Source organism: Oryzias latipes, chromosome 23 (genome assembly GCF_002234675.1).
Source record: "Oryzias latipes chromosome 23, ASM223467v1".
In the NCBI taxonomy this organism is placed as follows: domain Eukaryota; kingdom Metazoa; phylum Chordata; class Actinopteri; order Beloniformes; family Adrianichthyidae; genus Oryzias; species Oryzias latipes.
In genome coordinates this window covers 9,951,853-10,023,941 of record NC_019881.2, presented here as the reverse complement: position 1 = coordinate 10,023,941, position 72,089 = coordinate 9,951,853, and the positions used below count along the sequence as shown (strand labels likewise).

Sequence of the window (72,089 nt, the reverse complement as noted above, 5' to 3'; positions counted from 1 at the left end):
GCGGGTCGGGCCAGCAGTCAGGCTCTGGCGGGTCGGGCCAGCAGTCAGGCTCTGGCGGGTCGGGCCAGCAGTCAGGCTCAGGCGGGTCGGGCCAGCAGTCAGGCTCAGGCGGGTCAGGCGTGGAGCCGAGCTCAGGCGGGTCAGGCGTGGAGCCGGAAGTGGTGACCGGTCGGGGTTCCGGCGGAACCCCCCTGGAAGCCGGGACGGGTCGGGGCGCAGGCGGCACCCCCCTGGAAGCCGGGACGGGTCGGGGCGCAGGCGGCAACCCCCTGGAAGCCGGGACGGGTCGGGGCGCAGGCGGCAACCCCCTGGAAGCCGGGACGGGTCGGGGTGCAGGCGGCAACCCCCTGGGAGCCGGGACGGGTCGGGGTGCAGGCGGCAACCCCCTGGGAGCCGGGACGGGTCGGGGTGCAGGCGGCAACCCCCTGGGAGCCGGGACGGGTCGGGGTGCAGGCGGCAACCCCCTGGGAGCCGGGACGGGTCGGGGTGCGTCCATAACCACCACTGGAGCGGGTTGTGGTGCGTCCGGGACCACCTCCGGAACATGAAGGGGCTGGAGGGCATCCGGGACCACCACTGGAAGGGGTTGTGGTGCGTGCCGGACCACCTCCGGAACAGGAAGGGGAGGTTGAAGGGGACGGTGGGGACGACGGCGACGACGACCCCCCCTCATGGCGAGACGGCTCCCTGTGAAGTCCAGGTGGCTCCCACTCCAGGCATACGAGGCAAACTGGGCCTGGTCAAAAACCCAGTAAGACCTCGTACGCTCTGCTTCCTGGCAGTAGGCCTCTAGTAGCTTCATGTCCCGCTCTGCTGGGTCCAGAAAGTATGGTTGGTCCATTCTGTCATGGTGCAGGGTAGCTCGAGAGCCGGTTGGACCCAGACGCAGAGGTGGAGGCATGAGGATCAGAGTCTAGAGGGTTTAATGAACAAACAAAAGGCGCTGCAGAGCAGGATGACAAAACTAAACAAAACTCACTGTGGCGTGGAACAAGAAACGAGGAACATGGCATGACAAGGACAACCAGGACAGGAATAACTAATGGACCAACACTGGAGGAAGGCAGAGACCAGACTTATATACAGACAGGGCAGACAAGACACAGGTGGACACGATCAGGACTGATGGGGACCAAAGGAAGTAAAACTCAAGAAAACAGACAAGACAGGAGACTTTCAAAATAAAACAGGAAACAGAAACAAGACAGAACAAGGACCAAAAACAAGACAAGTTCAAATCATGACAGTACCCCCCCCTCAAGGAACCGCTCCGAGGTTCCAAAAGTCACATGAGGGGGGGGCCCCGGAGGATAAACTTCGACGGGCACAAGAGTCCGGAGGACGGCCGGGGGGCCGAGCGGACCGGCGAGGCAGGTCCGGAGGACGGCCGGGGGGCCGAGCGGTCCGGCGAGGCAGGTCCGGAGGACGGCCGGGGGGCCGAGCGGTCCGGCGAGGCAGGTCCGGAGGACGGCCGGGGGGCCGAGCGGTCCGGCGAGGCAGGTCCGGAGGACGGCCGGGGGGCCGAGCGGTCCGGCGAGGCAGGTCCGGCATGAGATGCGTGGAGGCGTCGGGCGTGGAGTCGTCGGGCGTGGAGTCGTCGGGCGTGGAGTCGTCGGGCGTGGAGTCGTCGGGCGTGGAGTCGTCGGGCGTGGAGTCGTCGGGCGTGGAGTCGTCGGGCGTGGAGTCGTCGGGCGTGGGCGGGTCGGGCCAGCAGTCAGGCTCTGGCGGGTCGGGCCAGCAGTCAGGCTCTGGCGGGTCGGGCCAGCAGTCAGGCTCTGGCGGGTCGGGCCAGCAGTCAGGCTCTGGCGGGTCGGGCCAGCAGTCAGGCTCTGGCGGGTCGGGCCAGCAGTCAGGCTCTGGCGGGTCGGGCCAGCAGTCAGGCTATTTAACGTTCTTTGTCTGAAGAAATAGGTAAACAACATTGTTGATTTTTTTTTTTTTCTAAACGACAGGCAGACAAAGAATACATTTCAGTCAGACAACTCATGCAGTAAATAAGATTTATTCCATATTTCTTTTAGTTGGCAGAAGATTTATTCCACATCCTTTTGATTGGCAGAGGATTTATTCCACATTTCTTTTAGTTTGGCATAAGGCTCTGTTCAGATACATAAAACAAAGATCTCCATAGAAAACTTTGGGTATTAAACTGCCCCCAACGGAGCTCACAGGTGGAAACCGGGGAGGAGGGTGGGGTGACGAACGCATAGCTCGCGGAAATGGAAAAAGAGGGATTGTGTCATGGTGCAGGGTGGCTCGAGAGCCGGTTGGACCCAGACGCAGAGGTGGAGGCATGAGGATCAGAGTCTAGAGGGTTTAATGAACAAACAAAAGGCGCTGCAGAGCAGGATGACAAAACTAAACAAAACTCACTGTGGCGTGGAACAAGAAACGAGGAACATGACATGACAGATTGGACCGCACCTGGAACTTAAGTAGCCCACCAAACAGGTGAGTTGATTAGACTGAACCGGCCGCAGGGAGGAGTAACCAGGTAAACGCACTGCTCGAGTTGCCTGCCTGAAATTACTCCCAGGGTGGTTCAGTTATGGAAAATAAAGACACGTCATAAAAATGTCTACAATACTTAATACAGAATAGTATTATTAGAATGAGCTGAGTAATCTAAAGGCACACGATGATCCTGGTGTTGCGCGATCTTGGTAGCGCTCCGCGTGCGCCGTTCCACCTCGCAGCCTGAGCCCACTGCCCCTCCCCTTTCCTTCTCACACACCCAGCCCGTGTGTGAGAGGAGACAGGAGAGCGCAGTCGTTTAGCATGAAAAAATACAGCTTAAGACAAATATGGACAACACTGAAGTTTGGCAAAATCTACATACTAGATAAACACACAAACTTTTACAGATGCATACAACATTTTCACTAGGGGTGTAACAATTCATCAATTGATCGATTTCTATTCCTACGATCCAAACAGATTGATCTGTCTGAAGCAAGTTAATCAAGTTAAACCAAAGAAAAAGTCAAAATGAGATAAATCAATAATCAATATTGGAAAATACCATTTGGGCCGATGTATAGTAGGTTTATTTTACTTTTTCATTAAAACAACCAAGTACACCACAGCAGACAACACACATGTGATGCAGCTAAAACTGATCAGTCCATTATTTCAGTTCAATGTGTGGAGACACTATGAATTTAGCAAAGATGTGTTGCCATACAGTATGTTAAAATGTTCCAATAACGTTCCCTTTGGATTATTTGGATGTGGAAAAACAACCCTGGGCTGACCTTAAGGAAACAAAAATGATCATTTATTTGACACTCTTTCTTGTTTACTTATTTGTCTGTACACATATTTAATTTACACTTGATTATCTTAAAGAATTCAAGTAATCTGGAAAACTTCACCTGCACTGTTCAGTACCCAGGTATTTACCTCTGTTAAAAATTTTGGGTTCCCCTCCATTCATTGTCAGTTTCACCTAAAGGCAGAGCCAGCTCTTTGTTCTGGGTCACTGCTTTCTAAGAGACTGAAGGGCTGTGGATGCATCTATAGAGGCCAAAGGGTCACGAGTCAAAGTGCCCCCCACAAGCTGACTTTTCTCTCCATCACTTTATGAAGTGTTTTCCTCTCTTGCAGCACAGTGATCAATAAGAACATGTGTGCACTGCGTCAGATGAGCTGCAACAGTTTCAGGCTGAGTAAACCGTCAGCCAGTTAGCTTCAGGGCAGTGTGTGGGCCTGTGAGTGTGACATGAGGCAAGCCATCGAGTCTGTCAGGTATGTAAAAAGAACACTTATTTTAAAGTATTGTGGAAACAAATGTGATTTTTCTGTGTGGGCAGAGCTGTGGTTGCCTCAATAAGTAGGCAGGTCTCAAAATGTTTTCGGGAATTTTATCTGGGTTTGTTTTTGTCCCGCTGGTCTCTCCTTTATCTATTGTTGCTGCTTTACAAGTGCACTCAGGTTTTACTTTATAAATAGCTCTGCTTTGTTTGTGACCATTGCAGAGAAATGTACACCACATACTTAGGACAAATCCATTCATGTTAAAAATTAAAGTTTTACCAACCCTTTTCAATATTAACAGAGGAAAGGCACTGTCACAGACAACTGCCAGCTTCTGCAGCTAATTTTGCATCAAACTAGGACTGTCTAATTGATGGTGTGCATCATGGTGTGTTTCCCTCTCTGGTAGGCAGAATGCACTTACCTCCAGTGAGGCCGAAGCCTGAGGGTGAACAACTGTCTCATCAATGCAATGCCATTATTCTTGAAAAAAAATGTTGAACAATGAGTCATGAGATTGAAGTCATTCATGAAGAAACATTTAATTCGGTCTGGACTCCTCAAAGGTTTGCCAATGACAGCAGTCACCCTGAAGTTGTGGTTTACTCACAGATGTAGACATATACAGCACAGACCAAAAGTTTAGACACACCTTCTCATTCAAAGAGTTTTCTTTATTCTCATGACTGTGAAAATTGTAGTGTCACACTGAAGGCATCAAAACCATAAATTAAAAAATGTGGAATTATATACATAACAAAAAAGTGTGAAACTACTGAAAATATGTCATATTCTAGGTTCTTCATACTAGCCACCTTTTGATTTGAGTACTGCTTTGCACACTCTTGGCATTCTCTTGATGAGCTTCAAGAGGTAATCACCTGAAATGGTCTTCACTTCACAGGTGTGCCCTGTCAGGTTTAATAAGTGTGTTATGCAGAAGCCAGGTGGATACACAGCTGATAGTCCTACTGAATAGACTGTTAGAATTTCTATTATGGCAAGAAAAAAAAGCAGCTATGTACAACAAAAAGAGTTGCCATCATTACTTTGAGAAATGAAGGTCAGTCAGTCCGAATAATTGGGAAAACTTTGAAAGTGTCCCCAAGTGCAGTCACAAAAACCATCAAGCGCTACAAAGAAACTGGCTCACATGTGAACCGCCCCAGGAAAGGAAGACCAAGAGTCACCTCTGCTGCTGAGGATAAGTTCATCCGAGTCACTAGCCTCAGAAATGGCAGATCAAATTAGAGACCAGGTCAATGGCACACAGAGTTCTAGCACCAGACACATCTCTACAACAACTGTTAAAAGGAGACTGTGAATCAGGCCTTCATGGTAGATGACTGCTAGGAAATCACTGCTAAAGAAAGGCAGAAGAGACTTAGTTGGGCTAAAGAACACAAGGAATGGACAGTAGACCAGTGGAAATCTGTGCTTTGGTCTGATGAGTCCAAATTGGAGATTGTCTTTGTGCAACACAGAAAAGGTGAACGGATGGACTCTACATGCCTGGTTCCCACCGTGAAGCATGTAGGAGGAGGTGTGATGGTGTGGGGGTGCTTTGCTGGTGACACTGTTGGGAATGTATTCAAAATTGAAGGCATACTGATCCACCATGGCTACCACAGCATTTTGCAACAGCATGCTATTCCATCAGGTTTGTGTGTAACCCTTGTGCTATCCTAGGCACTTTACCATTGGGAGTTGGGTCATCTAGACCCACTAGACAGTGCTCTGAACATTTTTTCTTCAATGATTTGTGATCTTCACTGGTGTCCATGATTACATGAAATCTTTCCACCTTCATCCACCTTTGTCATGGTAGGGAGAACACATCAATGTAAGGGTGGGGTCATCTAAGATAGCACAAGGGTTAATTGGACCATCATTTATTTTTCAACAGGACAATGACCCCAAACACACCTCCAGGCTATGTAAGGGCTATTTGACTAGGAAGGAGAGTTATGGGGTTCTGCGCCAGATGACCTGGCCTCCACAGTCACCGGACCTGAACCAAATCGAGATGGTTTGGGGTGAGCTGGACCGCAGAGTGAAGGCAAAAGGGCCAACAAGTGTTAAGCATCTCTGGGAACTCCTTTAAGACGGTTGGAAGACCATTTCAGGGTGATTACCTCTTGAAGCTCATCAAGAGAATGCCAAGAGTGTGCAAAGCAGTACTCAAAGCAAATGGTGGCTACTATGAAGAACCTAGAATATGACATATTTTCAGTATTTTCATTTTTTGTCATGTACATTATTCCACATTTGTTGATTCATAGTTTTGATGCCTTCAGTGCGACTAAAAGTTTTAGTCGTGAAAAGATAGAAAACTCTTTGAATGAGCAGGTGTGTCCAAACCTTTGGTCTGTACTGTATATTATGCAAACAGAGCATGTAAGCCATAGATGTGATGATCCCAGATGTCTTCAGTTGGTGGGAGGAGAACATTTACTGGAGATTCCTTCACCCAACTCAACAATGGTCCAACAACTGCAGTTGGATTGAATTAAATAAAGTTTGAAGTACCTTGGGTATAGCCATTGGTCTACCACAGGGGTCTGCAATCTGCAGCTCCGGAGCCACATGCAGTCCTCTCACCCCTCCATTGTGGCTCTCTGGTTAAAGAAAAATAAAAAGCTTTTAATCTTAAAAAGTAACTGTAAAGTAAAAAGTAGTTAATTCATAAGTAAAAGAAAAAAAGTAAACTAACTCAAACTCTATTAAAACCATTCAAGAACAGCTGAAGGACCGAACGTGTTACACCATGAGTCTCTGTGACCTGACCATAGTAGCTGTACTGCTACACCAGTCATTCAAGCAGTGCAGCTTTGTAGTTTACCAAAGTTGTACTAAAACATTTGGACAGATTCTATTGCGCCTTGTATCACAAAAAATCAATTAGAGGTCACTAAGCCCAATTAGATAATACCTTATTCCATCCCCATCAGGATTTATATAATTCATCCTTATAATCAGGATTATAAGGCTTATTTTTATTTTTTTAATCAAAATTAAGGATTATAAATGCACCTTGTGGTTTGAAAAATAAGGTAATAGTCACTTAATTATCTCTGACTTCATTTTGGTTGGTTAGATTAACACATTTCTGACTGAAATGCACCACAAACAGTAAATAAACTTTTTTTATATGCTGCTTATATTACATTGCACTGTTCCGTGTTTGCTGCAATAAGATGTGGCACAGGGTGTCTGATTTTAAAAGGAAGTTATGTAAACCTCTGTCAAAATTTTTATACCATTTAATAGAAAAAAATGCTATTTTCTCTTTATTTTAATGTTTTATTTGTGCTAAAAAAAAGCAACAATAGTTTATTTACATGTATCATAATAGTAACAACAACATAAATAGAAATTAGTGTGGAAGACTTTGTGGTTCCTATTGTGTTGTGGTTAGTGAGAAATCGACTTAAATGGCTCTTTGCAGTAATCACTCACTGCCACTCCTAAATACGCTTAAGCTTGAGCTCTTAATACATTGATTTAAACTCACAGTATATCTTCTTCTTTCTCTTTCGGCTTTTCCCATCAGGGGTCGCCACAGCGAACGAGTCGCATGGTAAACTTGGCAATGTTTTACGCCGGATCACTTGACAGCAGTGATAGCAACAAACAAAAAAACAAAAGTTAGATCAAATGTATAAAAAAAACAGAATGAAATAAAACTTGATTGATTCCATAACAGTTAAATTATCTTGTTACCATAGCTTCAATAAAAACGACAAATAAATAAAAAACACCAAAATAAATGTGCTTAAAAATAATAACAAGAACAAGTGTCCAGTGTCTAAGAGGCAATGTAGAGTCTAGCATCTGATGGGAAGAAATCTCAGCAAAACCTCTTTTGACTTCTTTTCTGCAATGACGTGTTGCAGACTCCACAGTAAGGGATGTGAAGTGCCATTTCTGGATCCTCCAAAGCAATGACATCACTGTCAATCTGTACAACAGAAAAATAAATTAGTTTTAAAAATAATAAACAAGTTTTATTTGATGTCACAGGGAAGATATAGGAAAAAACAACTCCAGTAGTATTTTTTGAACCGTAAATAAAAAAGTGATAAATTGAGCTTCTTTCTTGCTGTGTGCAAACAGTTGACATAAATGTACTTGGCGGCTATTTACAATCCCACTAAAACTGGACTCCTCTGGTTAATCAGGTGAATCCGAACGGACTATGAAAATGCAGCTGAAAGAAAATAGTAGACTACAAAAGAGTAAATCATTTGATTCTGCAGAACTACGTACGTAATCACGTAACGTTCAAGCTTCCCGATGCTTCAAAAACCCCCCACCCTGTAAAGAAAAAAAAATACTGTTCCCTTTAATGTTTGTAGCTAATGTGGGTGCAAATGTGCTTTGAAAATAGTAAACACATTGCGGTTATCTGTTCCACGAAGAAGAAACGGCGGTTGCCACTCTGACATGTCACATGACTTCCACCTCCTGAGCTTTATTTAAACTCGCGCAGATAAAGAATGACAAATTTGTGTTTATTAAATATTATGAAAGTTTATGATTCAGTAACTGGGGACCGTCGTATGCAGAGTGTTTGTTTGGCAATGAGATAATAAAAAGAGAGACCGTGTCACCTGGGGGGGGTATTCCAGAAAGCAGGTTATGCTAGCTCCCACGGTAAGTTTGAGGCTAAGGAAGTTGATATATGAGGTGCCGTGTAGGACATTATTCAGAATTAGCATTCATAAACACATATGAAAACTCTCACACACTAGTGAAATGCTTGTATACATACAACTGAAAATATATTCATTCACATACACGTGTGAAATCTCTCACACACACTAGTGAAATCTCTCACACACACATGTGAAAATCCTCTCACACACACTACCGAAATCCGCACACACACACTACCCAAATCCTCTCACACACACCACTGAAATCCTTTCACGCTCACTACCGAAAATCCTCTCACACACACTACCGAAAATGCTCTCACACACACTACCGAAATCCTCTCACACACACTACCAAAAATGCTCTCACACACACTACCGAAATCCTCTCACACACACTACCGAAAATGCTCTCACACACACTACTGAAATCCTCTCACACTCACTACCGAAAATGCTCTCACACACACTACTGAAATCCTCTCACACACACTACCAAAATCCTCACACACACACTACTGAAATCCTCTCACACACACTACTGAAATCCTCTCACACACACTACTGAAATCCTCTCACGCTCACTACCGAAAATCCTCTCATGCACACTACCGAAAATGCTCTCACACACACTACCGAAATCCTCTCACACTCACTACCGAAAATGCTCTCACACACACTACTGAAAATGCTCTCACACACACTACCGAAATCCTCTCACACACACTACCGAAATCCGCACACACACACTACCGAAATCTCTCACACACACCACTGAAATCCTCTCACGCTCACTACCGAAAATTCTCTCACACACACTACCGAAAATGCTCTCACACACACTACCGAAATCCTCTCACACACACTACCAAAAATGCTCTCACACACACTACCAAAATCCTCTCACACACACTACCGAAAATGCTCTCACACACACTACTGAAATCCTCTCACACTCACTACCGAAAATGCTCTCACACACACTACTGAAATCCTCTCACACACACTACCGAAATCCTCTCACACACACTACTGAAATCCTCTCACACACACTACCGAAAATGCTCTCACACACACTACCGAAATCCTCTCACACACACTACCGAAAATGCTCTCACACACACTACCGAAATCCTCTCACACCCACTACCGAAAATGCTCTCACACACACTACTGAAATCCTCTCACACACACTACCGAAAATGCTCTCACACACACTACCGAAATCCTCTCACACACACTACCGAAAATGCTCTCACACACACTACTGAAATTTTCTCACGCTCACTACCGAAAATCCTCTCACACACACTACCGAAAATGGTCTCACACTCACTACTCAAAATCCTCTCACACATACTACTGAAAATTTCGATAGAAACGGAAGGCATTTCAGTAGAAACGGAAGTTGGCTGATTATCGCGAGATTTAGAGGCAGTCAAAAGCGTTGCTATGGTGATGTGTATCGGCAGCATTATCACACTGGTACGGATTGTACCGTAACTGGAGATAGTACCCCGTTAACTACACAGCTGTCAAAACACTGGCTGTGTCCGAATTCCTACCCTAATCCCTAACTACTAAAACCCTATAGTGCAGCACTAAATAGTTCTCTATTTAGTTCTCTGAATTTTGAAAGCAATGCGGACACCCATGCTCACTACTTTTTTCTTTCGGGTGTTGTTTATAAGGCGCTTGACACGAAAACAAAGTGGCGCATTACCGCCACCACCTGCTCTGGAGGCAAACTACTTCTATTTAACGCGGAGAATGACACCTATTTGTCAGAGTAAAAACATAATAAATATGAACATTTTACAAAGACTATTTACAAATCTGCTGTGTTCTGATCATGGAAAACGTGGCTGATTTATAAATAATTAACTTACAAACACATTGGTGTTGATTTAATGTATTTGTTCATAATTAAACCCCCAAGTTATTAGTCCATGCCAATATTATTTTTTTATTTTTGTGCCACTGAACGATTTACGGGCTCTTGTGAGGAGGCATTTTTTTCTGCAGTTTTCTTACACCTTACTGAAAATGGCTTTGAATATGAATCTGTCCATGGACCTGTTGGCAATAATTCAACCGTTTTCGTGAGATCAAACCGAAAACAAGCAGATATGCAGCATCACAGGGCGGCAAGGAGAAGCAGACGTCTCAGAAGATTTCCTCTGGATGCTCTGGCCAGATACGAACAACTTATGACTTAAACCCTAACCCTAACTTAAAGTTTTTTTTTAGTTAAACTTAAGCATTTGTTGCTAATCGTGCTCAAGGTTAGAGTTTAACATTCTTTTTCCAACATCGGATTATAAGTCGTATAGTCTAATTACATGAAACACTTGTGAGTTCAAAGTTTAGTATTTTTTATTCAGAGGCAAACCATATCACTTGTTTTATAAAAAAAATACTTTCATTTTTAAAAATTTAAATGAAAATCAAAAACCCGGCCAAAAAAAAAAACATGAAATTTTCCAGTATTGGTAAAAATATTTCATAAACTAAAATGTAAGACATCAAAATAAATAGAAACATTCAAAAAATTACACTTAATTTCCTCAATGAAATAATTATTGTTCTATCTTCAGAGTCTTCCACGTCTGAGAGGATTTCGGTAGTGTGTGTGAGAGGATTTCGGTAGTGTGTGTGAGAGGATTTCGGTAGTCAGTGTGAGAGGATTTCGGTAGTTTGTGTGATTGGATTTTTTGGTAGTGTGTGTAAGAGGATTTCGGTAGTGAGTGTGAGAGGATTTCGGTAGTGTGTGTGAGAGGATTTCGGTAGTGTGTGTGAGAGGATTTCGGTAGTGAGTGTGAGAGGATTTTTTGGTAGTGTTTCTGAGAGGATTTCGGTAGTGTGTGTGAGAGGATTTTTTGGTAGTGTGTGTGAGAGGATTTCGGTAGTGAGTGTGAGAGGATTTCGGTAGTGAGTGTGAGAGGATTTCGGTAGTGTGTGTGAGAGGATTTTTTGGTAGTGTGTGTGAGAGCATTTTTGGTAGTGAGTGTGAGAGGATTTCGGTAGTGTGTGTGAGAGGATTTCGGTAGTGAGTGTGAGAGGATTTCGGTAGTGAGTGTGAGAGGATTTTTTGGTAGTGTGTGTGAGAGGATTTCGGTAGTGTGTGTGAGAGGATTTCGGTAGTGAGTGTGAGAGGATTTCGGTAGTTTGTGTGAGAGGATTTCGGTAGTGAGTGTGAGAGGATTTCGGTAGTGTGTGTGAGAGCATTTTCACATGTGTATGTGAGAGATTTCACACGTGTATGTGAATGAATATATTTTCAGTTGTATGTATACAATCATTTCACTAGTGTGTGTGAGAGATTTCATACGTGTTTATGAATGCTAATTCTGAATAATGTCCTACACGGCACCTCATATTCATAACCTCAGCTTTCGGTTCCAGAAATGGAGGTATGTTTCAGGATATGTCAAGTTGCCATAGTAACTCATGCTCTGAACATAACCAGGTCTGGACCAGGTTTAGTTGAAGGTTAGTTTGTTTTCAGAGAGGTTAAGCAGTATGGCGTGTCCATTTGAAGATGATTTAGTGGATGAAGAAGCTCAGATAATACTTTTTCCACCTTGAGAAGGTGATAAGACCACATATGGATCTTGGAAAAATAAACTTTTTTACTTTGATCTAACTTAATTATTTGATCAGTTAAGACAAATCAATTAATTTTAGTTAAGTCAGCTCAAAATAACACGTAGTTATCAGACATTTATTTTACTTTCATTTAAATTAATTCAATTAAGTAGGTGTAACTTTGGTGCTGCTGTTAGATCGGCATCGCAAGGAATTGTGGGATACCATTCCCTTTGCCTGTCTTGACGAATTGGGGTTAAGTGTGGGTTTTTGACCAAATGTATTTAGTAGTAGCTGTTTTACTGTGTTTTGCCCAGTTATATTTAACTCTTACTGCACCATGAGTGAAAGGGAGGGAGAGGATGATGAGTTTATATAGCACCCCTACTGTGTGCCAGTGTAATGATAAATTCAGACATATAGTGTATGGTTACATAAATTAAGTCAGTTTTGTTTTATTCATTTTATTGTTATAAAAATGATTACTGGAAAAAATATACAGGCTCAAATTAAGACATATGAGAGTTCAAGAATTACAATAAATTAAGATGGAAAAACTTTAATTGAATTGGAGTAATTAGTAATATTACTTTTAGTTAAATCTTCTTTCTCTTTCGGCTTTTCCCATCAGGGGTCGCCACAGCGAAACAACCTCCACTTCGAGGATGAGTCGCATGGTTAACTTGGCAATTACTTGTTACCAATTGAATTATTTTAAGTTGGATATATGTATGCGTCACAATGAAAATAGAAATAAGATCAGAAACTTGTGCGTTTACTTTTTTCTGTTCTTTTTCTCCAAGCAGAAACTGTTTCTTTTGCTGATCCAGCAGTATTACTTTGTTGATGGGCGTATAATCTTCACACACCGTCATTAAAATCTCCGACTCCGTCTCACTGAAGTATTGCGCTCTCTTTTTTTCTCCACGCGTTTCCATGGTGACTCCAGAAATTGGCGATCCATTGAGAATGTCTTTATGTACTTGCTGTGCACGTGCATTAACCCAGGGTTACCAAGTCGAGCGTAAGTACGCTAACTCATATCGGGTCTTTTGGAACCGACATACCCCGAGTAAGCAAGTTCAGGCGGATTTCAGCCAGAGTTCAGGCTTAAAGTCAGGCTAGTTTGAACATGCTTCCTGGAATACCTCCCTGGTGTGGACCAGGTTTAGTTGAAAGTTAGTTTGTTTTCAGAGAGGTGAAGCAGCATGGCCTGTCCATTTGAAGATGATTTAGTGGATGAAGAAGCTCAGATAATACTTTTTCCACTGTGAGAGGGGGAAAAGACCACGGGGGTCTTATTCCACATGTCTGTGGAAAGTTTCCACCAATAAACAGTTAACTTCTAATTAAAAACATTTAGGCTAAGTGAGGGCAAAACACCACCAGAAACTGCTCATTTTGGACCGGAAGTGGTTGAGCAGAGAACAGGTTTTGAATATATATGGGTGTTTTGAAGTAGCATGCAAAATTTTGTAGTCTGGCCAACATATGTCACTAGTTTCAGTGTGTCAAATGCTTCACAACCCTAAACCATTTCAATACAATTTGATTCGTTTTGGTTCAGTGGTTCAGAAAGCTTTGGTTTCTCCACCACTAGCAATTGATTAATTTGATTAAGGCAAAGTGTTAATCAGGAACCAAGGTAGTCTCAAAACGTCTCACAGGACAAGGACACAAAACAAACCAAACTAAAACCAAACACAAAAAGCAAGGACATTTGTGTTCGACTGTCTGTTTAGCTGAGCTGGCTCATAACCAATAAACCTTTTCAGAATTTCTCTGCCACAGCCAATCAGCTCCTGGCTCTTGTTTCTGAGCCTGTAGGTGCAGACAATTAAGCTCCTAATTGCAAAGCTCCTGCAGTCAGCATATGTAACTGATCTTCAAGTTGGATGTCTGCAAAAGTCACAGGATTGTTCAGTCCGATCTCCAAACTGAAGAACGCCAAATTCCATCAATAAAACTGTATATAAAATATACATATTAAACATAGTGTTTGGCTTTAGCAGAGAAGTTTGGCAGCATTTTAAGGATTATATTTGGAATTTTTTCTTACAACAAATAAATTGTCCATTGAAAGTCTTATTTTTTTTTTTACTTTAAAATGATTTACAATTGTATTCAGTCTAATTTATCTGCACTACAAAACACCAGCAACTTTTTCAGTCTGGTCTAAAACTAAAGGAGAAGTAGAAATTGGTGGGGTTAGAGAAATAAACAAAACAAGACTCAAAAAAATTGAACAATTTAAGTTTTATTCTGAATTTTTTGTCCAAATGAAATTTGACAATGTTAAGACATCAAATAAAAAAAAGGGACACAGCATTAGAATAAGGAAAGACAATACAATAATTAATGTTGTCGCAAAGCCGCATGCTGTGATGGGTGAAGATGATTCTGTTCGTCCTGAGTGTTTAAATGGCGGAGATGCTAAGAATGTTGCCCCCCCCCCCTCTCTCTCTGGAGGAATGGGGGGGGGGATCATTACAAATAAATAGTGAGGAATTTTAAAATCTAAAAATAATAAATAATAAACAATTAATACAATGATTGGAAGACTGCAGAACCTTGGACATGACATGAAACAGTAAATAAATTATTCCCTGAAGTTAAATATTTGTGGCAACAATTTAGTATTTGGAGCACACAAATTAGTATTACATGGCCAAAAATTAGCAATGCATTTGCATTTTGTGAGCACAAATGACAATATTGTGTAGAAAAATTTGAATTTTATATGTCCAAATAAGCCTTTCATGTGCACAAATTAGTAATTTAATGTAATTAATTCCTACTAAAACTTTTATGTCACAAAATGGTACTTTGTTTGCGCAAAAACTAAATTGTGGCAAGAAAAGGTTCATTTGTTAAGTTGTGGCCTCAAATTATTATTTTGAGGAAGCATCTTTTTAATGTCCCGACCAGGGCTCCGTAGAGACAGATAAGAACATGTATGCAGAAATCTGAGGAAGAGCTCAAATGATTTTACTTAGAATTCTTGTTGCCTTGATGGACTGTTTATAAAGATATACTTTACATACCCCCCCCCCCCCCCGCACCCCAGTTTCAGCCCCTCCCATGAGCCGCGTTGCCCCGGCGACTGCCGGGTTGCGTGATGACGTCGCAAGTATATGAGCGCAGACGGCGGGATCTCGCTCCCTTTTACCGCCATCAGAGCGAAGTCTCTTTCTTCACGGGTCCGCCTCACTGCGCAGCGCTGTTTCCACAGTCCTGTCTCCGGCCACACAGCGAAGGTAAGGCGGACAGGGCTCAAGTGCCGGCGCCTCGCGCGCCTGTCGCCGTCCAGGGAGTTAAATTCGTGCTCTGTCACTTGATGGGAGTGAAAGTGTCGGCGGAAGACTGCTTTGCCATTGCTAATGCTAAGTTAGGCAGACGCCAGCAGCCATTGCCTGGCCCCTCCATGATGTGTTACACGCGATAAAAATAACTGAAAAATAACTGCTAACTGTGCTGTGTATATATATGCGCCGTCTGTTCGTCTCGCCAGGATTTGTTGCACTTTTCTGTCCAAACGTTAGTCGGTCCCTGCGCAGCAGGTCGTTTTTCGACATTTGCCCACACATGTCTGGTTATATTCACTGCTTTTAAGGGGGGGGGGGGTGAGTGACCTTATTTTCAGAGGATGGTATCAGGGTGGGGAACAGTTGTTTACAACCGTGACTTGTGGAATAAAGTGCGCTAACGCAGCTTTTAGCATGATTATCACGCGTGTTGACGTGGATCCGGAGCGTCGGGAACGCTTCTGAAAGCGGTCCATGTTGTGTGGTACCGGAACCGTCCGTCATAGCGGGTCTTTTTATTTTTTTTCTCGCTGCTCCCCGAAGAGTGCGCATCAAGCTAACGGCGCACGAGCTAGCCGAGCCGGCCGGACGCGGGGACAGGAGCCGCTCTGGTTGGTCAATGTTCCGCTCGTGGGTTCTGATTTAGGCTAACGGTTCGGCTCGTTTGGCCTCCTTTAAAAACGCAGTTTCAGAAAATTGTCCTTTGTCAGACCTCGGCAACACGTGGTCTGTACCAGAGGAAACTTCTCCACCGGTTCTGCGCAGAACACGTTCAAGCTAATCCTCAGTTTAACTGTCATCTCATTCTACATTTTATTCTAATTTTCAATTTGAATTTAAATCGTTGATTTTAAATTTGAAGTTGCAGGTTATTGACTCTTGGATTATGGTAAAAGAATTACTCTCCACATTGCTAGATTTTTAATCCAGGGAGTCATCTGAGGATCAGACCCCACAAGTGTCATCTGACTCTGAACTCGCCTGTGCAGCTGGATAAGGCTGAATGCAGCTCACCTGGGATCAGATGTGGATAGAGGGGTTGGATTCCTTTTACCTATCAGATGCATATCATAACTAGTTGACAATCTGATTCAGGGTTTTTGTTCAGTTTGAACAATCCAATTCACTCACCCAAAGTGTTTCCATACATTGAACTGGAATGATGGACTGATCAGTGTTGCATCACATGTGTTGTCCGCTGTGATGCACTTTTATTAAAATAAACGCACCATGTCGCTATCCAAATTGTATTTTCCAAAAATAATTATCGATTTACTTCATATGGAAAATTTTTGTTGTTGTGGTGTATGTCAACTTGATTAACAACTTAACCTCAGACAGATCGATCTGGTTGGTTAAATTGATTCGATTTAACGTTAGGCCACTTGTATTCTGTGAATTTACTGGAGTTTCCAATCACATCACCTGTTTACATTCAATCGGTATGGTTTTAATTCAAAATTGAATGTATACGTTTCAAACTTTTTTTAGCTTTATATTTTTGTGTTTAAGCAAACATAAGAGTTATGACGCACAATTGTGAGACTCCTTGGAAGAACATTTAGTTCAGTAGAGCTTTTTCTGATTCTCAAGATATCTTTCATATAGTTATGACCTTGTCTTCGCTTGGTTTTTGGATTTATACATTTTTAATTTGTCTCTGCATGTTTTATTGTTAGAAAACATGAAAACTGTTTGATCTCAAACCTTTTCCAGTAAATAAGAAAATAATTTTAAGTATTAGATTAGATTTAAAGATAAATTAAGAGTAAATTGTAAAGTAGAAAAAACCGTCAATGTCCCAGACTACTAAGGGTTAAATTCTTTCTTTCAGTTTCAAATGTTATAACAAAAGTTTGATCTAACTTCGGCTGACTGCTCCTGTGCTGTTGTGCGTTCTAGTTGGACTTGTTGCTGTCAGGTTTCTAACCTCTTCCTGTGCTTCCTCCCAGCATCACTTGAGACTCTCCAAACATGTCAGACATTGACAAGTGAGTAGATCTGACACAAATCATGTTGTGGGGAGTGGGGAGCCACCTGGACCTTCTGGTTGATCATCTGCAGGATTTGTTGGAATGTGTAGATGATGGTTTGCTCGGGACAGAGAGCTGTTGAACCTTCCTAATAGATAACACTCTGTCTCCCCCCCACCCCCCACCTCCAAGCAGTAAAGACCAGACTGAGATGGACCCGGCAGACATGGAGGATGTAGAGGAGGTGGAAGAGGAGGAGACCGGGGAAAATGAAAACAGCAAAGGTACTATTGACCAGCAAATTGCTCCAGCAAAACCTCTGGCTTTCTGGTAACTGATTTGAGTCTTTTATTTTGAAGGAATGTGGACTCACTGAGGTGCACTTTGATGTTATTTCTAGTCTGTTATTTAAAGAGAGCCAGAGCTTGTGCATTACATTCTGAACAAGGTTGTAATCGGATTATTATGGATCCTGGAAAGATGCAGCTGTTCTGCCACATCCAGAACACCTGCAGATCCAGAGTCTTTCAAAGCTGGAATCTCAAGAGTGGTTCTGTTTGTCTGGGACTGATCTGTCATTATTGTTCATGATGATGAGCGGGTCATGCATTCATGACAAACGCACTTGCTAGCTTTTTCCACACCAACAATGAGGAGAAACATCAGGGAGAACCTCTGCAGCTCTCCTGCAGGATTCATGGAATAATTGAGTCCTCTTCTGCTGTTTGTGCTCTCAGGGAAGCGCAGGAGCTTCATTTAAAGGCCTGTTCACACCGGGACGAATTTCGCCGGCGATTTTCGCCGACGTTTAACGCCTCGTGACTAAACAAAGGGCACCAATGAGAGTGTGCACACCGACGCGAAAAAACGCCAGGCGTTAAAGCGTCAAAAAAAAAAAACGCCTCGGGTTCGTTTTTTTTTTTCGACGCGTCGCGTCGAAATCTACTCGACCAATGAGAACGGCGCTTTTGCTCACGTGTCTGGAGCTTCTGAAGTTACAGTAAAACACAACTTGGGGGCGCTCAAACACAAAACTGCCTTGCTGAGCACACATACCAGCGAAGAAGATAGACGCCAAGTAGCGTCTACACTGCCGCGAAGAAATAATGACGGACATTCTAAAATATCCCCGAACCAAGCACCAGTTGGAGCTACTGATGCTTGAAATATTCATGTTTTCTTTGTATTATTCTGACAAGCGTGTAAATACTTGCTCTCTTCTTCTGAGTGAAAAGCGACTTTAAGAAGCGTAAAGTTGCGCAGCGCCACCTTGTGTACAGGAGTATTTCTGTTTACATTAAACGCCATCTAATGTCAGGGAATGAAATTGCATGTTCACTCCACTCATCGTCAGCGAAAATCGCCTGGGTGTGAACACAAAAAACGTGGCGAAAAACGCTGGCGAATAACGCCTGGCGAATATTCGTCCCGGTGTGTACGGGCCTTAAGTTGTCAGGCATGATAAAGAAACCGTACAGATGTGCTAAGGCACAGAGCCCAGCTGGGGCTTGTTTATAGAAGAAGCCTGTCAACTCTGCACCTCCATCCAAATGAAGGATGAATCAGAACTGCTTGAAAAGGAACCTTTGATGGTTTGTACTTTCACAGGTCCTGAGGGGTTGTCCTGGAAGAGACTCTTAAAGCTCACGATACTAATGAAGCTAGCAGCACATCTTCTGTAGTTCTGTTTTGACCAACATCATTATCTTCATGAAGGCATCATGAGCTGCGTTTCCATGACACATATGCGCAAAACTATTGAAACAAACCAATTCACGCATCATTCAAAAACATGGCAACGGATGTAAACAATACTTTGACAGCTGATGAGTTCAAATTTCTGCCACAGTACTAGCGCTCATCATCTGTGCAGTGACCAAGGCAGCCAGTTCCTACCAAGAAGCACAATCTGCATCAGGTTGTTGGTCATGTGACTCTGGTCAAAGAGCCACACCATGCACTTACCTGCCAAGACATACACACACAAACAAACAATGAAAGCCATATTATTTCCAATAACACACTCTTCTCCTTACAATAAAACAGCACTGGATTAAAGGGCCCAGTTTCAGTTATGGGTGTTTTTTTTTCCTGTATGCAAGTGTCTATTACAAAAAAGGCAGCGGTAGCAAAACTGGGTTGCTTGTGATTTTTCTTTTTTGTTTTTTCTGTCATCAATCAGCATCCAAAAGTCATCCATCAAAGTCCTCATCTTCTGTATCTGAAATAAACAGCTGTGCTAAATTTCTATCAAACACGGCAGATTCTCTTTAGTCATAAAGCACTGGCCGCACGTATTTAGAAAATTATGGGCGAACAGACACTTAATAATAATTTTAACAATCATAAAAGCACATTTAGATAATCTTCCTCTATGCTGCAGCTTTGTTTGTTTTTTTTACAACAAAATTCACTATTTCTTCTTCTATGGCTGTTTCTGGTATTTTAGATGGTTCTGCGCGTGTTATGATTTTTTTTTTTTTCCCCATCCGAAAGTGTGGCGTATATAAACCTTTGATATAATCTGATTACGTTTTTTCTGGGCCCATGTACACGGTTCAATATTAATCTGATCTTTGATCCTAACAGACACATTTTGCACATGTAACTGCAGCTACTGAGCGTGTCTGCACATTGGTTTCATTCATCTGAGGAGCTTTTCTGCTGTTTGCAGCTCGTCAGCTCACAGTGCAGATGATGCAGAACCCACAGATCCTAGCAGCTCTACAGGAGAGGCTGGACGGTCTGAACGGCTCCCCATCAGGCTACATGGAGAGGTGAGTGAGGAAAGTCAGCATATCGGCATCCACAGTAGATGAATCTTGTTTGGTGGATACATTGAAAAATCCTGTTTGCTCTGCTGAAAAGAAAATCTTGGCTAAAGTGGTTTGGACTTTGCCTTCAGTTGGGTTTAAACTGGACTCCCTTTTTTGCTGATAATTTCTGTATTCATCCAGTTAAGAAGACTCTGTCTGGTGGAGCCTACTGCTTTCTGTGCAGCTCTGTGTTTCCAAATGACACCGCAGACAGCTGCAGGTTCTGAAGGTTTCCTCCAGCGTCTCCCCTGATCTGCTCTGTTCAGTAGCAGTCTGTGATGATGGAATCTTCCGCTGTCGAGTCCCAGGTCTAAGAAGTGTGCTGTTCCTCGAGTCTGTGCTAAACTGAATTATTATGAAGGCTCGTTTGAGTTTGTAATCAGAAAATCTTTGTCTGAAATAAATCCTGTATGTCGGGCTGACATGCAGATGTGTCGCTTCCTTGAACTCTTGGTTTTGCAGCTGGTCTGCAGAACTCCTTTCATTTTCTTTTGGGCTGGGATTATGCGGGAGTAAAAAATAATTAAGCTCCTTGCTCTCCGTTTGTATTCTGTGAAGGAACTGTAATGCCGTCTGAAATTCAAGATGTTCAGCCTCTGCCAGCATGCAGTCAGATGGTGCAGATTTCACAATTTCCCTTCTTCTGATGTTTGATACTGATGGGTAAGCTTCTGGAGTGTTTGGAAGCAGATTAACAAGCTGATGGCTACTGAGCTTCATCGCTCCTCTTTGAACCAGAGTTTTTTGGTTTAAGAGCTCCACACCAAAGGTTGGCACTAGAAGAGTGAAGGACTCGTCTGCTCAGGAGGATGTTCTGCTCCTTCCTCAGAGACACTGTCACTTTAAAGCTGTGGGAAGAGCTTCACCTCTGAAATCCCTGAAGTCTTTTATAGAAAAGCTTTGGAACAGAGGGTAGTGAGGAGTAGACCAACGGACTCCAAAATCTGGTCTGTTTGGTGTTGTGCTATGCTGTGTTACTGTTGGCAGGGAGGTAAGTGTCATTCACCTGCTGACAAGTAAAACTTCCCTGTGAAGAAGCAGATGGACAGGTGATGGCTTGGAAGTGAAATCTGTGTCATGAAGACCAAAAAGACGCAAAGTCACTGATTACTTTCAAGGTCCGGCAGTTTAGTTTTTCAAGTTAGTATTAGAGGACTTTGTGATCTCCAAGTGTAAAAATGGTTTTGAAAATGTCTCCAAAGAAATCCAGAATTTCCCAGAAAACGAGTAGCAATTTGGTCCTGAAGTCTAAAGAGGAATCGGAACGAGTCATGCTGGATTACTGACAGGAATGCTTCAGGACCTTTCCGTCTGTCTCCACAGTTTACCAAAGGTTGTGAAGAGACGCGTCAATGCCCTCAAGAACCTCCAGGTCAAATGCGCTCACATCGAGGCCAAGTTCTATGAAGAAGTTCACGAACTGGAGAGAAAATATGCGGCTCTGTACCAGCCTCTGTTTGACAAAGTAAGTCCCCTCTGCATCTGCTGGACTTTGGTCTACAGCAGCCTCCCGCATGGAGCCTCTGGGACAGGACAGCAGTTATGAGCTCATTCAGAGAGTCTGTGATGTTCTTCTGGAAATTTTGCTGAGACTTTGTTTTACTGCACAGAGAAGCGACATAGTGAGAGCAGCATATGAGCCCACAGATGAGGAGTGTGAATGGAAAGCAGATGAGGAGGAAGAGCTCACAGTAAGTAAGCAGGTACAGATGACAGATTTCTATTGTTGAATCAGTCTGTGGATTTGCATGAATCCTGCAGTGATCAGTGTGGCTCTGTCCTTTCTCCTGAGCTCAGAACAATCCAGTTTGAAGAGCAAATGTCTCCCAACAGGAAGAAATGAAGGAAAAGGCCAAGCTGGAGGAGGAGAAGAAAGACGAGGAGAAGGAGGACCCCAAAGGCATCCCAGAGTTCTGGCTAACAGTTTTCAAAAATGTGGACCTGCTCAGTGATATGCTGCAGGTGGGTTCTGCACAGAAAGTGGGTCACTCCATCTGTGGAGGAAGCTACTGTCTGCCACCTGCTGGTCAGACTGTTAATGTTCCAGAAATCTCTTTTTAATGAGCTCCTCATTTTCCCATCAGGAGCACGATGAGCCCATACTAACACATTTACAAGACATTAAAGTAAAGTTTTCTGACCCAGGACAACCAATGGTAAGTCACGCCACCTTAATCTCCCTGAACGTACGTGAACGTATTTTAACCTGACTCTTTTCCCCAGAGCTTTACGTTAGAGTTCTACTTCGAGCCCAACGAGTTCTTCACAAACACAGTCCTGATTAAAACCTACAAGATGAGGTCTGAGCCCGATGAGAGCGACCCCTTTTCCTTCGATGGTCCAGAAATCATGTCTTGCACAGGGTGAGCCCAGGCGAGCGCTCTGGTGACTTTTGATGCAAACAGAATCAACCCTCTGCAGTTCTGAGTTTCCCTTTGGTTCAAATGGCACCATTGTCATCAGTCTGCTGCTCCCCTCCACAGCTGCACCATTGACTGGACCAAAGGCAAAAACGTTACATTGAAAACAATCAAGAAGAAGCAGAAGCACAAGGGCCGCGGCACGGTGAGGACAGTCACCAAAACCGTCCCCAATGACTCCTTTTTCAACTTCTTCAGCCCCCCTGAGGGTGAGCGTGACCGCACACTGCTCTGCTTTTGAAAAACTTCACTTTTCCATTTGTGATCTGACTGGATGGTTTTGTGTCTGCAGTTCCAGAAAATGGAGAGTTGGTGAGTTCCATATTTCTTCTTTTATTTGACTATTTAACACCAAAAGCTGGACTTGCTGACCTGAACACAACCGTCCCTGCCTTTTGTCTGCAGTTATTTCATCGTAAAAAAAAAAAAACTTTTTTGTTTTGAGAGGAAACTGAATTTGTTTATAAATAACTACTGTTTCAAACTTTTGAATATGAAACTATTTCCTGTTAAAGAACTTGAAGGGTGCTTTGTCCTGTGAGTCTGCAGGCGATGACCCCACTCCCTGAAGCTGTCTAAAACAAGAATGAAGACCCAAGCACATGCATGCTCTTAGTTTGTAAAAGACACAAACTTGTTAAACTTTTGATTGATCTGGTGAAGTTCGGTGTGAAATGATTTCCCTCATTTTCTTTAATTTATAAAATCAAATCCAGTTCTCATTTCTCTCCAGCGAATCTTCCTGCTGTTCTTTGTTTTTGGCTGGTTTTAGTTTTGAGGTAGAACTTCGGCTGAACGAAGATCTGTCATGATGGAGAGCTCTGGCTCAAGACATGCAAAGTCATCCATAACTATAAAGTTTCTGCTCTGTTTGTTTTCAGGACGAAGACTCCGAGGCTATCCTGGCTGCTGACTTTGAAATCGGCCACTTCATCCGTGAGCGCATCGTGCCACGGGCAATTCTGTACTTCACAGGCGAGGCCATTGAAGACGACGACGACGAGGTAAGTGAAGTGAAGTGAAGACGGGCTTTTCACCCCACACTGTTGGGCATAAAAACAGACTGAAGTCCCGGAAAAAGGGGAATCGTCCCACAAAAACAATGTTGTCAGTGTCTAAAAACACTCAGGAGTTTAGAAGATTCAGTATGTTATGGAGTGAGAAAGTTGAAACCATCACAAGAAAAGAGACTTTATTTTAATTGTTTTTTTTTTTATACTCACTGCTTAAATTTCAACAGACATTCTTAAAGAGTAAAAGTCACTGTTTAAGTCCCATTTTGGTAATTTCCTCTGTTTAGAGTTTTAGGTAATTAATCCCAGAATTGTTGCTTTTGTATTTGATTTCAGACACTGTTATTTCTGAACAATAAGTTAGGAATAATACACAACAACCTGTTCATTATCAGAAATTGATACCTGACGTTGATACAGACGTTCAGCTCCTTAATCACAAAGTTTGTTTACAACCTTTAGTTCAAATGAGGAAAGTCCCCTTGACGACAGTGTGAATACAGACCAAAGGGTTCAGGACTCTATGAAAACCAACAGACTTTCCAGTCTAAATACACCCTAAAAAGAATTGTTTTTAGAATATTACTTTTTTCTTCACTGTTTTTATGCCTTATCAGTGCAGAAGAAAATAATCAATCTGAATATGTTTGAATGTAGAGGTTTCTCTGACCCACCACTAACACAAAAATGTTCTGAAGTTCTGTTTGTGTTGCAGGTGGTCAGCTGAGCTTTGTCACTTACATTGTTGAAGCGTAAGCATTTTCAGTGAAACTTAAATTGAGCACTGTTTTTAATTCTCTACAGTATGATGAAGAAGGAGAGGAGGCAGATGATGAGGTAAAGACCAGAAGGATGAATTTAATGAGTTTTCCTGAAACCGTTTGGCTTGAATGTTCTGTCTGTTTTTAAGGAGGGTGAAGAGGAAGCTGATGAAGAGAACGATCCCGATTATGATCCCAAGGTGAGCACTCAGCCTGGATCTTAAGATGTCTGCAATCCTGAGGTCCTTACTCCACCCTTCTCCACTTTGTGGACTCGGGCTTGTATTCCTCGGCACAGTTTGTGCGAGTCCTGAGCTGCAGGTGGAGAAGGGCTGCAGGCTCCCAGAATACATGCTGTCAAACATGTCTTGTGTGTCCCAGCTTTGCTCTGCTTCAGCTTGTGGTGTTGGGATCTGAACTTGACAATGAAAAATCGAAATTTTATCTTGATGGCTTCAGAAAAATCGTAGTTTGTAAAAGGGAATTTCTGCATGCTACTAAAAAAAGCTGAATTGAAGCCTGAAACTAAAGACGCTGGCAAACTCGTCTTCATCAGTTAAAGCTGTATTAATCCTGCAGATGGACGGTTGTTAGGCAGTGATCAGTCACTGAATGTCACCCCCAGTTTCAGACTGTCCTTAACTTCAGGGCTTTAGCTTAAGTCAGGACTTTGTTCTGGTTCTGAAACGGTCTGCAGGTGCATTGTTTACATGATCAGCTGTTGTCAACAAAACAATTCTGCCAGAGAAGTGACTAGATATCAATCTTGAATTTGTTTTCTCAGAGGTATGGTGGCAAGTTAACTTCTAATTTAGATGATGAGCATGTAAACTTGGTTCAATCAATGTTTCGTTCCTTTTTTTCTCCACTTTTGTGAAATGTATGTTTGATATTTATCTTGCTGTATGGGAGGGTCATGAGTACCAGAGTTCAGATCTCATAATCTGCTTCCACACAACTCTTGATATGTTATAAAGATTACCCATAGTGCCTGGCATCAGTTGGCAAAATTTCTTATTTCAACTGCTGACAAACTCTGAATCTTGAACCTCTCCAGCTTTTTGCATTGTCTGAGAAAAACCAACTTTAGTCACATGATCACACAGCAGACCACAGCACACGCTAACTTTGATCCTCTGCAATGTCTATTGGTGTCTACAGCAGGTTAACTTAAACCTGGGAGGAAAGCGGAAGTAGGATTTACCACTTCACGTTTGGAGTGTGGGATGAAGTGACTTGTTTGTTTAAAGCAGTCATGCTGTCCACCTCTGCCTTTTTAGACTTCACATGTCACATGTTGTGATCTTTGAACCATGCTGCAACGTTGGCAGGGTCTTGGCTAGTGTAAGAGCTTCCTGAGAGGACTACGCAGATGTTAGTTTTTAGTTTCCAGAAAGGATCTAGCAGACGTCGGTTTGCAGCGTACTCTGAGGTATAAGCAGACGTTAGTTTGCAGCGTTCAGTGAGAACCTAGCAGATGTTAGTTTGCAGCGGTTTAGTTTCTGCGTCATGGTGGAGCTGCTGAGCAGGTTTGACATTCTGTATTCTGCTGATTTTTATTTTTTATTTTCTTCATAAATGTTTCTTCATCTCAGCTACTTCTGCATCTCTTGTCAGCGACTCTTTACATCTTTCCTTACTAGGTTTAAGTGGTGACTGTAGAAAAATAACCCTGTCCCGGTAGGTACGGCTTGTGACTTCTCAGCTTACTACCATACTCCACATGGCTGCTGTGTCTTTGCTTTTAATTCGGATCCTTCACACCCCCATCCCACATGTGTATGCTCACCTTCCGCCGCCCCCAACCCACATTACTAACCCACCTGTTTGTTTCCGACTAACCCATGAGGAGGGGAGTGTCTGCACCCGTGTGTTTGATTTCCCTTCTTCACCAACTCAGGCTGGTTCTTCCAGAATGAGGATTTGCTGCCATTCTTCCATAAATGCGTCAGATTGTTTGTTTTTCAGTTGAGCTCCATTTTCCTTTCAGTGATCACAGGCTTCAGGCAAAACATCTAAAACCTGTTAACAGAACGTCTGCTCTGCGCGCTTTACTAAGACTTTCGGTTTTAATAAATAATTAGCATATATTCACGACTATAAGGTGCACTTAAAAGTCTTAAATTTTCTCCAAACTGTAGGGGGCGCCCAATGGGCCGGAGCGCCTGATTTGTTGTAGAGGGTGTAGAAGAAGGTAGTGAGGAAGATATGTACTGACCAATTGACGCTTATTTGGCATTCACTTGTCTGCAGCAGAAAGCTACCTGCGCCCCATTTACCTCATGACCCCTACCATTCTCAGTAAGGGAGGGGTTAGCAGAGGGGCAGTTTTCTCATCTTGTTGTACAAGCATAACTATTTATTTGTTTTGAACACATAAACAGTGCAACATGAGCGTGCCTCACTTCTCTTCACAGCCACCTAACTCCTGGTGTGGGAATCAACACTTCCCATGAGTCTTAGTGTCCATAGGTGGGGCCAAGCCTCGGGTCCCCACAACATTGTTCACAAAATGGCTGAAGCCCTGTTTGAACTGCAGCTATCAGCTACGCTGAGAAAAAAAATGAATCAAAACTAACTCGGATTTGCTCCCGCTGTTTTTTTAACACACACCGTGCTTAAGCCGGTGTTTTCGCTAGTGCAAATACGAAGGAAAAAAGCAGACGCATGTGTGCGCGCGTGTGCGTGCTGAAGGCAGCGGTGTTTTCACTAACACATATGTAGAAGGAAGAGGCAATGTCTGTGTTTCTTCGCTAGCATGTGTAGGATAAGGAGGATGGGAGACACGCGCAAGTGAGTGTGTGAGCATTCAGTTTGTTACTCAGTTAGGGAGAACAGTAAAAAAGATGTTTCCTCTAAGAGAGCAGAGACCGGTTCTTTTTGTTTACCCACTCTGGAGGCTCTGAGGGTCCGAATGGATGAAATCCTCAAAATAGTTTATTTTATTTTATTTCTTTTTCCCAGACATTTTTACACTTTTCTCTATTGCTTAAACTCTCAAAGTTCAAACCATAGAAGTCCAGGATTATAGAATGAAAACAAAGCTCTGATAGCGATCAAAGGTTTTTGCAACTCTGGAAAGCTGAATACTGTACAGGAGATACAGCAGAGATTAACAGTCTACAGACAATAAGGATGCAGAACAGTGCTGTTATTTAAAATAAATGAAATAAAATAAAGGCATGCTGAGAAGACTGAAAGGTGGAACGCGATATACACTGTATAGTATGGATCTATGGCATTGATTCAATAATAGGTTTTGGTGGTAAATGTTGTGTGTAGACACACTTTTAAAATCTTTTTCTTCAGAATCAGTCAGAATTCCTTCTTACTAAAGAGTGCGTTCCAAGGCTAACGATTATTTCCGAAGTTGATTAGTCAATGATTGTTTACGTAAGGTGATGGGCATTTTTCAACCGGTTGGACATTTTCACGCTGTTGCAGCGACTCAGCACTGACCAATCGGGGACCCTGATTTAGTATTGACGTGTCTGTGGCGTCCGCTTCAAAACAATTGTAAACGTGATCATGAAGGAGATTAATAATTACAGTTAGTGTCCGGTCGGACTAATATGACTCCAACACAGACATTTATAGGAACAGAGCTGTGAAAACAAGGTCTGAGCAAGACTTGTGGGATTTGCACAGCTTTCCCTTTGTGCATCAAGTCTATTCCTTTTGTAGATAGCAGACAAGCTCTAATTAACAGTAAATTCACAAAAAGAGAATCTTTTCCCTTTCCCTACCTACGAGTCTCGCACCGATCCGGTGTGTACATCACACCACATGCGGCTGGTGTGAATGCAGCATGGAAACGCAGGTTTGTATCAGTCGTCTTCTATGGTTCAGGAATGGCCACACCACCTCCAAATGTCCCTGTTGTGCTTTAGGATCCCAATGACTTTATGGCTGATGGTTATTAAAATCATTTAAAATGACAAAAGACATATCGACAATACCAAATTAGTGTTGACAATGTTTTAGTCTATTAGTCGACATCTGCTTTAGTTCTTTGTTTTTTTTCTTAAGTTCATTAGAATAAAATGCATTATTTCATTTTCTCCACATCAAGTTGACATGCCTAGTGCATTCACCATTTTGTAGTGGTGTCCGAATCTACAATTTCAAAATCAAGTGCCCTCGAAATTTTCCAGAAGTCTCTGCAAAAATTCAGTATGCATCCATGCTCATTAGATTGGCAAATATAGACCACAATGCATCACGTTTGAATAGTTTTGTGAAGTAAAGGTGTTTAAATGTATTTTTTTAAATAAACATTTTAATCATCAGAACTCAGCGGATTTATAGTAGTCCTAGAATGTTTGTATTGATCAGATTTTCACTTAGAAATCTGCCATTTAAAAAAAATGTCCCAATTGCTTTTAAAATCTTTAAAAAAGAATTTTGTTAGTATTTAGGGGATAGGAAAGGAATTTGGACATAGCCATTGACTGTATACGAGAACTGGACAGAGTGACCCCTCCCCACTGGCGTTGCAAACAGGAAGTAGCCGCTGGCTCCAAGATGCAAAAATCCCATTGACTTCTATAGAGAAATAAACAGCTTTCAGTCTATTGGTCACAATAACTGTTCTGGCTCTGATACCTTTTTTTTTTTTTTTGACATCTTTTTGATATATTGATATACTTTGAAAATTGATCAAAAGATAATTGAAGTTGGTCTTTAATCCACACAAATAAACCGTTTAGCTGTGTGGAGGTTTCTTCCTTATTTTTTTTTTGAGTCGCAGCGTTAAAACAGTATAGGCGTGTGAGCGAGGACCCCCCCCCCCATCCATTGTTTTTCATAATGTCCGTGCTTTGAGCGGGCAAACGTTGAAATGTTTAGGCCTGAATTTGTCTGCTGAAGTCTGTGTTAGCATGTCTGTTTCTGTGTGGACCTGGTGGTTTTCTGAGGCTTTGTTTGACCCCCGCCGTCTCCTGTGGTCTCTTGCAGAAGGATGCAGCCCCCCCAGCTGAGTGCAAGCAACAGTGAGGCCTTGTCTGGCTGCCATGAGGATCAACTGCACTGTAACTGCTTGTTAAACTTCTTCAAAAAAAGGAAAAACGGATTAAAATAGTTACTTATCGCCTTATAATGTTTTGTATTTTTCTTGGTAGGGAATTTGAAAGCAAAGGTTTCCAGATTTTTGTTACAAATCTTCCCGGTGATAAACTGGGAGCCGTCTGGCTCAGTTCACATAGTATTTTACTAGCCCTGTTTTTCCTGTTTTCCTCTCCTCTGTACAGTAAAGGAACAGGAGAACAACTCCGCATGACCTTATTCCTAATTCGTTTGGGTTTCTGTGATGTTTTTGTCGTTTTGCTCTTCGACAACGGCTGTGCTTCTGACCAAAGGAGTGGGTGGATGGTTGTCCCAGGTTAAATGTTCCTCTGAGGGGGATTTTTTTTGGCACATGAAAAAAAAATCATTGTAGCATTCTCAGTCCCAGAGGTGATTTGGGGGGGGGGTCTGCATCCTTCCAGTTGGGAGCTCCTTGTGCTGGCTTGAAACATTCCAGTAAGCAGAATCAAACCCAAGAAGCCCCTTTATCAAACATTCCAGAGAATTCCAGGGAAAGGTGGTTCAGGGACACCAAACGCTAACCTTCAGGCTCTCATGTGCCCGCTGTCCTCACATCTGTGCACAGCAGTGCTCCAGCAGCGTCCTTTCATCTCTGCGCTGCCATCACGTCCTCTGCTTTCTCCAGAGGTCAAAGTGGGGGGTGGGGGTTTGGAATAGGAACTGCTTAAGTAAATGTAGCACAGGAGTCTGGAGGAAATGCTCAGATTTTCAGATATCCCTTGATTTTTCTCGCTGCTTCTGGTTGACCACCCAATGGTGGTGGTACACTCTCACCCCTATCTGGTTTATCACTGTGACGGGAGGGCAGGTGTGATAATTGCCCCCCCCCCCCCCCCCCCCCCCCCCCCCCCCCCCATCTGGGCCAATGATCGGTAGCCCTCCTCACCCTCGTTGTCCTTGAACCAAAAATAGCAATATTACCCTCCCAGGTGGTGTGAGACATGTTGGGGGCAGGTCGCCTCATCCTCCGGGAGTAGGTTCTGTTCAGCTGTTGTCGAGGCAAAATGCTATGCTGCAAAAATACTAATGTACTCAATGTTCGTGTATGGTCATGAATAAATTGGTAAAACGCGCTGTTGGTTTGTGACTGAAGTCATTTCTGCAGTTAGTGTTGCTGGCCAGCAGAGGGCGCTGCTGCACATCAGTAATCTCAGGAACATTCCAGCAATAAAATTAAATCTCAGGAACTTGGTCTTTAGATAAGCCTTTAAAAGCAACTTCAGCCTGTAAATTCTATAGTTTGATTAAAACTTCAATATGAACATCAATGTGTAAAGATGCTGTGACCTGATGATGGGGAAAGTTGGTCAAAGACTTTTAATCCAGAGACTTGAAGATGGTGAAACTTTTTTTCTTTTCTTTCTGGTTTAGTTTTTTCTTTCAGTTAAGAGTAAAATATATTTTATTTTATAAACATTTTGGAAATTGGTTTAATTCTAATCTAACACAACCTTAAATGGCTTCATTTATTTAAAATATATTTTAAATGATGAAGCACTCGGAGAAAAAAAACAAGTTGGATGTCTCCATAAATAAGTCTCCATGGATTCTCTCAATGTTTCTTTTTTTTTTTTTGCACTTCTACACTAATTATTCACCCACTAACAATCACATGTATTACTGTTTACAAGAGACCATAACACCCTAAGGAGGTTTAAGCCCACCTACCAGCTGAAGCTCAGTGGACACAAGTTCAAACAGGCGTGTTTGGAGATTTTGACTGTTGGCTAAAACTAAAAATGAACTTTCGGAAAGATGCTTTTTTCTCTTCTGGCTGTTTTGGTTTGAATATACAAGGAGGTAGTGGTCCTGATGTGGGGTTGTCGTCCTACAGCTTCCTCCATCCAGATGTACTGACCTGTATCCTGTTGGTGCCTGCATGCTCTGGACACTATGCTGAAGGACACGGTAGACCCTCTTGTCACGCTCACATTGATTTGCCGTCCTGGATGAGTTGCACTACCTGGGCCTCTTGTGTTGGTTGTAGATGCCGTCTCATGGTACCACTGGAGTGACATCACTGTCAGCATTCAAAAGTCACCAAAACACCAGCCAGAAACCATGAGGACGGAGAGGTGGTCTGTGGTCACCACTTGCAGAATCACTCCTATAAAGGTGTCTTGCTGATCACCTATTATTGTATGTTCCAATTGCACAAAAACGTAAAATTGATGAGACGGTTTCGATTACACAGAAGCGTGTTGGAGGAACATTGAGTTGTTGAGATGTTCCTTTTTTTTGAAGTGGTGCTGCTGTTTGTTGCTGTTGTAATGTTGCATTTTAGCCCTTGTGCTATCCTAGGCACTTTAACATTGGGAGTTGGGTCATCTAGACCCACTAGACGGTGCTCTGAACCTTTTTTCTTCGATGATTGTTGAACCTCACTGGTGTCCATGGATTACATGAAATCTTTCCACCTTTATCCACCTTTGTCATGGTAGGGAGAACACGTCAATGATCATCTTGACCCCATAGGATAGCACAGGGGTTATGGAAATAAAATTGTGAAATAAAGAAAATCGAGTGCAAAAGCAGATAGGGACCCTCACTCTCTTACACACATCCTTATCCGTGTTAGGAGAGGGCGGTGCGCCTTTCCAGACCCATCCCGCCCCCAATCCTCCTCCACATTCGGTGGTCGGGCAGCGGCAGACCGGCAAGATCCCATGCCCCCCGCCCATCAATCGGTGTGCGGCGCACAGGAAAAGATGCTGGAGAACGGCCGAAAGGTGTTGAAGGAAGGGCTGCTAGAGAAGCGCAGCGACGGGCTGCTGCAGCTCTGGAAGAAAAAGCTCTGCGTCCTGACGGACGACGGCGTCCTGCTGCTGCCGCCCAAGCAGCACGACCACCCGCAGCCGCAACGCGGCGGCGACGCGGCCAAGATCAAGGAGCTGCACTTCGCCAACATGAAGACAGTGGACTGCGTGGAGCGGAAGGGCAAGTACGTGTACTTTACGGTGGTCATGACCGATGGGAAGGAGATCGACTTCAGGTGCCCACAGGACGAGGGCTGGAACGCCGAGATCACCCTGCAGATGGTCCAGTACAAGAACCGCCAGGCGATCCTGGCAGTCAAGTCCACCCGGCAGAAGCAGCAGCTGCTGGTGGTGCAGATGCCCGGACAGAACAGCGTCCGGAGCGCTTCCAGCGTTGCGTGACCCGCCGCCAGCGGTAAGACGTGGAAGACGATCGAGGGGGTGAGGGGGGATTCCCGCGAACACGTCCCGCTCTTTTTCCGGAAGAAAAGCGGGTGTGCTCCGGTGAAAGGAGACGATCCGGTGCAGCGCTCCGCTGTTGGAGCAGAAATCCTCTGCAGCGGTGACGCTTATGTAACCAGACCCGCCCTGGAGCATCTCCAACCCCAGAGTAAGACCTCATGGAGGGTCACACTCTGGAGTGAGGTGCAAACGGAAAATGAATGGGCGGATTTGACTAAACATCTGCTTCGCGCGCTCCACATGATGTATGCTGTGGACAGTGGCGGTTCTCCCCTGAATTACTCCCCGGGCGAGACCCTCCCCAGGCGCCCCCCCCCCCCCCCCCCTCTCATAGGCTACGTTCACACTGCAGGGCTTAATGCTCAATTCAATTTTTTGAAAAAATCCGAATTATTTGCTAGACCGTTCACATTTCCAAGTAAATCCGAACTTTTGTGATCTCCAGTGTGACCGTGACACGACCCAAACGAGACCCGCATGCGCAGAAGCCAGAAGAATACTCAACGGTGAACGACGTCACTTGTTTGCGGAGCAAACGTTAACAATGGATGTCAACAACAGTGTTGTCAACAGCGGAGCTCTTTTTGTAATATTAAATTTATTTTCACGAAGGAGCAGCACAATTACAATCTTCTCATTTTAAGAAGGCAATGGAGTCGAGATCGTCTGTACCCACTGTTGCGGAAAGGAAATGTGTATGTGTTGGGGCCGCGCGCCCGCGTGTGTGCAAGCGCGTGCCGCGATAGAGGATGGGGGGGGGCAGTGTGGGCGCACATTCATGTTGTGTGTTACGGAGGAAGGATGACGGTAATAAAAGAAGGTTTCCCCCAGAATAAATGCTATGGACTCTTTATTAACCCGTTCTGGAGAATCTAAGGATCAGAACAGGGAGGAGGAGGATCCGCCTCGGGTCCCCCGCGCTTGAGCACGGTGGAAAGGGGAGAAAGAAAAAAAAGTTATCGCGGGAAAGGTTTAACACCACGCTCTGCTATTTAGCTGGAATTTTTTTCAAAAACCGCCCAGTTGCGATAAGAGCCCTGGAGTTTGGCTTGAAAAGAGCGATCAGCCCAAATATTAATCCAATCAGTGACCTGCTTCCCTTCCACTGACTGCTCTCAGCAGCATCGTCCACCATGGTTGATGTTTACGTTCTCGTTCCCGCCTACTTCAACGCAAAATGATGACGTTTGTTGCGTGTCGATGACGTACAGTTCGGAATCAAGTCGCCTGGCCGGTCAGACGGCGGTCGCAATTGAAAAGAACGGCTACAATTCGGAATCAGGACGGCAAATCCACGGGGCCTGGGTCGCAATTGAAAAGATCGGATCTGTGTCATTCAGACTGTCATGAAAAGATCGGAATTGGGCCGCTTAGGGGCAAAAAATTCGGAATTGCGTCGTTTCAGCCTGCAGTGTGAACGTAGCCATAGAGTCACTTTGTCCATGTCAGCTGACATGTTTCATTGTCATTGAAATTAAGAAATTGATTGAAAAAAGTACGTTTATCAGAATTCTGCACTGCATTATAACAGTTATCAGAACATACAAAATAAAAGACCATAAGTATGGCAAAAATACAGTTAGGTAGGAAAATATTTAATCAAACAATATTCAATAAATGATATAAAATAAATATTGTAAAGCACAAATCTTTTATCACACAAATAACACGCTAAAATAAATATAACTGCAGCACCAATACACTAAGAACAGAAAACACTAAAATCTAACCTTTCTAGCCTTCCTTGATGCAAACTCGTCGATAACATCATCATATGAAATCTGCTCCCCCCCGAATGATTGATACTAACAACAGCAGGTTAGTTAGTTGCTCGTGAGACATTGGTGACCTCAGGTATGATTTGAACCACTGGAGTTTGGAAATTTAGGACATTTAAATGGTCATGTTCTATATCAATCTCTACTTCAGAGAAGAAAAATTAGCTCATGTTTGCTGTCTTCAATCCTTTGATTGGTACATTTTAGTTAAGATCTGTTACATTATGTTTTGTCACCATAGAGTTGTAGTAAATGATAAATATTCATCTTTAAAACTACCTACAGATTTATGCAAATTCTATTGACTTATATCATAACCCAACATTCGTAAATTAATAAAAAATAAACCTCATACATGCAGGCTCAAAATTAACACCTAAATGCCTAGTTAAAAATGTGAAAACGTTTAGGCTGCCAAAAATGATTATTACAGTAATGGCCAATCTGCAGTCATTTGCCTCATTAGCATGTTATGGCAGCAGCAGCAGCAGCATACCAAGACATCTTACTTAACATTATGAACTAATATACAACAGCAAAACACAACAAACCTTTGTGTTACAGCAGAGCAGACAGACACATGAATCATAACTAATTTTACAAGTTAAGGCAGAGCAAAGGTTTAAGAAGAAAAAATCTTAAAAATGACGTATTTGCAACATTTGGGCCTACTTAAAAGATTGTTGGAAGAAAATAACCTGAAGCAGGTTTGACAGTGATTTTGAGGCGGCAGTATCTCGCTCGTTACGTGAGCAGTGCAGGAAGACAGCCAGCACGTAAGGAGGAGTTTCCCCAGGCCAGAAACATTGGGATTTCGGAGGCAGGGCGCGGAGTCAGTGACAGCTCTGTCAGTGGAGAAGAGCAGTTCCCGCAGAGCGGTCGTGTTTGAAAAGGGTATTCCCCTGCCATAAAGCTAACATCCCAGTGATGTTAATCGCTGTGGTAATTCAACAGCTTTACACCATTCTACTGGTCTGGAGAGAAGGTACTGTTTTTTTCCTTTATTTTTTTTAAAAGCTGAGAATTCAGTTCAAGTCGGAAAAACAGCTGAGGCCAAGGAGGCGGGCACCACTGACTTTGAACATTTAAGTTTTTGAAGACCATTCGGGATTAGCAACCAGTCTGATTTCCCTGCAGAAAAGAACCGTCCGAAGCTAACTGTCACAACTAGGGGTGTGTATTGGCAAGAGTCTGGCGATACGATACGTATCCCGATACGGGCCCTGCGATACGATACGTATCCCGATATTTTACCGAAACATGTTTTCTTTCTTTTTTTTTAAATATGACTTTGAAAAAACTCAACCTGAATTTTAATGTCTTCCACTGTAATAAAATGGTCAAATTCGGTTTAATGATCACAATGTTAAGCACTGCAATTGTATCTCATATATAAGTTGCGTTTACCAAAGCAAATTCATAGTGCTTTTATTTTGGTAAGTTAAAATATAGAAACCAATAAGTTAAGTTAACCAATAAGTTTCTATTGGGTAAATAAAATGCTGTTTATTTTCAGTATTAATGTACAGGGCTCCAGACTAACTTTTTTCACTAGGAGCACTGTGGCCCCCAACTGAAAATTTTAGGGGCACAACCAGAAAATTTAGGTGCGCATACTGTAAATCAACATTCTAACCAAATCTACTAATTTCCACTGTATTATGAATAAATACTTTAATAATAGATGCAGAAATTACAATGCGCTGTTTCAAATTCAGTGTCACATTTTAATCTGCAACAACAAGGTAAACTGACAGAAGAAGGTAAACTGTAAAAGAACGGGCGATGTTCACTGGATATCAGAACAATCGATACAGATACCTGAGATCAGAGAGAGGCTCAAAAACTGATGGAAATGTATGTTGTTGACACCAAATAAGTGCAGTCAAGACGCACAAAAAGCGTGTTTGAGATCACCCAGGTGGACGCAACGCTGTTCAGATCACCTGGTGTGTGACATATATATATTTTTTTGCTCCAACATCACCTGTCAATCATCACAAAAATATCAGGAGAAAGGGGCGGGGGCAGCAAGGCCCCAACCTACCGAACGCAGCTGGAAATTTACTACTGAACTGACTGAAAGCTGCCCTATGACTACAAAACAATGCATTATGGGACATGTGTCCTAATGGTTTTTGTAGTTATGTGAGAAATTAAAAAAATTTAAAATACCAATTGATTAAAAATGGGCTACATCCATTACAAAACATTCAAATAAATATAAAATATATAATAACACGGATCATACTAAGGGGGAGAGGAATATTAAAACTAAATTGAACTTTAACTTCATGTTCTCCTTCAGTCTCGCTGCAGATTCACCCCCCCGCCCCCCCCATGAAGGTAAAAATGCTCCAAAAAGAACGCACTTGTAGATTTGATTTGAGAACTTGTAATATAGAATGTGAAAACTTGTGCTTCAAAAATCTGCATCTGTGTGTAAAAAATCTTCTGCTGTGAACTGACAAATTTCCATTTGCATGTGTTCATTTAGAGTAACAACTTCAAATCTGTGATTATAACTGCTCAAATGTGCTTAAAAATCTGCATCTGTGTGTAAAAATCCTCTGCTGTGAACTGACAAATTTCCATTTGCATGTGTTCATTTAGAGTTACAACTTCAAATCTGTGATTACAACTGCTCAAATGTGCTTCTGCGTGTGCTCGAATCTGCTGGCGCAAATCACAAGTGCGCTACAACTGCGCTCTGAATTCTGACACATTCCTTGCGAGAAATTTGTGTCAAAAGTGATCTGTGTCCGATAATGGAACAAGGGGGGAGGGAGGGTTAAAGGAGGCGGAGTCAACCAATCAGAATGCAGGACTTAGAGGACTTGGTAAAGTTAGAAAGATCTTCACAGATTCGGACTTCCTGCTTCAATAACTCTTCCGATAAACGTTAAAATGTGACAGAGAATCTCAATCATTTTGTATTAACAGGGAGAGTGAACTACAAATGCATTTCTAAAGAAAAATTACCGTTTTTTTCCTGCATTTTAATGAGAAATGATCTCTTCGTGCTTTAAATGAAGACATGCAGCTAGACGGCTGCCAACAGGAAAATAATCTTTGTTGTAGCAGGACAATAGGGCCAGGGCTATTGAGCATTTTTATTATAAATCAGATGGATTAACATTTGAAAACATGTATTAGAAACCATACTGGGTCTGTGACACCGCGCTACGCTGGCGGCCAGCCGCCGAACTCCACGGAGGAAGGCGATGCGAGGACCCGCTGACCGACAGCGGAGCGCCGCTGTCGCGCAGACCCAGCCTCGCCCAGCGCCGACACCGCTCTACGCCGTCGCTCAGCGACCAGCCCCCGAAATACGCAGAGGAAGGGGATTCGAGGATCAGTCAGCGGGATCCTCGCTTCTTCTTTCCTCCGCGGAGCTTGGCGGCTGGCCGCGGTGTCGCGTAACCAGCGACACCGCGGCCAGCCGCCAAGCTCCGCGGCCAGACGGCTCTACGCCTGTCGCTCGCGTAGAGCCAGCCGTCTGGGTCCGCCACAGCCGCGCTCCGCGGTGCCGTCGCCTTGAACGTCGCTCGCTGGGAACGTGTTGATCTAATCGAATACATTTTTTTTTCAAATGTTAATCCATATGACTTATAATAAAGATGCTCAATAGCCCTGGCCCTGTTGTCCTGCTACAACAAAGATGATTTTCCTGTTGGCAGCCGTCTAGCTGCATGTCTTCATTTAAGCACGAAAAACAGAGTTTTTTCTTTAGAAATGCATTTTTAGTTCACTCTCCATGTTAATACAAAATGATTGGGAGACTTGCTGTCACATTTTAACGTCAATTACAAGAATTATTGAAGCAGGAAGTCCGAATCTGTGAAGATCTTTCTAACTTTACCAAGTCCTCTAAGTCCTGCATTCTGATTGGTTGACTCCGCCTCCTCTAACCCTCCCTCCCCCCCTTGTTCCATTATCGGACACAGATCACTTTTGACACAAATTTCTCGCAAGGAATGTGTCAGAATTCAGAGCGCAGTTGTAGCGCACTTGTGATTTGCGCCAGCAGATTCGAGCACACGCAGAAGCACATTTGAGCAGTTGTAATCACAGATTTGAAGTTGTAACTCTAAATAAACACATGCAAATGGAAATTTGTCAGTTCACAGCAGAAGATTTTTACACACAGATGCAGATTTTTGATGCACAAGTTTTCACATTCTGTATTACAAGTTCTCAAATCAAATCTACAAGCTCGTCCATTTTGGAACATTAATACCTTCATACCCCCCGGCCTGGTCTCCCCAATGATCCAGGCGAGCCGCTGGTTCATCTCAAACACTTCTATCATTGCATTTTCACCGTGTTTTAAGTGCGTCTCGGACTAAACCGTGTTGTTGCTTGCACGTGTTTAAAGTTCAAGCCCCGTTACCTGTCACGCATGTAGGTGTGGGACATTTATTCTCCTCAGCTGACCTGACTCCCGCGGGAGCGGTGTGCTGCCGTAGCAGCCGTGCATAAACCGTTTGGTTGTGGGGGATGCACCGCCGCGCGCTTAACTGTGACCCCCGTAACCTCCGGGTCTGTGCGGCCCAGAGAAAAGTTCAGCACGGCTGCATGCATTTAGAAAATTACGAGCGAATAGATACCTTCTAAAAAGGAAAGTAAGGAACTCCTTGATGTGGTCTGGGGAGGGGGCTGTCAGGTTTCTTGCTTTCAAGCCCGGTCATTGTCACGCCCCCAATAGTCATTTACTCCACTGTGATTGGTTGGTTTGTCAGCTCCGCACAAGACAATGAAAAGGTGTCATTCATACAAACTGGCAGGACGCATTAAAATTGAACTTTCATTTCAAGGTGGGGGCCACAAATAGCCCGCGGGCCGCGAGTTTGAGACCCCTGCTGTAGACTCTGGCACTGGTACACGGTCGGAAGAATGAATCAATGGTTCGCTTGCTCATAGCTCAGATGCACGCACAGGTTGTGATGATATTTGTCTCCGTTTCCTTCCCACAGATGTTTACGCGCGCTTGATTATCACTAGGCCCCTCCCCCTACACGCATTTTAGCCACTTACGCGAGTGTGTGCTCTCATCTCATGAGTATGTGTGCGAGTTTGTGTGTGTTTGCGTGCGTGTGCGCTCGCGTCTCATTGATTATTTCATTGATCATTGATGTGCCCCTTCCACGTTTAATGTATAAAAAATACGGAGGGTGGGGGAGGCAAATTTACTGGTCGCACATGTGCGACTGGATGTAAAATTCAGTCGCACACTCTCAAATTTTGGTCGCAAAATGCGACCAAATGGTCGCAGTCTGGAGCCCTGATGTAGCTTCTCTAGTGCTTTTAAACAGTTCAGAAGCCTGAATGGTGCTTTAAAAATAAAGGGTGGGGGACACACACTGATTTTTTCCAGAAACATAAACTGGGATGATGAGGCAGCATGACAGAAGGAAGGAAAGTTGCTTTAATGTGACAAAAAAGGGGCTTTGTTGACATATCTGCTCTGTTGCACCTTTGCAGCCACGCTTCTCACACACGGAAGTAACTGATAAAGCTGATCACCAAAATGTCAGCCTTTTTCAGAGCATTGTACACATCCTTCTGATCCATCAGGTCCCTAAACTAGAATCCATTGCTTTGAGGTTCTGCAGAACTTTAGCCCGCTTTCTAGCATGTTAGCAGATGCTAAGCGCATTAGCCTATTAGCTGCTGCCGTGCTTCATTGTCTATCTTATTTATCTGAGCCGCTAAAAAGCACAGAAATCCACGTTTTCATATCTTACTGGCAGCAACATGGCTCAGAGTTTCTGTTTGGTATCCATTCTGAGTAAAAACTTAGTAGTTCATGTCTCATAACAACAGAACAAGCTGCATGTGCTCTGGCTGCAGTCTTCTGTTGTCTTGTGCAGAGTAGAGCTGCTCAAAGAGGCTCCGTGTTCTCTGCGGCCAACTAGCGGTCGGAGGGTGAAAGTGGACAATAAGAGTTAGACGCTGAAGGATGCTCAGAAATAATTAAATAAGTATCGATCTGGCAGCATTTTGAATCTATACAAGTATTGCCAAATGACGTATTGCGATATATTGCAGAATCGATTTTTTCTTACACCCCTAGTCACAACCGTTTGTTTAACTGACTGTTATGCCGTTTGGGCATTTCGTGCCCATTCTGGAAGGACACTGTTATCAACGTCTGGAGTTAGTTGATCAGAGGAAGTCAAGAGCCTCACTGTTTTGAGTTATTCGTTCCTATCTGGTAATTTGTTTGATTGCCATTTTATATTGGATTTTTTTATTGATTGATTGATTGTCTGATTTATTGACTCTCAAGTTTTGTTTCTTGTTATTGGACTGTCAAATAATTCACCTGGTGTTTTATGTCTAAATGTGTTTTCTTTTGAACATCCAAAGTGGAGATTAATATTTCTTTTGATACTGTAGAGGGGTAACACAAATAAATTAATCCTTGTTAAAATAAATATTTGCTGTTTTCATTGAGCCAGTTACAGAGGTCTAGGCTTTACTTTTTGAAGATTGGGTTAGGGGCACTCCATCACTCTGGCTAGTTGTTGTAAAGGCAGGATCTGTGCAAGTGAGCTTCAAGTGAATTGCAGAACGATGCTTCAGCTGACTGTCAGGGATCAACTTCTGAAGCCTGTCTTACTACACCCATTCACTACCACAAAATTTTGGGGTAGGCCACGGTGACAGAACACACGCCTTCCAAACGAAGGCACAGGAGTTAAAGGGACTGACAGGTGCAGGCAAAGACCTCCTATACTGTTAGTTGACCAGAGCAAGCTTAATATTTTTACCCCTATTAGTTAGGATTACAATCCTTTCCACGATGATTGTCATACCCCTCGTTTTGACAGCTGTTCCAACTCATCTCTGTAGGCAGATTTATCCCCTTCAGAGATGAGCCCCACCACTGTGGTGTCATCCGCAAACTTTATGATGGTGTTGCTATGGCGGGCAGGTGTGAAGTCGTATGTGTACAGAGTACATCAGAGGACTCAGTACACAACCCTGGGGTAGGGCTCCAGACTAACTTTTTTCACTAGGAGCACTGTGGCCCCTAACTGAGAATTTTAGGGGCACAACCAGAAAATTTAGGGGCGCATACCGTAAATCAACATGCAAACCAAATCTACTAATGTCCACTGTATTACTAATATATACTTTAATAATAGATGCAGAAATGACAATGTGCTGTTTCAAATTCAGTGTCACATTTTTTTCTGCACTTTTGAAGATGCAACAAGAAGGTAAACTGACAGCACCATCGCTGTCATGACAGTACAAATAGTAAACAAAATACCAGAATAGAAAAAGTGCTTGGTAGAGAAAAGCTCCAAAACTAATTGAAATTTATGTTGGCAACACCAAATAGGTGCAGCCAAGATGCACAATAAGCGTGTTTGGGATCACCCAGGTGGACGAAACGCTGCGCAGATAACCTGGTGTGAGACGTATGTTTTTGCTCCAACATCACCTGTCAATCATCGCAAAAATATCAGGAGAAAGGGGCGGGAGCAAGGCCCCAACCTACGCGAATACAGCTGGAAATTTAGCACTGTGCTGACTGAAAGTTGCCCTGATGACTACATGGGTCTTTGTAGTTGAATGATCAATTAAAATAATTTAAAATACTAATAATAATATAAAAAATAAATATAAAATATATAATAACACAGATCATACTAAGGGGGAGAGGCATATTGAAACTAAATTGAATGTTAAGGACATCTCTAACTTCCTGTTCTCCTTCAGTCTCACTGCAAATTCGCCTTCATACCCCCCACCCCCCGGTCTGGTCTCTTTTTTTTTCTTTAACTTGTCCTGTCCAACAGCTGGGCAGACAGATAAGAGCTGAAGGCCTCTTGTGTTGGACATATTTTGCTTTAACAACAGGGGTTATAAATCTTCTGACAAACCAGAGGTATGTCTGAATAAACCCCTTTTGTAATCAAGGCCAAACTTTATTCATTTCAATTGTTTTTGAAAATCTTTTGTGTTGGACCGGACGGAAAAGGAAAGGAGGGAAGAAGAGAGAGGGATGTTAGAGAGGGGGGGATAGGAGGGTGATCATAGGAGTGGGGAGGGGGATAAAACCATGAAGCAGCATAAAGCAACAAGCTACTGGATGTTTATCATTACGGTAAGGTTCAGATAGAATACAAATCTCAAAGGGGCGGGGACTGTCTTCACACACACTCAAATGTTATAAACACACCTGTTAGCTGCAAAAATGTCCACATGTCAACATGTACACAATACAGATATTGGTCACACATGCATACTTATGCCTTCAAGCCAACTAGTGTGAGATATTTCATTCAATCACGCAAACTATTAGTGCAAAGGTGAGCTAACACCTATGCTTAGTTGAGTGTTTATGTTCTTTTAAAATGGATGGTGGAATGTGAAAAGAAGGAGGGGGAGTGACCAGCCACCCCCACACCAAGACCCCCGCCGCAGCAGCCGCGGCAGCCAGAAGCCCCCAACGCCACGCGGCAGCAGGCAGAGAACAACCGCCCCCCCGGGTGACCATCTCGCCACCCAGGCCAGGTTCGGCCACAGTTGGAAGTTTGGCGAGGCCCAGCACCCGGCGGCAAGGACCAGAACCCACCCCACAGGGACACAGACACCCTCGGCTCAGGTGTGATATGATCCCCGGCTTCTGGCCTTGCCAGAAAGCTCAGGGATCCCCCTCCCCGCGTGAAGAGAGCACCGCCGGTCCCAGGAAACCGGCACCTGGGGGACACGGCCGCCGTTGCCAAGGGCCCAGCACGCCCCACCAGGGATGGGGTAGGGGACAGATGGTCCAAGGTCCCACCTTCCTTGCAAAATGAGTGTGTGCGTGTGTGTTAGTGAGGGTGTGTGTGTGCATGTGTGTGTGTTTATGTTGGAATGTATATTTTGAGGGGGGAAGGGTGTGTGTACAACGGGGGTGCAGTTAAAATTGGGGGGTAGGGCACAGAGGGGACATCTCCTGATTACTCACAGTGATGGCCCATCACCCTCCGCACCAAAGGGCCCTAAATGTCTAAGGTGCAGTTAAAATTGGCGGGTAGGGCGCTAAAAGGACATCTGCTGCTTGCTGGCAGTGATGTCCAAGCACCCCCCCTACCAAGGACCCTACATGTCTAAGGTGCAAATAAAACCGAGAGAGGGGGGACCGATTCCATACGGCAACCATGGAACCATGGCGCAACGCAGGCTAAACCCCCCACCCCGTCACCCTAATATGAGATTATATGAGGAAGGGGGGTAAGTTGGGGACAGCAGTCCCCCTCCCAGCAACGCGCCCGGGACCCCCAGCCCCGGTGCCCCATCCCTGACAGGCGCAGACGCCCCAGGCCCAGCACCACCCACCCCACACAGGGAGAGAGGAGCCAGAAAGCCTCCCCCCCCAGAGCAGGCCCCCACCCCCAAGCGCCGGCCCTGGGAAAGCTCTGGTCAGGCCTCGACGGGACCGAGGCTGCCAACCGGGCAACCGCCGATTGCTTCAGCGGGGACCCCGACCCGTCGAACCCCTAAGGTCCCGTACCGATAGTGGGACCCCCCCCCCCCCCCAGAAAGCCCCCCCCCCCCCCCCACAGGACAGGGCCGACAAGCCCCCCCACCCAGCCAGACCCCGCAGCCCCAGCGGATGACACCCAGAGTGACCGGAGGCCCCAAGAGGGTTGCCCCGCCCCGTCCAAGAGCAAGGGAAGGGTTGATCCCAGCCCCAGGTGTAGATGGGCAGGGCAAGGAGCAGTGACGGCCAGGCCCCCCACCCCCTAGGTCGCGGAGTTAGCTATGGGAGACCAGAGAGACTGAATTCTTTCACAGTTACTTGAATTTTGGGCTGACATTTTTTCCAAGCTGATATGATCAAACAGCAGATTTCTACATTGACTTGTATTTATATTTTTCTTGTTTTTCCAATTTATTAAAATTGTTTTTTTAGCAATACAAAGAGTTATGAAAATGATAGATACTAATCCTCCTTCTATATCGATGGCACTCATGTCACCAAGCACACAAAGTGACGGTGAAGCTGTGATTGAAACCTTAAGCCAGACTGATAGATTGGCACACACCTGCTGCCAGAGAGCCTGGACAGGCGTGCAGAACCACAGTGCATGCATGTAACTGGCAGGTAGATTACAATTGCAGTGCTGACAAATGTCTGAGTTACTGAGACCCATCTTGAACATCCTCTGTCCAGTGTAGTAAATTCTGTGAAGTGTTTTGAAATGGATTAGCTGCAAATTTGGACTTTTTGTCAGTTTAAAGGTGTTTAGACAAAGTTCTGGTGCTCTAGTGGTGTTACGCCCCCTTCTTGCCAAGATGGGAAGTGTATAATTTTTTTGTTTATGAGGATGTCTGGGTTGTTCCAGATGGGTGTCATTCTGCACGGATGAATTGACGAGTTAAATATTTTTAAAATTCCCACCATGTTGTTAAAGTGGCATTTATATTAGTACTTTGGAAACAGCCCTGTTTTTTAACTGTTTGGCTAATAAATGGAAGATCTGACAGGTTGATCTTTTCACATAACGCCTGTTCCAAGTCTAACCATGAGTTGGTTTCTGGATTATTGTTTAACCATTTTAAGATGTATTGTAATCTATTTGCAAGAAAGTATTTGTGGAAGTTAGGTAATTCCAAGCCTCCACAGCTTTTTGCAGATTTTAAAGTTTTTAGACTAATTCTCGCAGGTTTGTTGTTCCATAAAAAGCTTGAAATGGATGAGTCTTATGTTTTGAACCATTTTAGTGGCGGTTGTGTGGGTATCATTGAGAAGAGATAATTAACTTTGGGTAAGATTTTCATTTTAACTGTGGCTACCTTGCCCATAAGGGACAGAGGCAGGTTGACCGAGCGGGTTAGATCGTCCTGTATGCTTTTCAGTAATGGGGTGTGGTTTAGCTGCACCAGTTCTGATAATTTGGTTCATCTTAACACGTCTACCGTTGCATTTTCCCCACGTGTTTTAAGTGCGTCTAAGACTAAATCTTGTTGTTGCTTGCACGTGTTTAATGTTAAAGGCCTGTTAACGTTAAACGTTAAAAGCTGTCACGCATGTGTGTGTGGGACATTTATTCTCCTCAACTGACCATCTCCCGCGGCATCAGTGTGCTGCCGTAACACATGCACAACGTGCATGAGAACCGTTTGGTTGGGGGTTTATACGCCGCTGCGCGCCTAACCGTAACCATAACCATAACCTTAACCCTCCTCCGGGTCTGTGCGAGCCAGAAACAAGTTCAGCACTGACTGCATGTATTTAGAAAATTACGAGCGAATAAATACGTTCTAAAAAGGAAAGTAAGGAACTCCTTAATGTGGTCAGGTGTCCTGCCTTAAATGTTTTAGACTAATTCTCGCAGGTTTGTTGTTCCATAAAAAGCTTGAAATGGATGAGTCTTATGTTTTGAACCATTTTAGTGGCGGTTGTGTGGGTATCATTGAGAAGAGATAATTAACTTTGGGTAAGATTTTCATTTTAACTGTGGCTACCTTGCCCATAAGGGACAGAGGCAGGTTGACCGAGCGGGTTAGATCGTCCTGTATGCTTTTCAGTAATGGGGTGTGGTTTAGCTGCACCAGTTCTGATAATTTGGTTCATCTTAACACGTCTACCGTTGCATTTTCCCCACGTGTTTTAAGTGCGTCTAAGACTAAATCTTGTTGTTGCTTGCACGTGTTTAATGTTAAAGGCCTGTTAACGTTAAACGTTAAAAGCTGTCACGCATGTGTGTGTGGGACATTTATTCTCCTCAACTGACCATCTCCCGCGGCATCAGTGTGCTGCCGTAACACATGCACAACGTGCATGAGAACCGTTTGGTTGGGGGTTTATACGCCGCTGCGCGCCTAACCGTAACCATAACCATAACCTTAACCCTCCTCCGGGTCTGTGCGAGCCAGAAACAAGTTCAGCACTGACTGCATGTATTTAGAAAATTACGAGCGAATAAATACGTTCTAAAAAGGAAAGTAAGGAACTCCTTAATGTGGTCAGGTGTCCTGCCTTAAATGTTCTCCTGCTTTCAAGCCCGGTCATTGTCACGCCCCCAAGAGTCATTTACCCCACTGTGATTGGTTGCTTTGTCAGCTCGGCGCACGACAATGAAAAGGTGTACACTAGCCGCAGGTCGGAAGAACGAATCAATAGTTTGCTTGCTCATAGCTCAGACGCACGCACATATCAGGTTGTGATGATATTTGTCTCAGTTTCCTTTCCACAGATGTTTACACGCGCTCGATTATCTCTAGGCCCCTCTCGAGTGTGTGCTCGCGTCTCATGAGTATGTGTGTGTGTTTGTGTTTCCTTGCATGTGCGCTCGCGTCTTATTGATTATTTCATTGCTCATTTCATTTATCATTGATGTGCCCCTTCCATGTATAAAAAAATACGGAGGGTGGAGGAGGCAAATTTACTGGTAGCACATGTGCGTCTGGAGCCCTGCCCTGGGGAGAGGCTTAGTTAAATTGATGTATGATGTCCTACTCTGACTCTGTGTCTGCGACAGGAGAGGAAGCCGCTGATCCACAGGCAAGTTGAATGGGGCAGTCCCAGGTCCTCCAACTTGGCCACCAGCTTGTGTGGGAGAATGGTGTTGAAGGCCAAGCTGTAACCCACAAAGAGCATTATCACACAGCCAACCCGGTTCCAGGTTCCTGCGTGGACGTGTGTGTGCCTCGCTGCGGCTATACAGCTATCATCAAATGACTTAAAAAGTTAATTTTCTCCAAAAAAGAGAGCTGACCATGGCCCCCAAGGAAAAAACAGACTACGAAGACCTTAAAAAGTCTTTTGATGATCTCCAAGCTGCTTTGTATCCCTTTATGGAACAAGTGAATGCTGAGCTAACTCCGATCTTGGATCTAATGGAAGACTTCCGAAGATTCCGAGCTCAAAACGAGCAACGAGAAAACCGGGTCGACATTCTGGAGAAAAGACTGGACAAGTAAGGATGAATAATGTCATTCTCACTGGAGTACCGATCAAACCTCGGGCAAAGCTAAATGCAGCTGGAGTTAGCATTGCTAATGCTAATAGCGGTAGCAGTCCTGAAACGGAGAGCGGTGGAGAGTCTCTGGAACACCAAATGGAATCATTTCTCACGTCTAAAGGGATTTCCTTGGATCTAAACACCATCGAGACCTGCCACCCGGTCCCCAGGAGAAAGGAGACGGATAAACCAGCGATCCTCACCAGGTTTGTGAATCAAATACACAAGCTAGCTCTGATGAATCAAAAGAAAAATCTCAAGGGGTCGGCTGCTTATCTGATCTGATCAGAAGGAATGCTGAAATCGCCAAACATGCCAGGCTTCTCAGGAAGCGTAAGCAGATTGAGAACTTTTGGGTTAAAGGCTGCAGGATTTATGTCAAACCACTCTGTCCACCGGACCGGTCCAAGGTTCTGGTTATGAACACCGTGAAAGACTTTGAGAAGTGTTTGATCACGGTCGTCTGAAACAACATGGAGTAATAAATCAAAGAGCCAAATAATTTCAAGAAATATGATGCCTAGATTCATCATTTTCTCCAAAAGTCTGAAGTGACCTAATTAACAGCAAAGCTCTGACCTGCAGACAAGTTGACCTCAACTCTTAGGCGCCGCTGATATCAGCTGAAGAAGGATATGGACCTCTATTTAATGTCTGCAGACATAACATCGAAGAGAACTATAAACTGTTTAAACCAAGAACAACGGCTGTTAATCAGCAGAAGAAGAAATGCCAACCTTGGTCATTCGACAAAATACCGTCCCTTCTTATTTTACTTCACAGCAGTACCTTATCATAAAAAAATACAAAAAAAAGTAAAACAAATGATTAATCAATTATTGAAAATGGTTAAATTGATTGACTTTTAATGATACTTCACTTGCTCCAAAAAAATTGATTCATGACTTTTCCTAATGTAGCATAATTTTGCACATATTTTTAGCTTTTGACACTTGATCAAATTTTGCTATGAAAATTCCTGAAACAGTGTTATGTCTATTTTACTGACATAGTATTATTTTTTAATAATATCAACGACTTTTATAAGTAACATAATCTTCATATATTTGGATACTTCATTGCCATGTTGATTTCTAAAAGTTATTTTTTACAAAATAATTTAAGTAATTCATCTTTGTCATGTGCTTTATTGATATTGAAAGATTCTTAATTCTGTCTGATAAAAGTTTGGAACCGGACATTGATAAATCATGTTAAAAAATGGTTACGGTAGAAAAAAAAAAAAAAAGAACAGGGGTGGGATTATATACGTTTGCTTCCTTCCACTCCCTTTCAAGTAATATTTATTAATATGTCTAATTATCCTAAGTTTGAATAGTTATTGTACGAATGTATTACTGATGATTATATTGTTTTTGTGTATTATTCCTATTTCATTGCTTTAAATAAACCATTTCAAATAAAAAAAAACATAGCTCCTTTGCTGCTCCAGATGGGAGAGAGCAGCATGCAGTGAAGTTGCTATGGCGTCCTCTGGATCGGTTTGCCCTGTAAGCAAACTGGTGGGGGTCCAGTCTTGGTGGGAGGGCTGCTGTTATGTAACTACGGACCTATACGGATATTGTCTTTTTTTTAAAATCTACAAAATGCAAGTGTGATTAAAAAAGAATAGCAACATAATAAAAGTAAACTTAAGATGCAGCTCACTGGTGGGTTGTGCTATTTTTAGAACAGGCCTGCGGGCGCCTTATGTGGCCACTGGGGGCGACCTGGTGCCCGCCGGCACCGTGTTGGTGACCTCTGGAAAAACCTTGTCCAGGGTGTTGTTTCCTGTTGTGGCACATTAACACACTGCTGGAATTTAGGCAGAGCTGTCTTCAAGTCTGTAAGGTTATAATCTCCATCAATGATCTCCATGGTGTCAGGATATTTTTGCTGCTGGTTGCTAATGCTAGCATGAAGAAGTTAAATGACTGAGTTAGCATTAGCATCAGTTGGGATGTACACACCTGTAACCATGACTATATTAAACTCTCTTGGAAGGTAGAAGGGCCACATTTGACATTCACATATTCAATGTCAGGAGAACATTGATTGTCTACGGTCACTGTGTTTGCACTCTAGCTGTTATTGATGTATACATAGAGCCCACCTCTGCCCTTGCTGGAATCAGCTGTTTGGTCATAGTGCTGTGTTGTATCGCATTCTAGCGCGATAGCTGAATCAGGAACAGAGTGTTGCAGCCAGGTCTTCGTGATGAGCAGAACACAAACATTCTTTTTTTTTTTTTTTTTTTTTTTTTTTTTAACTTGTCCTGTCCAACAGCTAGGCAAACAGATGAGAGCTGAGGGCCTCTTGTGTTGGACATATTTTATTCTAACAAGAGGGGTTATTCATCTTCAGACAAACCAAAGGTATGTCTGAATAAACCCCTTTTGTAATTGAGGCCAAACTTTATTAATTTCAATCATGTTTGAAAATCTTTGGTGTTGGACCGGACGGAAAAGGAAAGAGGGGAACAAGAGAGAGGGACGTTAGAGAGAGGGGGGGGTAGGAGGGTGATAATAGGAGGGGAAGGGGGGTAAGACCATGAAGCAGCATAGAGCAGACAGGTTTACTGGTTGTTTATCGTTACGGTACGGTTCAAATGTAGTACAAAAAGGGCGGGGCCTGTTCACACACACTCAAATATTATCAACACACCTGCTAGCCGCAGAAATGTCCACATGTCAACATGCACACAAAACAGATAGTGTTCACGAACGCATACCTATGCCTTTAAACCAACTAGTGTGAAATCTTTCATTCATTCAATCATGCAAACTATTAGTGCAAAGGTGAGCTAACACCTGTGCTCAGGTGAGTGTTTATGTTCTTCTAAAATGGATGGTGGAATGTGAAAAGAAGGAGGAGGAGCGCCCAGCCACCCCCACACCCATACCCCCGCCGCAGCAGCAGCGGCAGCCGGAATTCCCCCAGCGCCACACGGGAACAGGCAGGGAACAACCGCCCCCCGGGCGACCAAGACCGCCACCCAGGCCAGGGCCAGCAGGACCGCCGCGAGGCCCCCAGAGCCAGAGAGCAGGGAGGCGCAGAGGGAAAGAGAGCGCCGCCCCAGCCCAGCCAGGAAAGCAGCCCCCCGCCGCGCCGGAAGAGCCCAACGCAGGGCCCCACCGGAGAGGGACGCCCACAGCCCCAGACGAGCACCCCACCACCACCCAGGAGTTCCGGGCATCCCCCCGCCCCGACCCCAGGTACGAGCCAGGACCCCCCAAGGGAGACCCGCTCCGCACTCCAGGCAGCCACCCACCCGGCCCACGGTTGGTCCAGGTAGGAGCAAGGCAGGGGCCCGCCGCCCCCGCCCAGGAGGGGGGAACCCCGGGGAAAAAAGGGCGGCCCATAAGGGATGTTATAAATATGGCCCGACCAGGCTCGGCCATGTTGGAAGTTTGGCGGGGCCCAGCGCCCAGGGGCAAGGACCAGGACCCACCCCCCAGGGACACGAACACCCCCGGCTCAGGTGTAATATGAACCCCCCCACCGCGCGGAGAGAGCACCGCCGGGCCCAGGGAGCCGGCACCCAAGGGACACGGCCGCCATCGCCAAGAGGCCCGCACCCCCCACCAGGGACGGGGTAGGGGACAGATAGACCCAGGTCCAACCTTCCTTGTAAAATGTGTGTGCGTGTATGGGTGTTTGAGAGGGTGTTTGTGTGCATGTGTGTGTGTTTATGTTTGAATGTATATATTGAAGGGGGAGGGGTGTGTGTACTAAGGGGGGTGCAGTTAAAATTGGCGAGTAGGGCACTAAGGGGACAACTCCTGATTACTCACAGTGATGTCCCCTCACCCTCCACACCAAGGGGCCCTAAATGTCTAAGGTGCGGTTAAAATTGGCGGGTAGGGTGCCAGGAGGACATCTGCTGCTTGCTTGCAGTGATGTCCAAGCACCCCCCCTACCAAGGACCCTACGTGTCTAAGGTGCAAATAAAACCGAAAGAGGGGGGGCCCACTCCATACGGCAACCATAGGAGGGGGGCCACTCCCAAGTAGCCCCCCCCCAAGGCGCATCGCAGGCTAAACCCCCCACCCCCTCACCCTAATATGAGGTTATATAAGGAAGGGGGTAAGTTGGGGACAGCTGGTAGACTGTCCCCCGGTGGTCAAACAGCCGTCCCCCAGCCCACCCCCAGCAAAGGGGCCAGGGCCACCCAGCCCAGGGGCCCACCCCCGGAGGCGCCGACACCCCAGGCCCGGCACCACCCACCCCACACAGAGAGAGAGGAGCCAGAAAGCGTCGCCCCCCCCCGGAGCAAGCCCAGGCCCCCACCCCCAGACGCCGGCCCTAGAAGAGCTCTGGTCAGGCCTCGACGGGACCGAGGAGGCCAACCGGCCGAGGCAACCACTGATTGCCTCAGCGGAGACCCCGACCCGCTAGCCCCCCCGACCCGTACTAATAATGGGCCCCCCCTCCCCCCCAGAACGCCCCCCCACAGGACAGGGCCGACAAGCCCCCCACCCCACCCCACCCCAGACCCCGCAGCCGAAGCGGGTGATACCCAGAGCGACCGGGGGCCCCGAGAGGGTTGTCCCGTCCCGTCCCAGAGCCAGGGAAGGGCCGATCCCAGCCCCAGGTGCAGATGGGCAGCCCATCCGGCGCCGCTGGGCCCCCCCCACCCGAGCAGGGCCCCCCGCCAACCCCCCCCAGCACAGGCAAAGGGACCACCCCCCCAAGCCAAGCCAGACCACCACCCCACCCCCCCACCACGCACCCCCACACCCAAGCCCAGAGGACCACGCAGCGCCCCAGCCCGCCCCACCCAGGCACCGGACCCGACCCCCCGACCAACGGAGCCCCCCACCGCCCCCGCCAGGCACCGGAAGCCCCGACCCCCACCCCAAACCACGGCAGAAGGGCAACACAAACATTCTTAACGCAGTTGTTTCTCACGCTTTGCAACCTCAGTTCATCCATGTCGTTTGTGAGGGATGTGGTGTTGTAGAGGAATAAGCTGGGGTGCGGTGATTTGAGTGGCTGCCTCCGTAACCTGCCCTCTTGATCTGATAGCAAACCGCAAAGGGCAAGGGCTCCTGGCTACCTCCATCAGAATCTTGTGCAAGCGAATAATCTCGCTTGATACTTGTCCATCACAACATAATCCAATATTAAGGAGCTCGTGTCGGCTGTAGGTGTGATCAGCCCGACCAAGTGTCCCCAAAACATACATGAAGATCGTCCAAACATAAAACCGACCATTCAAGCACCAGGCTGTTGCAACTATGTGGGCCGCCATCTTGCACATGAAAGTAATTGAACCTGAACGATGGTGTCAACTTTTCTTGTATGATGTTTAAACTTGCACAGACTGCGCACCGCCGTGGGACCTCAAAAATCTAAAGTTGAACTGTATGAAGACAACAATTTGTTGGTTTTTAATGTAAAGTCCAGTAATGTAGGAATTAAAGACAACTATCACAACCATTTTTGAAAGAATTGAATGAGTGCTTTAATCTCAAAAAAGTAATCTGTAGGCATCTTTCTTTTGCACACTACTGAGATATATTAAAAAATATATCACACAAAATATAGCACATTAAAAAGCTTTAATTTTTTTTCAAAAAAATGGCAGTGAGCCAAATGTTGCATTCACACCTGACGCGATTTGTGTGTCAGGGGCGCCATGGCTGCTCAATGCAGGGATTTTCGTCCTGAACTTCAATCCATTTTCTTAACCCACTGGGGATGCAGGGTCGGCGGAGACTGCCCTGGTTACTCTTGGGGGAAGGCGGTATACACCTTGTCACAGAGCCCATGGAGCTGGAGCGATCAAGCCTGCTGCAATAGCTGGCTGCCAGGTGGACAGCATAGTGAGCCTTGCTGCCCAGGGTACAGCAGAGCTAGTGTGCGCTGCCGCCCAGGCTGTTGGTCCCTTGGCAGCTAAGCTCGCCTTGCTGGCTGTCCGGCGGTTGGCTTCCAGGCAGATGGAGATCTGCCGCGGCTGCCGTCGTAGCAGGTGCAACCACTCCAGCTCCATGGGCTAGTGGTGTTTTTTTGTTTTTCATCAAGACAGTAATGAACAAAGATCCTCCATCCTGCTGTGGCTACCATGTAGCGTTGTTGGACTGTTTTTTTACGTCTTAATAACAAGGTTTGGAGTTAGCGTAGTCACAGTAGCGTTTCTTTAGCGGTATCAGTCTAGTTTTTAAGTGTTGCAAACAGGGTTGGGAGTTACACATATTCTAAATACGCTAACACGGCTAATGCAGCTAATGTGCAGCGTGTTAGGAACAAGTTCTAGAGTTTCTGTGATCTCATAATTAACAACAATTAAAAAAAGCCTGGAGTGAGATTCACCAGATTTGCACCGCTCTGACATTTCGCACCAAGGCTACATGCACTGGTATCAGGTAGCGACAGTCTGGTGTAAACAACCTATGCAAAAATCGCATTCAATAACCTGGGTTTAGTGCAGGTTTTTGAACTTGCATCATACACTGAGTGTGTACTTAGCATGATAGTTCAGTGCACCTTATATATGACATAATTTTGAAAACAGACCATTCATTGACAATGGCTCTTACAATCCAATGGGCCTTGTAGTGCAGAAAATACGGTACTTTATTTTGGTTGCTTTCACACTGCACTCTTGAGAGTGGTACAAAGTGCCTGGACGCATCATGCTGTGACTGCACTCCTCATGTAGGGGCAGTAAATGAGCACTGACCAGGATAAAGCCAAAGTACAGAGGAGTATTAACCCTTGTGCTATCCTAGGCACTTTACCATTGGGAGTTGGGTCATCTAGACCCACTAGACAGTGCGCTGAACCTTTTTTCTTCAATGATTTGTTAACCTCACTGGTGTCCATGGATTACATGAAATCTTTCCTCCTTTATCCACATTTGTCATGATAGGAATAACATGTCAATATAAGGGTGGGGTCATCTAAGATAGCACAAGTGATAAACATGTCCTGATGTCACCTGCAGTTTTTTCTATTATGTTTTAGAGACCAGATGTGAATTTGAATTTGCACTTCTTCAGGTCATAACACTTCTTGTGGGTTACAATGCGTGCCTTCGACTTTTTACGCCGTGAAAACTAAAACAAAACATATACATTTGAGGAGAATTAAACCACTACAAAATAACACAAAAACAAGCATAACAAATACCTTGTTTCCGCTTGTCAAGAAAAGAGTCTCTTTGAGTCCAAAGTAATGTTTTTTGCAGCTCTTTGTCCCAGCTTTAAATCTTAATTGCTGCAACCTCGTGGGCAAAAGACGTGCTCATCGACGGCCAACATAAAAGGTTCAAATTCTCGTGAGAATAATCATATCCTTCTGAGCATGCTTCAAACAAAATTAACTGTAAACTTTAAGGAAATAAAAATTAAATCACCAGTTTTCCCACATTTCACAATCCATGAACTACAATAAAGTATATAATTTTAAGCTGCATTTACACCAGATGTTTTACAATGTTTTTGTAATTTCTGCGTCTTCATATTCCTGCTGCAGGTGTTTAAAAACATTTTTTTTTACTTGTTACCTTTACTCATGACTTGGTGTCCAGATGGAACATTCCTCTGCATTCACACTTTTACTGGACCGCACCAAGAGGCCGTCTTTCTAGACAGTTTAATGTTCACATGAGCTCTCACACAAGTAGTTCATTCAAGGAAATTAACTCTGGTCTGAAAGTGCTTCAGTGTTATTCGAAACATCTCTCGTTCATCTCTTTCGCACTTCCTTCTTCTGAAATCCAGACTCAGCTTACAGTCTGTCTTATCTGTTGCAGGTGAATTGGACGCTCAGCAGAGGAAGACTATGAAGATTCATCTCCCTTTGCTCCTGCCCCATCCACCAACCACCATCCTCCAGGAGTCCCCCCTCCTCCACGGCGTGGCTTTAACACAGACGTATTTCACAAAAGACTGAAGGACTGACAGCATGTGAGAAAATGAGGGGGTGGGGTTTTCCTCTTATTTATTACACCTGTAAATATATTTTTTATAGACTCTTCTGTCAGTGATAAATGAAAAGAAGCTGCACATGTTCAGACTCTCAAACCAGCATTGTCATCTGAGCCAAAGACTCATTTCCTTCACTGTACAGTGTTTCACCTTCCTTTACATCCACCCATCTCCTGTTTGTGCTTCGCCCTGAGCGGCATCATGGGGGCTGTTGGAGCCTATTGCAGCTGTTGCAGGGTGAAGGTGGGACAAATCCTCCACAGGTCTCTGGTCCATTGCAGCTTCCATTCTATTCCCTTTGTGATTTGTCTGCTGCACTAGTTGATGGTGCATTTTCGTGACTGCTGTGTTTGTAAATTGGAAGGACGCCTTTCCATTTAGTAAGTCTTAAAAAACAGACAATTTGATGTCCTGTAGTTTACTTAGTCAGGCTGATAACTTCAGAGGCTGAGCTGCTGTGGAATCAATCACAATCATTTCATCAATGACAAAAATGATCCATAAAACGGCACAGATTTTCAGTTTAATTGAATTGAATTGAATGATACTTTATTAATCCCGCGATGGGGAAATTAGGTAAACTCATTTTAGGGCCTGAGTTTAATTAAACAATAAAGTTATTGTTCCGCTTCAACTTTAGTGGATTTGAACCAAGACAAAGTTAAATTTTGACAAATATAGACTAAACTGGTCTGAAAGGTCCTAAAGCTGAAGGAGTCCCTCAGCGGGTAAATATTGTTCAGAGATTGTTTGGGTTTTAAGATTAGCACAGATCCAGACCATGTTTTTCTATGACTTATTTGAGATTGTAAGTAAAATCCCAGTATCTTTTCTCTGGATTCTGTCTAACTAGTTTGATGCTATTACAGCCAGTTAGTTGCTTGATTGAATTGGGGAAGGGAGGGAGGGAGGGAGGGGGGGGGGTGTCAGTGCATCCTTTACCTCTAGCACATCTAGCATGTTACAGACGAGCGAATGAGAGACAGCCGGTGCGAATTGCATTTGTTGGGAACACAGGCAACCTTCTCCTTCTGGTTCTGTGATATTGTTGATATTGTTGCAATACCGTGAACAACAAAGGTTTAGGTTTTTCAAAGTTGGATAATCTTGTTATGGCACACATGCTATGAGGCATTCAACTCCTTTTGGATAGCTCAGAAGCTCAGAGAAGAATTTAGCAATAAGTGAAGAAACAATTTGTTCGTTGAAAAGACAAAAACTCAGCCGTGGAGCCGCTCAGCCTCTGAGATTTACAGTCATCCTTTTTACAAGTGAAATAAATACAATGTTTTGTAGACTTGTCAGGGAGGAGTTTGCAGGAACATTTCAGAAACAGAAATGAAGGGTTGTATTGCGTTTCATCTGGATGTGGCGCACGCTGTTTCCTGGAGTGTCTCCCTGCTCTCGCCGCCACAGCAGCACATGCCTCTGCGCTGCTGTCATCTCCCATACAGGACTGGAGCCGTTCTGGTTTATCTAACATAAACGGTGTGCACTTCTCCGAATGCCTACCGGTCTTCATCATTTCTCATGCAATCATAGCTGTGCTCTTTGCAGCCGCTGTCTGTTTCTTTTTTTTTAAATGTGAGATCTATTTTCATACCTCAAAAAGAAACATTCCATTAAAAAGTCTGCCAAACCCAGCCTCCTGGGGGTCTCCTGTGGTTCTTCTCTCTGAATCTATGACCTGTTTAAATGCTTCCCTTCCAGCCGCTCTCCAGCCGTTCTTGCTTTGCTGCTGACCTCTCACCCTGCATTTCCTGTTCTAAATGTAGACGCATTGGAGAGTTGGGTTTCACCGCCAGCTGTTGCCACTTAGATAAACTGCCACTGTGTAAAGTCCAAGCGCACGTGGCTGCGGAAGCTCGGCTGTCTGTGGGCTAATTCAATTAAACTCACATGATGATCAGCTCTGTGACCCACAAAAGGCTGCTGCTGCTGCTGCAGGGGAGCGCCGCAGAGCGTAAAGATTTACAGCGTCCTTTCACACAGGGTCTTAAAACTGAAGCAAAACAGTCGGATTTCCACTTTAATACAGCAAAGAGAAGCTTCCTATGTGCAGCACCAGTTAATGGAAGAATCGCTTCACTGTGACAAAATGTTTTGGTATTTCTTTTGACACACAGGTTTCAAGATTTAAGGAAATGTAGAATGAAGCTGGGATTAAAACCTTAAAAACGCTAAAACACCAGACAAAAAAAGTGTGGAAACATAATATACTTTGCTTCCCTTTCAGGCTGCATAGGCAGAAAGACAATCAGCATGATCAAACCTCAGTCGCTGGACATTAGGCAGCAGCTGCTCTTCACACTTTCCTGACTGTCATGCCTTCTTTGATCTGTAGGAAGTTGTGGTCATGAGCAGCTGCAAGGACAAGCTGAGGGTCCTTGTTCTGCGCCTCTTTTTAAATAAAAAACACAATGTAAATTAAAATCTGCACATTTCAAAAGGTTGTGCTTTTGAGATTCTCTTTTTACTAAAAAATCTTGTTCTTTCCAAAAAGGCACAGACAGTATAGGAGCAGTGCGCACAGGCTTGTAGCCTAGTGTTAGCGGCAGGGGAGATGGCTTTGTGACAGTTTTGCACTCCTGGTGATTTTACACAGCTTCTCAGAACTACGTAGCATGATTTCCACCTTATGTGGTCCCAAACTCGGGACCACAACCTCCCTTGGAAGCCCCGCTTCGGACAGAGCTAACGTGGAGCTAAACCCGCCCCGCTAGCCCGGAAACACAGCTAGTCCAGGGAAGCCTCGAAGCGCAGGAGGAGGAAATGCTGCTACGCAGATGTGAGAAACTAAATCATCATATGAATATGTGTTTCCAGTGGTGTCCAGACAAATTAAAGGCTGATGTAATTCCCACATATTTACATCCAAGATGCTCATTGCGGCATTGCCAGCACAGAGTTTTACGTACCTTCACGGCTAAAGTTTTCAGCACATATTAGCCTAACGCTAACCCGTCTTTCGGGTCCTTCCTTGCGGCGAAGTAAAAAGCACTGACCGCACGGATTAAAAAAAATATGAGTGAGCAGGCCCTTAATAATAATCATGACAGTAATAAAATCACATTTAGAAGATAGTCTCCTGCAGCTTCCTGCTGAGTGCGTGTTGGTCCAACCTGCAAACGTTCAGCTTGGTGAAATCTGCTATAGCTGTTGATGGGGCTCCAGCTGTCCTCGAACAGCAAAATCAAGCTGCAGGAGACTATCTTCTAAATGTGCTTTATTACTGTTATGAATATTTTTTTGTTTTTTTGTCCTGTCCAACAGCTGAGCAAGCAGATCAGAGCTGAGTGCCTCTTGTATTGGACAGATTTTGTTGTTACAATTGGGGTTTATGGATCTTCAGGCAGACTGAGTGTAATTTTGTATAAACTCCATTTGTATTTGAGGCTAAGCTTTATTTATGAAAAATATATTTGTATGCATTCCTTGTGGGACCGGACGGAAAAAAGAAACAAACGAGGAGAGATAGAAACAGAGTGGGATGTCAGACATGGGGGGGGTAAGGGGTTAAAGGTGGGGGATAGTCGATATTACAAAGTTAAAACATAAAAGTGTCGTAAGTAAATTAAATTACATAATTTAGTTCACACAGCAACAAAACAAAAAAATTGTCTGCACACAACTACTGTATTTACAGGTTAGAAGTATAGTCATGCATCAATGATTAACCCTTGTGCTATCTTAGATGACCCCATTTGAAGTATTCTCCCTACCATGACAAAGGTGGAAAGATTTCATGTAATCCATGGACACCAGTGAAGATCACAAATCATTGAAGAAAAAAGGTTCAGTGCACTGTCTAGTGGGTCTAGATGACCCACTAGACAGTTAAAGATTTATCTCCAAAGATTACTGCACAGGTACCCACAGTATTCGCATTACCGATATTCATGAAGAGGGGTGTAGAAAAAGAGAAGAAAAAAAAAACATTACCCATGCCCGTATTTGTGCAAAGGTGAATAAAGGTGGATTGAATGAATGTGTGCCTCTTAGAGTGTACCTTGATCACACTGTATGCTCCAGCAAAGGCAGGAGGCCCGGCACCCCACACCCCAAAGCTAGGGGCAGACAGTGCAGCAACCGGGCCGATCCAGGCATCCGAGAGCCTCACCGTCAGACAAAGATCCAGGATCAAGCGCCCTCCCGTGCACCGGACCCCCACCACAGAAACGGAGACGGAGGTCAGGACCCATCAGCCCCCCGGCCGAGGAGTAGGAGGAACAGAGAACACGCAGAAGCGGAGCCTCGGCCCCGTCAGGGACCCGCCCCACCCCAAGGCGCACCGGGCCTATACCCAATGTCCCGACCGCTCGAGACCTAGGCAGGCGCCCAGACGAGAGGCACGCCACCGCCCGGGAGTCCTGAGCCCCCATCCGCACCGAACCCCAGAGGCAGGCTGGCACAGCCCATGGTCAGCCCGCACTGCACACCTGTGCAACCTCCCCCCAGCCCCACCGAGGTCAAGAGGGGGGGAAGCGGCAGAAACTGAGGACAAAGATTGTCCACTAACACAAGCTAACACAAAGCTACACTGCTCCTACCATGTGTCTCTTAGCAGCCAGAGACACGAAGATAGCACTGACTTCATCGCCCCGCCTCCCCTTTAGAAATGCTAATTCGAATTCAATAATGCGACAGTATTTGCAGGGGGGATGTGAAAATTAAAATGCAATGCCCTCTTTGCATTTTCGTTTTAATTATGACACAGAATAAGCGGTTTTTAGGTAGACAATGAAAAAGCATTTTGAAGTATTGATTTTTCATTTAATTTTGAGTCATTTGATGCAGTTACATTTTGAAAATTAAAAAGCATTTCTGTTAATCCATTGTAATTATCCAATTAGACATTTCTAAATGAATTTTGCTAAACATTTACCAGAGAGCCTTTTTGAAAATGAAATGTCAAATACCATTTTCTTTATCATTTTAATTAAGTGACAGAATAAACAGTGTTGAAGTAGAAAAGGAAAAAGCATTTTGAAGGATTGAATTTTCTTTTAATTTGGAGTTATTTTTGATCTTGCTTCCAAATTTATTCTGCCTCAATCTCACTTTTTTCGGTACCTTCAAGTGCGTCACTTCCTTCAGCAGCATGACCCTAACTTCCCTAACATACCCCCAGTCTCTGTGTTAGATGAGGTGTTTGAGTTGCCACTTAATTCAAAAAGATTAATTTCCAAAATCAAAGACTGCATATCATTTCATGACAGGGTAGCTCTTCGGAAAATAAGAGCTAGCTGGGAGGAAGAGCTTGGGTGAGTCATGGATGATAATGTATGGAACCGGGCCTTACAGAGAGTTAACCACAGTACCCTTTGTGCCAAGTTAAATATAATACAGTTTAAAATTCTACATAGGGCTCACTTCTCTAAAGCAAGACTGTCAAGAATGTATCCTCATCTGAGTGCAAATTGTGACAGATGTCAAAATAGCCCAGCCAACCCACATGTTCTGGGGTTGATCACATAGAGATATGCTTTTGTTATATTGGACAATATATATCTTATCCTTGTCTTGCAAACCATGGAGGGGGGGGGGGGGGGGGTCGAGGTGTTTGAAAAAATAAAAAACTGGCCATGTTGTATTACAAATATGAAACTGTATCTTTGTTTCATTGTGTTTCATGTATGTAACAATTCTCTTTTTGTTTGCAATAAAAACAAATTGACAAAAGATAATGATAATAATAATAATTTTGAGTTATTTGAAGCAGCTTTATTTTGAAAATCAAAAAGTATTTCTGTTAATCCATTTGAATTGTCAAATTAGACATTTCTAAATAAACTTTGCTACACATTTAACAGAGAACCTTTTGAAAATGAAATGTCATATACCATTTTCATTATCATTTTAATAAAGTGACAGAATAAGCAGTGTTGAAGAAAAAATTAAAAAGCATTTTGGCGGATTGCTTTTTTTTTGAGTAAAAAAAATGCAGCTTCATTTTGAAAATGAATTAGCATTTCTGGTATTGACTTTTATTTTTAATTATGCTACATAAATGCTTCCATAAGAAGCAACCGTCTGATGCGACACACACCATTTTTGTCTGAGTGCGTCTTTAAATGCCTTTTTTTAAAAAACAAAAACAAAAGTGTGCCCTATAATCTGGAGAAACTTATATATGTAATAATTCAGGCTGTGTTTTCTGATGTCTAAGCTATTTTGAGAGGTACACGGTTTTCTGTCAAAATTTCAGTCTGTTTTTTTCACAAGTTGCACCCAAGGGTGGGTGTTACTGTAAATTTGCTAACGCAGCTAACATTTTGCATGTGTTTTTGTTTCGTGTTACTAACTAGGTTCGGAGCGTAGTCAGATTAATGTTTGTTTTAGCAGTATTAATCTTTTTTTTTTAAGTGTTGCAAACAAGGTTCATAGTTACATGTATTGAGAATACACTGACGTGGCTAATGCTTGTAGCGCAGCTAGCATGTAGCAAGTTAAAAAGAAGTTCTAGGTTGTGTCCGAATTTCTTCACTACTCACTGCACAGTGCACTATATAGTGCGTTCACCATTTGGTAGTGCTGTCCAAATCTACAATTCCAAAATTGAGTGCCCTATAAATTTCTCAGAACTCTCGGCGAAAAACTGCTGGTGAGGCTTCCCTCTCTGTTTTCTGCAGCTTTGCCATGGGGCTGCAGGCTGGGTTAAGCTACATCCACTGGAGAAATCCAGGAAAATGATCCGCAAAAGACTGCCAGCTTCACCCAGAAGTGACTGATGAAGAAATACTAGGTAGTCAAAGGAAAACTCATTATTATGGGACATCTGGGGCCACCACAGCTCCACAGAAATGGTCAGAAGTAGGCATAGCTCATCAGAAGAGATTGTTCACACTCCTGCTGTTTTGTCTTGTGCCTGCTGTGTAGGTGAGAGACAGTTGGGTGATTGCTCATTTTACGGCGCTTCTTCCAGGCTGTATGCTGGAACCGCAGCCAACCTGTTACAGCTGCTCTTTATTACCACAAAACACACAATGCCAGGTCCTCCTTCCAACTTTTCAGCTTACTTACTGATCACACCTCATTTGACTCACCGCTTTGGTGGGATTTTACAAAGGCTCAGCCTACTCCTTCAAAGGTCCAAACTCTTTAAAAGTCGAAATATTTTTCAATGGATCTTTGAGTGTGTGGGCATAAAGTTTAGCCGTGCTAACTCATCTTCAATGGAGTGTTAGAGAAACAAAAGACATGACGCTTCAGTTATTTAGCAGCTACATTGTTTTGAAATTGTTAATCTTTCCCTTTTAATTGGAGTGCATATACTTTTAATTATTGTTTTTAACCTACAGTAAAGACCAAAAGTTTGGACACACCTTCTCATTTAAAGCATTTTCTTTATTTTCATGACTATGAAAATCACACTGTCACACTGAGTCACACTGAAGGCATCAAAACTGTGAATTAACACATGGGGAATTATATACAAAACAAAAAAGTGTGAAAAAACTGATAATATGTCATATTGTAGGTTCTTCATAGTAGCCACCTTTTGATTAGATTACTGCTTTGAACACTCTTGGCATTCTCCTAAAGAGCTTCAACAGGTAATCACCTGAAATGGTCTTCACTACACAGGTGTGCCCTGTCAGGTTATATAAGTGTGATTTAAATGGGGTTGGGACAATCAGTTGTGTTGTGTTGTGTTGTGCAGAAGTCAGGTGGATACACAGCTGATAGTCCTACTGAATAGACTGTGAGAATTTTTTATTATGACAAGAAAAAAAGCAGCTAAGTACAGAAAAACGAGTGGCTATCATTAAGAAATGAAGGTCAGTCAGTCTGAAAAATTGGGAAAACTTTGAAAGTGTCCCCAAGTGCAGTCACAAAAACCATCAAGCGCTACAAAGAAACTGGCTCACATGCGGACCGCCCCAGGAAAGGTAGACCAAGAGATAGATAAAAAGAGATAAATTCATCCGAGTCACCAGCCTCAGAAATGGCAGGTTTACAGCAGCTCAGATTAGAGACCAGGTCAATGGCACACAGAGTTCCAGCAGCAGACACGTCTCTACAACAACTGTTAAAAGGAGACTGTGTGAATCAGGCCTTCATTTGATTTTGATTTGAAATGGTTTATTTCAATCAAATAGAAATAATACACAAAAACAATACAATCATCAGTTATACGTTCATACAATAACTAATCAAACTTAGGATAATTAGACATATTAATAAATATTGCTTGAAAGGGAGTGGAAAGAAGCGAATTTATATAATCCCACCCCTGTTCTACCGTAACCATTTTATTACATGATTTATCATTATCCAGTTCCTAGCTTTTTGAACTTCTTCAAGACTGTTGAAGACCATTTCAGGTGACTACCTCTTCAAGCTCATCAAGAGAATGCCAAGAGTGTGCAAAGCAGTAATCAAATCAAAAGGTGGCTACTATGAAGAACCTAGAATGTGACATATTTTCAGTCGTTCCACACTTTTTTGTTATGTATATAATTCCACATGACTTAGTTCATAGTTGTGATGCCTGCAGTGTGAATCTACAATTTTCAAAGTCATGAAAATAAAGAATACTCATTGAATGAGAAGGTGTGTCCAAACTTTTGGTCTGTACTGTACATGGCTACTGATTTCCTGGATTTTATTCTCACAAAATGTGTCTTAACAGTTTAAAGGGGGTGGACCCAGCAGTGGCCAAACTTTTTGAAACATTCGGATAAAAAATTATGATGAATTTCTTTTAGTTACCCTTCGTGATGAGGAACAGACAAACTGTCACTGGTCTCAGCTTTAACATTCACTGTGACACTTCACATAAAAACCGTGAACAATAAAATAAAAGTTTGGTTCATTATGTTCTAATAGTTTAATAGTGACATCAGAGAAAAGGTAAACACATTTGCAATGAACTGCCTCAGTGTCTCAACCACAAACCAGGACTAAAGGACTGCTGGGAAATTCTTGGCTCCACCAGAAAATCCTCTCAGAGACAGAAAGACCAGCTTGTGCTTACTAAGTTCGAAGAGTCTGCTGGTTTGGCAACACTGCTCCATGCTCTTTGATCCTGTGTGTTGTTGGAGGCACCTATCCATATCCCTCCCATGTGCACGCACGCATACACAAACACACACTGAAGTCCCTGCCAAACCTCCCTGCAGAGGCAGAACCGCTTACTCCAGCCTGTCTCAGTGGTTATAGCAGAGGTTTGGAGACGACAGCTGAAATGTCACCTTCATTTCTGCTGCAGGTTTAAACCTTTTGGACCCCCTATACCTATACTCTTTTACTGTCTGTGTTTATATATATCCCTTGTGCTATCTTAGACGACCCCACCCTACATTGACGTGTTCTCCCTACCATGACAAAGGGGGATAAAGGTGGAAAGATTTCATGTAATCCATGGACACCAGTGAGGTTCACAAATCATTAAAGAAAAAAGGTTCAGCGCACTGTCTAGTGGGTCTAGATGACCCAACTCCCAATGTTAAAGTGCCTAGGATAGCACAAGGGTTACGAGATTATTTTTCTCGCAGAAAATAAAAAACATTTTCTTGAGTATGGGTTTTTGTTCACTAATTGCGTTATTTATTTGTTAACTTGTTTTTGAGTGTTTTATAGGTGTGTGAGTGACACTTTAATTTATATTGAGGTTTATTTTGTTTCGTTCTTGTTGGGGAAAAAAAGTCTTGATCCACACTTGTTTTGCTCCCATGTGTCTTAAGATGAATTCAAAGATCCAAAACATTTTAACATAAATCTAATTTCTCTCAAATATTGTTCACATGTGTTTACAGTGAGCAGTGAGCACAGCTCCTTTTCTTAGATAATCCTTCCCACCTCACAGGTGTGGCATATCAATATGCTGAGAGACTGCATTACTTTTGCCCAGGTGTGCCTTAGACTGACCATAATAACAGGCCCTTTTGTACCGGTCTGTTTTGTTTCATTGGGGGAGTGGGGTCTGGGAGCTCCGGCCAGTCTCTGGTGTGATCACCATGTGCCTCATGCATTGCAACACATCTCCTTGGCATGGAGTTGATCAAGGTTTTGCACTGTGGCCTATGGAATGTTGGTCCACTCCTTTTCAACAGCTGTACCAAGTTGCTGGATGTTGGCAGGAACTGGAACACACTGTCATGTACGCCAATCCAGAGCATCCCAAACATGCTCAATGGGTGACATGTCAGGTGAGGATGCTGATCACGGTATCTGTGTGCATTAAAAATATCATCAATAAAATGTACCCGTGTTTTTCGTCCACAACATACACCTGCCCATACCATAACCCCACTGCCACCATGGGCCATTCGACAACCAACCAACACAACAAACCAAGCACAAAGATGAAAGGGATGTTTACTGGAACATCAGGTCTCCCTGACCTCACACCCTTGTTCCAGAAAACCGTTTTCCATTGTATAAAACCTATAAGAAAACAGGTCAAATTAGTATATTCACTGCAATAATCCGTATTTTATGTTTTTTTTTCTAACTTGAAATATAGTTGATGATACAACTCATTTAGACAAAAATGCAACAATAGCTGTGTTTACGTGGACATAAGTAATCGGAATGAACGCCTGATTGGAAGTAAAATGTGTCATGTCAGCTGTCCTTCAGCGGACGGTTGACGTTGCGGTGTTTATTTTTTGAAAAAGGAGATAAAGCTGCTGCTTCTTTTAGGAATATCTCCCCCAGGGAACAACACAGCGGTTAAAATCCATGCAAATTTAAGGGGGAGGAGCTAATTTTCGGTGAATGCATGTGGAGCAGAAATCTAAGGAGAACCTGTTTTCAGCTCAAGTACAAAAAGAAGCTGCAGTAAGAGAGGAACGAGCACAATAAATACAGGTGGGATCCAGGAAACAGAAATAGAAATATAAATAAATCTCACGAAGATCTAGTTGAGTTTTGCTTTTAGCTTGAAATAACCTATTTTATTCTTATTTATACTAGTAAAAACATGTGTACTAATGTAGGTGAGTGGATTTATTATAATATACTTCATGTGGTAGTTTTATGTGTTCATCCATTCATTTTCTTCAATTTATTCCCTTTCGGGGTCACAGGGCTACTGGAGCCTATCCCAGCCACTTGTGGGCAAAGGGAGGGGCACCCTGGACAGGTCGCCAGTCTGTCGCAGGGTAGAGTGTCCACAATCACACACCCATGCACTCTCACATTCACACCTAGGGACAATTTAGATTGAAGCATGATATAAAGCATGTTTTTGGACGGTGGGAGGAAGCCGGAGTCCCCGGAGAAAACCCATGGGGAAAACATGCAAACTCCACACAGAAAGGTTCCCCATTGATGTTCTGGTTCAGGCCCCCCAGCCGGGACTTGCTGTGAGGCAAGAGCGCTAACCACTCCGCCACCGTGTAGCCTGTTTGTTATAACTATGATATTATAACACAACTGCTGGCAGCAGACTGATGAAAATTATTTGATTGTGAATTTACACAAAACTAACAGTCTGATGAATTGTTATAGCACATCCAAAACGCTTATAGATTACTTTTGAATTCTTCATCCAAAGCAACGTTTTCAACATGGGACATTTTAAAGTCAGATGTCTTGCTCAAGGACAGGATGTTCATGATGTTCTGTAAAGCTTTGGTTCTGGTTCTCCATCTTCCTGATGGGACATCAAGGCTTCCTGTGAAACAGATATTGTCTGGAGGAAGCAGATGTTGCTCTAAAATCTTTAATACCATAGTCATAGTTTATAAGCTGTCAAAGATTGAATTTTGAAAAAAGTTGAGTATTGACAGCCTTTGTATTTCCCTCATGAGCTGTTCATTTGAAAATTAAAATTATGGTGTCCACTCAGACTATCACATAATCTAAAAATAAAAAAAACAGTCTCTGCATGTCCCTGACCTCTTTGAATTTAGTTAGGCGTTATAGATAATGAGGCTTGCATGACTGTTGAAGTTTAATTTTCAGAAATAATATTTTTAAGAGTTTGTAAAACCAATGTTCCGATTAGAGAATCCACGACAAGATTTCATTTTTTTTTTTTTTTTGTAAATTAGCTTTATTTAGTGGATAAAACGAAGGCTTCATGGTGAAAAACATTATCCATAGCATTCGTGTCTTGTTTGAATAAAAAACCTTCTCGCTTTAAAGTGTTCACATTTTAAAAGATAACATTTCCCTCCAGACTTTGGTCTGCAAACATGAGGTCACAGCAGGAGTTGAAATGAATGTGAGAGGCTTTGGAAATAGTTTATAAGCTGTCAAAGATTGAATTTTGAACAGAGTTGAGTATTGAGGTCATCCTTCATGTAAACAAACAAGCAGAACAGAATCTTCTTCTGATTTGCAAACATTTGACTGCTAGTTTTGCCAGAATTGAATAAATGAAATCTCATATTCAGTTCCAGCAGCTCAGACTTCTCAAATCTGATCCTACAGAGAAAATAATCATGAATTAGTCTGTCATGGTGTAGTGTTTCTTCATTGAGATGACCTCATTTTGTTCATGAATTTGCCACATGCTAACTTCACACACATCAAGCAAGCAACATGGAAGAGAATTGGATATTTTTTCTTATTTTTATCGAGCAAATAATAAAAATTCATTCTAATTTTCTTCTTATTTTTATTTTTTCCTCCTCTGACTAACACGGAAAAGTAAGTCATCAAACTGGGTCATAGAGACGGAAGGTCCACTGAAAGCGCCGTCATTCAGACTCAGCTCTTGCAGTAGATGGTGAAACTCACTGTACTGGGATAATCTCTGAATGATGTCGTAAACCCAGACATAGAGAAGTGATTACAGCTGCTTTTGTAGAACTCTTCAATAGAGGGCTGCATTGGGATCGGGTCCCGCCGGGTCCCGCGGGACCCAACCCAAATCTCGCGGGATTGGGCGGTTTGGATTGTGCTGCGGGCGGGAGCGGGCGGCAAAAAATAAACCCCGCGGGATCAGTGCTGGCATGAATATCTCATGAATATATATTAGCGGACTACGTTAGGCTGTGCAGCTGTTTGATTCTTATGTACTGAAGCTCCGTGAAGGCACCAGGTAGAGACGCCCAATGGCCTCTGTCATGTAACCTGATGTTGGGGGTGCGCCCCGCCCCGCCTCTTACTAAGAGCGCGCTTCAGGCCGTCTGTCTGCACGCGCACACACGGACACTTTTAACCGAACAGGATTTGTGAAAATATATTTAATATTTAAGTTGCACATTACACAGGAGGAAAGCATCAAAAGATGAGGCTGGAGGAGGACATGAATCTCTTTAATAATATCAATAAAAAAACATGTTTTTTTCCTGCGGGACGGGGGACGATACAAAATCAATGCATCTCTATTACTGTGCGGGACTAAATTCTCTGAGTTTTGCGGGTGCGGGCGGGAGTGGACATACATATTGCGGGAGCGGGCGGGAGTGTAACGCATACGTTGCGGGAGCGGGCGGGATTGGTCAAAAATTCAGCGGGCGGGAGCGGGATGAAGAAAATAGTCCCGCGCAGGGCTCTACTCTTCAACATACCGGTGAATAAACTTGATCCCTAATTATGAACCGTGTCTTCCATGCATTGACTGAAATTGGGATATTGCTCCATGTAGCTCCTCCTTCATGTGCCTGGAGCGTCAAGTTGATGATCACATTTTTGGACAACTTTCCAGTGGCGAATTTGATGCATATCAGAAGAGAGGGAGTGGAGGCAAATTTGATGCATGAATCGCTTTTGGTGTGAACACAGCATAAGCTCAAGCACAGTATTCTGAGCCGGTGGTTCAGAGTACACTTGTTATATCCGATGTTAGATTCTTCCCTCTCCTAAGAGCTGAGTGTGAAACCAAACACGAAGGTGAAAAATAAAGTCTGTAACAGTATTCCAGTGTCAAACCCTAAGCTAGTTTTTTCTAATGTCAAAGGTTTGTTGTGATGGTCACAGCAAAACCCCGTTTTTTGTTTGGTTTTACTTAAAAAAAAAAAAAAAAACACGTAATACAGTAATGTAATAATGTAATCAAAAGCTGAGTTCATTTTCAGCCAAAGGTTCATTTAGATATTTCTTGTCATTTGCATTAATCTTCATGCTGTCTCCCCTTCATTTTGTTTTCATTTCTTGTGATGTTGCTGCCCCTTTACTTTATTTTTCCCAGTTTGCTCTGGGTTCCAGCCCTTATTTCTTTCTCATCACATCTTGGCTCACATCCTCCACCTCCATATTGTGTTGAAGTACAATAATCTCATTCTTGGCCACCAAGGAAAATGTTTTTGACACCTGAGTGTGCTGGTGTGATTCCAGAGGCCAGCTGGGGAACCTTACAAAATTGAGGTGGGGGTGACAGTGGGATGTGGACGATGTGAAATACATAAAAAAGGTGAAAAGACTTTTTTTCAATGCCACTGTGTGACCCCACATACTTTATCACATCCTCTTGCTGTCATCGTATCCCACTGCCCCCACAGGGCTTACTCCCAAATCGTTTACTATTCTGTTCCCACTCACAGACACACCAGCATTTTTCTCCCAGGTATTGTCACTTTTATGAATGCTCTGAAGACAGGCGTGAAAAAAGTCTGTGAATTTAAAATACCACTGAGGGGGAGATGCCTGGATCGAGTTGCAGCACGGAGGAGTCAGCCCGTAAACACTGCCTGGTTTTATTGGCTTGTTTGAAGCCCCGCGGTCATTAAATGTCTGATTTCATTAAGCTGTTGGAGACTTCCTGAATAATAGGGTGGTCAAAATTACCATTTGAGCTTACTGAAAAACAAAGCAGTTAAAGACCGTGTCACAGCCACTATGTACATTTTGCGCATTTTGCACAGATGAAAATTGGTCATATGTGAATGTACGTGGAATAAGTGAGAAAAGTTGTGATCTTCATGTGACATTTTCACAGATATATCACTAATGAACCACGCTAAAACCACATAAGAAATACGAATAAACTATGCTATAAAATATAGCCGATTTCCGTTATTTTTCTTTACTTAGCATGAATTCTAGAAGGTTGTTTGTTCTTTCATCTAATATCTTGAACCTATGAGCTAAAAAAAGGAATAGTACAACTATCTTCTCTCTCGATGCTTTCTAATTACTTGCTGTAGTCTTTTGACTCTAATCTCAGGATTTGGTAGATATAGAGCTGCAGTCTGACATAGACCCAAACTGTATCTGTCATAATCTGCTCTGAAGTTGTTTCCCCCTTTGGACATAGACCAAAATTTATCATAACAAAGACAGTGACGTTTTTTTACTTTAAAACTCACCGATGGCTTATTTAAATGTGAAATAATTAAAGGTCTGATACATTAAGACCCTCACAGAGGATGTAAGTGTGGCACTCCTACCATAAATACGTGAACCAGTCCATGTTTGGTAAATGATGTCTGGAGCTACACATATGCACTACTGGCTTCAAATGTGTGATCAAACAGGGCAGAGGCATCCATTATTGATGATCCATTCCTTCAGAAGATGTCCTAAATACACAGCTGTGGTTACATAACAAGTATGAGTTGATGGGATCTGTCCCTCCTGATGATGGGTTACTTTGATGAATGAAAACAGTTTTTAGGATGTCTTAGATTTAGTTCATATGAATACATGATCAGTTTTATAATACGGCAAATGGAGATTTACTGATTACTAATTCCTGCTTTGGAAAACAGATCACTTCTTTCTGTGAATAAAAACACAGTTGAGCTTTTTTTTTTGTCTAACTTCACAGCTTTAGCAAAAAAAGGTTAAATGTTCAAAAACATTTCACATTTTAACCTTACACATTTGAGCAATTTCTAATCTTTTTTTAAAATATTTCTTTATGTTCAATTCTTTTTTTAAGTTTTGCTATAAAGATGAATTAAAAAGGAACAAAAGAAAGTTATGAACTCAAAAAATGTGGAGACTTTTACACCTATTTTGGTTTTCAAAACCTTTTAGACTGTAAAGCAGGTGTTGTCAAACTATTACTTTTGAGAGGTTTTGTCTCTATTTACCCCATGGTCCGGGTGAATACTGATTGGCTGCAGGGGGTCCCTTACGTAAGAGATAATACCTGACAATGTGTCTATTATCAGATATTTAGGAACAACACAGAAGCCTGAACTGTCCAACGCGAAGCGGAGGGTCAGGGGTTTGGGTTTGGCCCGTTAATTTCTGATAATGGTCACTTGAACGCCATTATCCCGCTTGTACCATGGTCACTTACAAAAGAAATAAATATTCAATCAACTTGTAGTATTTATTCTTGTTATTTTTTGGGTTTAAATAGCTTTTTCACACAAAGCGGACCATTTACTAGGTGATGTGGCAAGTTATTATGGTAACAGACCTCGACTGCACCGACAAAGGAAAGCGATATATACCCTGATCGTCACAACACCTTAATTAAAGCATCAGTTCAGAGAGAAAGTTCACCTCTTAGCCCTTGTTTTTGTCAAGATGGTGAAGCTAAAGTTTGATTTCAAAGAAGCTGGCGCAGTGAGAACATCTGGGCTTTGTGACTGGAACTTCTTTTTTAGGTGTAATGTATCACTGTCCATCATGTAGGGGATAATGGGCAACAAAGTGTGCAATATCAGAAATGAACGCACGGCATGGAAGCCTGAACTGTCCGTCGCAAAGAAGTTCAATCACTTCCGCGAAGTGGCTTAATTTGTGATAATGCACACTTCAAAGCCCATTATCCCGCTTATGCCATGGTCATTAACAAAAGAAATAAATATTCAATCAGTTTTTAGTACTTCATTCTTTTTATGTGTTCAGTTTAGATCGCTTTTTTTTTTTTTTACAAAAAGCGGACTGTTTGTTGTGGTGTCACGTTACCACGACAACGTGCCTGACAACGCACAAGCTGTAGCAGCAAAGGAAA

The 72,089-nt window shown here is 43.5% G+C and overlaps 2 protein-coding genes across 8 annotated transcripts; both read left to right on the top strand.

The window, feature by feature from the left end:
- Positions 1-15,105: 15,105 nt before the first annotated feature.
- Positions 15,106-30,449, top strand: nap1l1 (nucleosome assembly protein 1 like 1). Of its 6 annotated transcripts, XM_020714317.2 has the most exons (16): positions 15,106-15,259; positions 17,260-17,298; positions 17,436-17,564; positions 19,955-20,057; positions 21,420-21,561; positions 21,707-21,799; positions 21,930-22,058; positions 22,181-22,252; positions 22,320-22,459; positions 22,580-22,725; positions 22,809-22,828; positions 23,398-23,520; positions 24,334-24,366; positions 24,440-24,490; positions 25,934-25,970; positions 29,247-30,449. In XM_020714317.2, the coding sequence occupies exons 1-15, from the start codon at positions 15,121-15,123 to the stop codon at positions 25,937-25,939; spliced, it is 1,365 nt and encodes a 454-aa protein (XP_020569976.1). In that variant the 5' UTR covers positions 15,106-15,120; the 3' UTR covers positions 25,940-25,970; positions 29,247-30,449. The 6 variants fall into 6 exon arrangements, with proteins under 6 accessions (XP_020569976.1, XP_020569975.1, XP_020569974.1 ...); XM_020714316.2 differs by lacking the exon at positions 25,934-25,970 and having other exon boundaries at positions 21,707-21,787; XM_020714315.2 differs by lacking the exon at positions 25,934-25,970.
- Positions 30,450-31,857: 1,408 nt separating this feature from the next.
- Positions 31,858-56,920, top strand: LOC111946950 (pleckstrin homology-like domain family A member 1). 2 transcript variants are annotated; one of them, XM_023952513.1, is made up of 2 exons: positions 31,858-32,546; positions 55,102-56,920. In XM_023952513.1, the coding sequence occupies exon 1, from the start codon at positions 32,042-32,044 to the stop codon at positions 32,531-32,533; it is 492 nt and encodes a 163-aa protein (XP_023808281.1). In that variant the 5' UTR covers positions 31,858-32,041; the 3' UTR covers positions 32,534-32,546; positions 55,102-56,920. The 2 variants fall into 2 exon arrangements, with proteins under 2 accessions (XP_023808281.1, XP_023808282.1); XM_023952514.1 differs by lacking the exon at positions 55,102-56,920 and adding an exon at positions 46,860-47,519.
- The last annotated feature ends 15,169 nt before the right edge of the window (positions 56,921-72,089 follow it).

Bases quoted from the DNA above. Each gene is read 5' to 3' on its own strand.
- LOC111946950 (XM_023952513.1), top strand. From the start codon at position 32,042: ATGCCCCCCGCCCATCAATCGGTGTGCGGCGCACAGGAAAAGATGCTG.
- nap1l1 (XM_020714315.2), top strand. From the start codon at position 15,121: ATGACGTCGCAAGTATATGAGCGCAGACGGCGGGATCTCGCTCCCTTT. The intron at 15,260-17,259 runs GTAAGGCGGACA...GCTTCCTCCCAG, and splicing joins TCTCCGGCCACACAGCGAAG to CATCACTTGAGACTCTCCAA. The intron at 22,829-23,397 runs GTGAGTTCCATA...GTTTGTTTTCAG, and splicing joins TTCCAGAAAATGGAGAGTTG to GACGAAGACTCCGAGGCTAT.